The sequence below is a fragment of the Callithrix jacchus genome, chromosome 2 (genome assembly GCF_049354715.1).
Source record: "Callithrix jacchus isolate 240 chromosome 2, calJac240_pri, whole genome shotgun sequence".
In the NCBI taxonomy this organism is placed as follows: Eukaryota; Metazoa; Chordata; class Mammalia; order Primates; family Cebidae; genus Callithrix; species Callithrix jacchus.
The window spans coordinates 147,946,280-148,018,368 of NC_133503.1; the positions used below are offsets into that span (position 1 = coordinate 147,946,280).

At 42.0% G+C, this 72,089-nt stretch overlaps 1 long non-coding RNA gene across 1 annotated transcript; it reads right to left on the bottom strand.

Annotated features, from left to right (window-relative positions):
- Nucleotides 1-5,365: 5,365 nt before the first annotated feature.
- LOC128929978 (uncharacterized) lies at nt 5,366-19,012 on the bottom strand. Its single transcript, XR_008477407.2, has 3 exons — nt 18,613-19,012; nt 6,339-6,453; nt 5,366-5,452 (listed from the first exon to the last, which is right to left on the bottom strand). It is a non-coding gene; the product is annotated as an uncharacterized LOC128929978 (long non-coding RNA).
- Between the last annotated feature and the right edge of the window lie 53,077 nt (nt 19,013-72,089).

A 72,089-nucleotide genomic window follows, 5' to 3' on the forward strand; every position in this document is an offset into this window, starting at 1 on the left:
TCTCTTTCTATTCCTATTCAGCATTGTACTAGAAGTCCTAGCGAGGACAACAAGACAATAAAGAAAAAAATAGAAGGCATATGAATCAGAAATAATGAGATAAAATGCGCTATTCAGAAACGACATAACTGCCTATACCTAAAATCCCAAAGAGTCTACAAAGGAAGTCCTAGAATAAATAAGTTGGTTTAGCAAGACTTCAAAGTACATGATCATTATGTAAACATCAATTGTATTTTTATATATAAATAATGAAAACATAGAATTTTATATTTTAAAAACAACAATATCATTTAAAATAGCACTAAGTGCAGAATCTGTATCTCAAAAAGCACAAAATACTTGTTTTAAAAAAAATCAAAGAATACTAAAGGAAGTGGAGAGATAGACTCTGTTTTATAGTTGGACTAAATATTATTAACATGGAAATTCTTCCCCAAACTGATTTAGCGATTCAAAGAAATCCCAGTGAAAATCCCAGGAGAATCTTTTATTGATATTGAAAGCTATTTGTAATATTTGTATAATATAGGAAAGGAACTAAAATACTCAAAACAATTTAGAAAAGGGGCAAAGTTGCAGGATTCACAGTAGCTGATTTCAAGACTTACTGTAAAGCTGTAGTAATCCAGACAGTAAGTTATTGGTAAAAGGATGAGCATATAGATCAATAGAACAGACTCAAATTTCAGAAATAGACTCATAAATATGTGGCAACTGATTTTTAACAAAAGTAGGACAATACAGGGGGATTCAATGGGGCTGGATGTCTGTATGAAAAAAATGAGCCATACCTCACACCTTTTATTAAACTTAACATGGATCATAGACCCACCTCTATAAAATTTGTTTAAAAGTCAAAGAGAAAATGTATGTGGTCTTGTATTATGCAAAAAGTTCTTAGATAAGAAACCAAAAGCGCGATCCATAAAAAAATGAATAAATTTATAAACTGGGTTTTATAAAAGAGCTGAAAACTATTCAAATGTTCATAAACAAACTGGTCTATCCATACAATGGAATACTATCTACAACAATAATAAACAAACTAAGAATCATACAATACTGATGAATCACAAATGCATTTTGCTAAGTGAAAGAAGATAGACCCAAAAAATTATATATTGTATAATTCCACTTATATGACGTTTCGAACAAGGCAAAGCTATCGCATAAAGAACAGATCAGTAGTTTCTAGGAATTAGGAGTTGTGGGAGGATTGGATGACAAAAGAGCAGCAGGAAGGAATATTTTAGTGTTATGAAGCTGTTTTGTGTCCATTATTCTGAGTGATGTATCTACCACATGACTGCATTTATCAAAATCTGTATACCACAAAGAGTGGATTTTACTACATATAAATTTGAAAAATATATACAGTAGCTTTTGCTATCTTTTTCAATAACACATTTCCTGGTACTTCTCTGACACACCTGACTTCTAAACGATAGATGTTTGTATTAGCCTTTGGGTCACCTTGCTTTCTCTCTTCTGATCCTTCCAGACCTGCACTGTGCAATACTATAGCCACTAGCTATGTGAGGCTCTAAAGCACTTTAAATGTGGCTAGTCCAAACGGAGATATACTGCGTGTGTAAAATACATTCCAGATTTCAAAGACTTAGGACAAAAAAATATAAACCGTTTCACTGATATGTATAAATTTATTATACTTGAAACAAAAAAGTTTAATATATTGCATTAAATACAATATAGCATTAAATTACCTCACCTGCTTCTTTTTACTTTTTCAATGTGACTTCTGAAAAATTTAAAATTACATTTGTGGCTCACATTTCATTTCTACTGGATAGCACCGGTATAAAGTTCTGTGGTGACTGGACAGCTCTGCTTTTCCAAGTTTGTGACTCAGCAATTTGGAACAGACTGAACTTGGGTTCTGGGACTCCTTCCTGTGGATGCTGCTTTCTCCATTGCTCTCTGTTTTTCTGTATCCACCCCCACTTTCTCCTTCCTTTGTTTCCTTGGGAATACAATAATATAATGGGATGATGATCTTGCCCACTGTAGTAGTTTGTTCTCACACTACTAACAAAGACATATCCAAGACTGGATAATTTACAAAGGAAAGAGGTTTAATTGATTCACAGTTCCACATGGCTTGGAGGCCTCACAATCATCGCAGAAGGCAATTGAGGAATAAGGCCACATCTACATGGTGGCAAGCGAGAGTGGACTTGTATAGGGGAACTCCCCTTTATAAAACCATCGGAACTTGTGAGACTCAATGAGAACAGCATGGGAAAGACCACGAGAACAGCCCCTGCAACCAGCAATTTACCAGGCCAGCACCCTGGCTTTGGGCAGGGTCTTCAAAGAGTAGACCCAGCAGGTGTCTGTGGATCCCAGCTGCACAGACCCTCTCCTGGAGAGAGAGAGGCTGCTTGCCACACAGGCCACACGGAGCAGGGTCCCGCCATGGCCCTGAGCATCTTGACTGAGCAGTTCTGCATCCCAAGGCCTCGCAAGGGGCTGGAAGGAGCCTTCCTGGGCCGCTCGCCCTCCGCAGCCCTGCTGGGAGGGCTTGCAAATGCACATAACAGCCAGGCTGAAGGCTGCCCAAATGCACTTGCAGCTCGGCAAAGAGTGAAACCGTGGGAACAGGTGTGTCGGCGGCAGATGGGAACACGGGCTTGGAGAGGTGAAGAAAGCTGCCGGGAGTCATCCACTGTTCCATGACAGGACCAGGATGGGAAACTGCTCAGCTCGTAGCCGGGACCCCCTGGCGTCCAGGGGGATGTTGATCTCTGTGGGCTGTTTCTCCCTGTACGAAATAGCCCAGACTCCTCCTCTTCTCCTTCTTGTTGGAGGGGCTGTCAGTGATCATTCCTGCACACTGCTGTCTAGGAAACCAGATGAGTGAGGCCGGGCCGGGCGCGGTGGCTCACGCCTGTAATCCCAGCACTTTGGGAGGCCGAGGCTGGTGGATCAGGAGGTCAAGAGATCGAGACCATCCTGGTCAACATAGTGAAACCCCGTCTCTACTAAAAAAAAATACAAAAAATTAGCTGGGCATGGTGGCGCGTGCCTGTAATCCCAGCTACTCAGGAGGCTGAGGCAGGAGAATTGCCTGAACCCAGGAGGCAGAGGTGCGGTGAGCCGAGATTGCGCCGTTGCACCCCAGCCTGGGTAACAAGAGCGAAACTCTGTCTCAAGAAAAAAAAAGAAAAGAAAAGTGCGCAGAACAGGAGCGGATAACCGTGGCAGGACTGTCGCAATATGCCCGGGACATGCCCGCGAGGCGTTGAGAACTGGCACGCGGTATTTCATGATGTTTGATTGGACTGTTTAGGGGGTCTTTTCCTTTCTGTGTTCCTCATTCAACATCCAGTGTGGATCATACGGTATTGACAGCCATCAGCATGTATCAAAGACCTACTCACACCCAGGCCTTCCCGGAGGTTTTGCAGGCACCAGCTCTGTTCAGGCTTAGGTGCCCTTTCAGGACAGAACCAGGCTTAGGGGCGCTCCATGCCTCACCTGAGACTGCCCAGCAAGCCTGAGCCCATGGGCCCTGCAGGCTGCTCCTGATGACCCTGCAGGCCTCCTGCTGCTCTGGATGGGGTCCCTGGAAGGGGACCTGGTGAAAACCAAGGCCTGGTCCCTGCCTGCAGGAGAAGGGAACACAGGTGCCTCTTGGTCAGGAAAGGGCCCCACAATTTGAGCAGCTTCTGACATTTTTAGAACAGCTTTCAGTGTATGCAGACCACCATGGCAATCCAGTGTCACCTATACTGTTATTTTAAGACCTGGATCTTTAAATCAACTCACTTCTTTTTGAAGTACATTTATACCTGGAAGACATGTTAATCATTGCTGCAGTTAAAAAAATCAATGCCACCTGTGGTAAGCTGCAAGTAACTAAAAACATGCATAACACACGTGAACCCCTGACTACATGTTAGTTTTTGGGTGTTCTGGCCACATGGACTCACATTGTTTGCTGCGAGCTTTGTACCCAGGGCCACCCTCCTCCCTTAAATAGAGAGATTAGCAGGGACAGAGCCACCATAAAGACTAACACTCTTGACCTTTGATGTAATTAGGAGACTGGGAAGAGACTGTAGAAGGCTTTGCTTTCTCACTATGACCTAATAATGAAGGCCGCCTATACTGCTGGTGTCACTGGGGGGCATCAGTGACAGGCAGTCTTCCCAGCTGTCTTGAGAGGTGGGGTGGGAGGGCTTCAGTGGCCAATTCCAGGGGATTTGTGAATGGGCCCCTCTCCAGTATCAGCCAAAGGAACAAGCAGCTGTCGGGGCTGCAGAGCCCACCCCAAGGAGGAGAAGGTGACCCCAGTGACGGGCCCATCCAGGTTCCCAGCACAGTGCTGCTGTGTTGCCTGGAGGCCCCTTCCCACAGGGCAGTCTGGCCTCTGTGGAGTCATGGACCATTCTCCGAGGTGTCATTACTTTTCTCTTTTTGGATTAACGCCAGGACAGTGTGTTCAGCAGGGATCCCAGAGGGGTGGAAGAACCATCTTTTGTGTCATTGGGGAAATAAAGGTGCATGAGGCTTCAAACAACAACAAAAAAATGAGAACAGCATGGGAAAGACCTGCCCCCATGATTCAATTACCTCCCACCAGGTCCCTCCTGTGACACACGGGAGTTATGGGAGCTACAATTCAAGATGAGATTTGGGTGGGGATAGAGCGAAACCATATCACCCATCAACAAAGATGTTTCATTTAAACAGTACAAAGTTTTCCAACTTTTGAATTCCCAAAACTGGTGTGATAACTGTCCAATACCCACAAGACCCACCACCACCTACGGAAACTTTACATGTTTACATTGTTTATCTGGACCCTAAGAAATCTGAGTTCATGACTCCTAGACGAACACACTTTTCTCATGTAAAAGATGAGATCACCAGTGCTCAGGATGCTCAGTGACTTTCCTGAGTTGGCTTGGTCAGAGGAACAGCCAGGACTATTTCCAAGTCCACTGCCCTTTCACATTCTTCACTATCCCAAACAAGCCTGCTCCCTCTTGGTTTGTTTTCACAATTCTGTGGGACTTTAGTACAACAGTAAATCATCGCTACCCTCTTCTGATGTGATTTGCGAACTCTCTCAATCAAATGTGGTTGCAAGTTGTGCCACAAGAACACCATCCACCATCTTTCCCTTGAGCTATCTGCCGTAGTTCATTTAGAACCTTGCTTCATTTCCCCCATATTGATTACAAAGGTTAAAATAAGCTTATTTTTATATACGTTCTTTGTATACAGACATATGTCAGTATACACAGTTGATCATCTGCCATGGGATTTTTGTGCTACTATGGAACCCAAGCTCCTAGAAGTCAAGGGAGTCACATTTTTTATCAAATTATACTTACTATGCATATTATTAGTCTGTTTTCATGATGCCAACAAAGACCTGGATCTTTAAATCAACTCACTTCTTTTTGAAGTACATTTATACCTAGAAGACATGTTAATCATTGCTGCAGTTAAAAAAATCAATGTCACCTGTGGTAAGCTGCAAGTAACTAAAAACATGCACAACACACGTGAACCCCTGACTACATGTTAGTTTTTGGGTGTTCTGGCCACATGGACTCACATTGTTTGCTGCAAGCTTTGTACCCAGGGCCACCTTCCTCCCTTAAATAGAGAGATTAGCAGGGACAGGATTTAAAAATCCAGACTGAGCAAATTACAAAAGAAAAAGGTTTAATTGGACTTACAGTTAATAAGTTTTAACTTACAGTTAAAAAAGATTTAATTGGATTTCCACATGGCTGGGGAAGGTCTCACAATCATGACAGAGGATGAAAGGCACTTCTTACATGGTAGAGACAAGAGAGAATGAGGAGGAAGCAAAAGCAGAACCCCCTGATAAACCCATCAAATCTTGTGATATTTATTCACTACCATCAGAATAGTATGGAAAAGACTGGCCCCCATGATTCATTTACCTTTCCCCGGGTCCCTCCCACAACACTTAACAATTCAAGTTGAGATTTGGTTGGGGACATAGCCAAACCATATCACTCCTAGAAGCCAAGGGAGTCAAATTTATGTCATATTATAATTACTGGATAATGACTGGATTATGAAAGATTTTGAGCTCCTTTTCTATTCTAGAATTTTTAACATCTCTGAGTCTCCTCTGAGCACCCACTCACAGAGTGTTGAGGTCCAAGTGCAGAATTTGGCACAGGGTGGGCCCTCGCCAAATACTAGTCCCCACGAGTACCTAACAGATTCTTTTCCATTGTCCACCTCTTCCTCCAAGTCTGTGTGGCCCTGCTTTTCTGTCAGATTCTAACTCAGTTCACTGTGAAGAAAGGTAAATCAAAACATACCTTAAAACACTTTCCTCAGTTAGCTCTTGTATCTGTCCAGTTTTCCCTTTTTGGGACCATTTTGTGTCAGTCTCTGGCTGATCAGTGTTGACACCACGTCCAGATTTAGGATAAACTGCAATTTTTATGAACACAGCAAGAGTGTCACTACCTCTTCCAAATTAACAATGAAGGCATTAAATAAGAGCATCCTCAACAGCCACCTCTGCAGCTCCCTATGACCAGATACTTTGCAAATTATCAACAACCTTTCTTTGTGATCTTGCAGCTAATTTTACAAATAAAATTTTCTGAGACATATCAAATCTTTACCAACATAAGATATATTACATCTCTTGAATTTCCCCTTTATCTATTCATAACTCTGTCAAAAAAAAAGCTATTGTGCAGGAATGATTTGTCTCTTTGAATCCTAAGTCACTATTGTTCCTGATATCATCACTCTCCTGCTACTTAGAGATGTGTATGTATAAATATATGTATGTGTATATATATGTATGTATATATGTGTGTATATATATGTATATATATGTGTGTATATATATGTGTGTGTGTGTATATATATGTGTATATAAGATTATGATTGGAAGTGATGTTTACAGGGCATTATTGCCAGTTATCTTTCTTTTCTTCTAACTTCCAAAATCAGGCTATGTTTTATATTCACCCCAGTCCATCCATCTGGTAATTTTCCTGATTCCATAGCAAGTGCTCAGCCTGATTTTTGATGATTACTATGTGAAGCTCATCAAACTCGAGGGTCCCATCCCCTGGACCTTGAGCGACATCCTAAGTAATCTAGGCCAATGTCGAGGAGTCCTCACACTCTCACAGTGTGAGGGAAACCCACTTCCCAGGCGCCAAGAGGGAAGCGTAGGAACTCTAGGTTCTTCATTAGTAGAAATATTTCTTTTTCAGGGAGCTCCTATGGAGATACAGGGTTTTAAGAAAATTTTAAAAATTACAGAGATCAACTAAGAATAGAAGTAGTACTTCATTTTCACATGGCCTAATATAAGTTGGGAAATTTGTCCATCTTAATCTCTTGGATATTTTACTTGTTTTGGTGTCTTGTATTTTAAAGAAAGAAAATGGACATTTATTGAAAGCCTATCCTGGCCCAGTCCACACAATCCCTTATTTATTTTATTATCCCCATTTTATGGATGACATTATAGAGACTGTGGTTACATGGTCATGCCTGAGGCCACAAGGACAGCAAGTAGAACTGGGACTCTTATACAGTCTCTTTAACTTCAGAGACCTGTCATTTTCTACTACGCATGCTGATTTATGTTTGGCAGAAAATCATTCTGTGACCACAGATAAGTCTCATGCCTATGCTGATCCCAGTTTCCTCTCCTATAAAATGGAGGGGTTGCAATAACTTCATCGCTAAGATTTCTGCTTGTTGTAACACTGTTGAGAGCCTTGAAGGACCTGAATTCAGGGCAAGAGAAGACCTGATTGTCTTTCCGATAGGTAAATGCTGATTTAAAAAAATAGAAAAAATAAAGAGAGAACAATATGAAGTAGGACATATTGGCTTAAGTAAATGTGAGTGTGGTTCATGTAGCTTCAGAAAACTAAATGGCTAGAGGTAATTTTGCAAATAGTTTTAGGGTCTATGAGGAGCTGAAGCCCTTGTGTAAATTTCCTTAGACATACCAACTAGGCCATAAGAAATGGGAAATGCCTAGATTGGAAACTTTTTTTGTTTTGTTTTTTGAGATGAAGTGTTGCTCTGTCACCCAGGCTGGAGTGCAGTGGTGCAATCTCGGCTCACTGCAACCTCTGCCTCCTGGGTTCAAACAATTCTCCTGCCTCAGCCTCCCGCGTTGCTGGGACTACAGGTGCGTGCCACCACGCCTGGCTAATTTTTTAGTAGAGACGGGGTTTCACCATGTTAGCCAGGATGGTCTCAATCTCCTGACCTTGGGATCCTCCTGCCTTGGCCTCCCAAAGTGCTAGGATTATAGGCGTGAGCCACTGTGTGCAGCCTAGATTGAAAACGTTATGGCTTCCAAACTGCTAACTCCAACCCAAGTCACAGCTCTTCACCAGGTCATCCAAAAAGAGGCTCTCACAGGGTTTTTGAATGAAAGCTCAGCCTTTTGGAGAACATTATTCTGTTTACTGATATTTCCAGAAATCCTCATCACTTAAGGAATTTGAATTACTAGTATGATCTTCTCTTCTGTTTTACATTCCCTCTTCCTTTGCACATAGTAGACGAGGTGGCCTTTCACATAATTTAGTACCTTTGATAGGGAGAAAAATTATCTGTAGTTATGAGAGGGGCCATTACTTATATGGTTGACTACATTCTTAACCCTCCCTCCCTCCCTTCCCTCTTTTCTTCCTTCCTTCTTTCCTTCCCTCCCTCCCTCCTCTCTCCCTTCCTTCCTTCCTTCCTTCCTTCCTTCCTTCCTTCCTTCCTTCCTTCCTTCCTTCCTTCCTTCCTTCCTTTCGTCCTTCCTCTTTCCGTTTTGGGGAAAGGAGGGGAAGGGTTTTGCTTTCAACAGCTTCTGTGTTTCAATTTATAGTTTCTACACACAGTATTTTTAAAGACTCTAATAGGCTCACTCATCACTGGCCTGACCCATGCTCCACTTTCTCTCCCAGCTGGGACACTTGGCTCCTTGGCCAAGGCAGTGAAAGAAGACATCACAGGCTGGTCATTGACAATGGCTCTAGCATGTGCAAAGCTGGCTTTGCTGGGCACAACACCCCCCAACCCATATTCCCCCTCCATCATTGGGCACCCCTGGCACCAGGGCATTATGATGGGCATGAGCCAGAAGGACTCCTTTTAGGCCCAGAGTAAGCACAACATCCTGACCCTGAAGCACCCCACTGAGCATGGCATCATCACCAACTGCAATGACATGGAGAAGATCTGGCACCACATCTACAGCCAGCTGCAAAACACCTCTGGGGAGCACCTGGTTCTGCTGACCGAGGCCTCCCTGAACCCCTAGGCCACTCATGAGAAGATGACCCAGATAATGTTGGATACTTTCAATACCCCAGCCATGCAGGTGGCCATCCAGGCTGTGATATACCTGCACTCCTCTGGCAGCACCACTGGCACTGTGATGAATTCTGGTGACGGGGTCACCAACACAGTGCCCTTCTACCAGGTCTGCACTCTCTTGCATGCCATTCTGCATCTGACCTGGCTAGCTGGGACCTGACTACCTCACAAATACCCTCACAGAGCAAGGCTACAGCTTCGCCTCCATAGCCAAATAGGAACTCATGCACAAAATCAAGGAGAAGATGTGCTATCTCTCCCTGGACTTCCAGTAGAAGATGGCCACCAGTCCCCAGCTCCTCCTTAGAGAAGAATTAATAGCTTCCAGACAGCTGGGTAATCACCACTCGCAACGAGAGGTTCCAGTGTCCCTCCTTCCTGGGAGTGGAACCTTGTGGCATCGATGAGACCACATTCAACTTCATAAAATGCAATGTGGACATCTACAAGGACCTGTTTGCCAACACAGTGCTGTCTGATGACACTAACATATACCCAGGGATCACCGATAGGATGCAGAAGGAGATCACCGCCCTGGTGTTGAGCACCATGACGATCAAGATCATTACTCCCCTTGAAGGCAAGTACTCAGAATGAATTGGTAGCTTTATCCTAGCCTCCCTGTCCTCCCTCCAGCTGAGGTAGATCAGCAAGCAGGAGTGTGATGAGCTGGCGCCTCCATCATCCACTGCAAATGCTTCTAAATGGACTGTGAGCAGATGCATAGCATTTGCTGCATGAGTTAATTCAGAAGTATAAATCTGCCCCAGGCAAATGTATACACCACATGCTAACCTCACAAAATTGGAATAAGCCTTTGAAAAGAAATTGGTCCTTGAAACTTGTATCTAATATCAGCACTGGATTATAGACTTTGCTGCTGACTTTGACCTTGTATTCAAGTGAATTGTTCCCTTGGTATTTGTTTAATACCCTGTACATATCTTTGATGTAAACCTTTAGTGCATGTTGCTCTATCACTTTCTGGCTGAGGTGAGAACATGTTTTTGGAGGAGAAGTCTGTGGCTTGGTGAATCTGCATGACCAGCAGTCCCTTGATCTGTGCGGGTATTACTGTGTCAGAACTGAGTGCTTCAGGATTTCTCTAGAGGCTGACAAAACTGAACCAGTTGTCCTTTCTGTCTTGCCAGTCTGTGAGGGTTGCAGGAGTCCAAGCCTTCGGATTCAGTTTCCTTTCTCACCTGATGTTTTCCTGCTAGAACACCAGGGCTTGCCTTGAGTTGGAAGTGGTTTGCATTTACACCTGTAAATGTATTCATCCTTTTACTTTATTTAAGGTTTTTGTACACAATTCTCAATTCTCTAAGAGACTAAAACAAATTTTGTTTTTCTCGTGTTACATGAGGACATTAGGCCCCAGGAACATGTCACTGTGAAAGTGCTGCAGTAAAACATACAAACAGGATGAAAACAAATGCTTCAGTGGGCACACTTTTACATAAAATTCTGCAATTTCTATGAAGTCAGCCTGTCTTTTGATACCCTCTGTTGGACCAAGTACCTTAAGCAAGTATTCCTTTTTAGGCAGTTTGAATACAATTAAATTTTGTAGGATAGATCCCTGTGAATTTTTTGATTTGAGGTAAGGGTGACAGAAATGGGGGCTAGCTGGTTAAAAACTCAAGACCAAGGTACTCCTTCAATCATATTATGAAACATATGTATTTTAAAAATCGAGATTCATGTAATTTTCTGACTTGATTGAACTAGAAACTCTCAGCAAGAGCTTGATTTCCAGCCCATTATCCAGACCAAATAGGTTTGGATGAGCTTCTGTTAAGTATGCAATTCTTAGGCGTTCTGAATTCTGCTCATCAACAGTAAAGACATGTTGCAGATGACTAGCAGAGGAGCTTTTGGGTCCTCTAATTTCCACTGTCTGAGCCATCAGTGAGCAGGGGCACAGCATCCTAATCTAGAGTGCCTGCACAGGCCTTTCCCAAAATAGCTTCTTGGCTACTCTCCTTTGGTTACTTCTCTGAGCTAGAAACATAAAAATCTGGCAAACCTAGGATTACAAATGTCACTGCATAGTATCGGCAGATCACAGAGTGGTGATTCAATTATTAAGCCCCTGGCTGGGCGAGGGGTGGGGGCTGTCTCAGTTTTCCTATCTTTAAAATGTGAGTAATGCCATTCTAAAGGTGTGCTGAAAAGAGAGGTGATATATACATGTATATACATAAAATGTCATGCAAAATGTCTAGCATAGGGAACACAATAAAGTGCTTGTGGCATCTGGTGGTTGTTGGTGCTGCTTAACAAATGTAACAAACGCATATGAAATAACTGCTTTATGTCCATGCCTTGCAAAGAGATCACAGACATTAGGGCTCCTGTCCAGGCAGAGCCCACATGGACCCTACCCACACCTGTGCTCTGCCCAGAGCCCCTCACTATTTGCCGAGCTTGTTAGGATTCCATTGTGTGCCATGCAGGCTTGAGTGCCACCTCTTCTTATCCAGATCACCAGACCTGGTAGTCATGCAATTTTAGGCATGGAAGAGACCTTTGCCAACAAAATGAAAAAGGAATTCTAACTTCTTTCTTTGCCAATTCCTAAACCTATATGGTCATGAGAACTGAGATATATACTTTTTCTTCCCCCAGTGCCTCAAAAGGCATGTGCTAAGTAGCACATGCCTAAAGGTGATTTGTTCTTTATGAATATATTATTCAAAGTATCAGTGCTCAATCTGAACACATCTTAAAATTGTAGATATGGGCCAGGCGCGGTGGCTCATATAATCCCAGCACTTTGGGAGGCTGAAGCGGGTGGATCACGAGGTCAAGAGATCAAGACCATCCTGGTCAACAAGGTGAAACCCCATCTCTACTAAAAATTAGCTGGGCATGGTGGTGCGCGCCTATAGTTCCAGCTACTCGGAAGGCTAAGGCAGGAGAATTGATTGAACCCAGAAGGAGGAGGTTGCGGTGAGCCAAGATCGTGCTGTTGCACTCCAGTCTGGGTAACATCAGCGAAACTCTGTCTCAAAAAAAAAAATGTAGATATGATGCCGTTTTAATGAAAGGTTGTTAGAAAGCTGCAGCTGTCTGGCATGTGCCAGTAGTTTAAGTGCGTGTGTGTGTGTGTGTGTGTGTGTGTGTGTTATGTAAGTTATTCATGCTCTTTTAGAGAAATTGAGAGATAAACAGTAATAAAAATGTAAGTGACCCAAAATTCCACTATGCAGAGTCTATTTAGTTGTTAGTCTTCTGGACTCTTTTGGGCATCCATACACATGCATCTAAATTAAAAAATGTAGACATCCTGTAATAAAATAGGGCCATATTTTACATGCTAATTTTATTCCATTCAATAATATTGTAACTGTCTTTACATCTCTTTCTCATATATATATATATACGTATGTGTGTATATACACTCATTTATGTCTTTATCCCAAATGACTATAAATACCATAATTTATTTAATCAATTTCCTATTATCAAATAGTTGTTTTAATGTTTTTCTCATAAATGTGACCCAGGAGGCATTACTAGTCAATAAGTACAAATATAGTAACATTAGTTCCTCAATTTAATATCTCTAGTGGTCCAACTTCCATCATTTTCAGAATTTTCCTCCTTTAATATTTCCAAGAATCCCCAGGTGGTCACATGTGTCCGTGGATCATTCCTGAACCAAGGCAATGCATCCCCAAGTTCCACAGGACATGCTCTGGCCTGGCACTGTGCTCCCGTTGTTGTACTACTGACCTCATCACCATGTTCTGAAAACCCACCATTCCAAATGTGTCCATTAATGCATTTCAAAATTGCCAATCTCTTCTGCTATATAAGCCCTATGAAGTGAAAAGGAAACAATATCTTTGCTATACTCAGCTAGGACCCCATAGTGAGGGTGCCTGCAGCCCAATGTGTCCACTGTTGTCATACACTCTATCAATTCTCACATAACTACTCTCTCAAGTGGCCACCCACACCTCGCTAGTAAAGGGCAGAATGACCAGTTTGTTGGAACTTTTCTGGTTTGAGCTCCCTAAGTTCCGTGTCCCAGAAAACTTCTCAATCCTAGGCAAATCTGAATAGTTGGCCTCTCTAGTAGAGGGGTTGATTCAAGTGCTGGCACCAGCCAGCACTTTGTATTTGGAACCACTGCTTCCTTCTGAGGCCCTGGTGATAAGCCAGGGGCTTACTTTCTCCTTTCTGATGAAATTCACTTTAGGATTACCACCAACTGGTTTTCACCAGAGCACATTCACCAGAGCCACATTCACCAGATATGTCTGCCTATATCTCAACCTCAAAAAAAAAAACTGACATGGTTTTAAGTATTTTATCCCAAGAGGCTCTTCAGCTCTTCAATTAGCCTTGTGTTTAGCCTCTGAAACTAGTGAATGCTGGTGCAAATAAGGTGGGAGAGGTGTTGCCCGACCCCACTCAGCAGTAACACTGGAATCTCATTGTTTTTACTTTCACAAGAACAAAGCCATGATGAATATCCTTGCACTTAGACCTCTATGCATGAGCTTGATTGTTTCTTCAGGATAGATTCCCCCAAATGTAATTGCTTTTTGGGATTTGATACATATTGCAGTTTCCCTCCAGAAGGTCTATTCCAATTTATTCTTTTGGATTTATTTTTTAAACCATGCAAATCTATGTTCAGAATGAAAAAGAAGCTCTGACCACTTTCTAGGAGAAAAGAGCATGTTCTATGTCAGAAAGTCCTTGCCAGAGGGGAAAGGGAGAGGACATGAGAAAAGGGCTGGGGAGGAAGAGTTCCAGGGTTGCCTGAAAGGACATGAGCTTTAATAAGCCACTTACACGCAGGGCTTTGCGGTTACTACAGAGCACCTTCTCCTAGAATAACTATGCCCCTCTGAGCACAACATTTCCTCTTTTACTCAGGTCAAAATTTCTGCAGGCTGCTACAGGCAGACCCCAGCCAGGGAATCTGCACTTGCAAGAAAAACAGAGGCTGGGAAAATTCCACTCCGACTTGCCCTCTTTTCTCATTTGATTCCTATGAAACTGTGGCTACTGGGCTCCAGGAAACAAAAATAATAAGAAACCCAAACCAAGTTCATCGTTAGTAAAATGAAGTAGTCTTCTAGTGATTTGGTGGGCAGCCCAACATGGGATGGAGGATTTTGCCTTAGAGAAAGTTCCTAAAACAATGTGTGATACTGATCAGGGTAACTGACAGGGCTTTGTGTGTCATACAACCCTTGATTACCAGGTCTCCTGGTTTCATGGGTCCAGCTCCCTAGTGAAACACTGGCTCAGTATGTCCCAGAATCAGGCAGAGAAAGTGAAACCTGGGTTTATGGAGTGTATCAAGTTATGTTCAACATATAACCAGCACAGCTAACCATTTTCTTGGAATGCAAATGTATCAAGGTATATTCAATACATACTCTAGGATGAAACACACAGGGAGGGAGGTGTATACAAAGCGCATGTCTGCTCCACACAGTTTCAAATCCAAGTAAAGAAAATATAAGGGATTCAGAACAAGGAGAATGTCCTGTTTGTGTGAATACTTTGTAACTCTTGTAAGTTACTGTCTTCTCTTCACTGAACAGTATGGAATGCAAATCATTGTTACCATTTAATCTAATTTGAATGCCAAGTGCACTAAATAGGTAACATTTACATGATTAACTGGAAAAATAACAAAAATAAGACCCAATTCCCTCAACATTCCTGCAGAGTCCTGGATAGGTAGTTGGTCCTGATCTTGGTCTTGGCTGACCAAGATTCTCCAGCCAAGAGCAGGCTTTCAGGACGCCCCCACTGGCTCATCCAAGACATCCTTCTGCACTGCCTGGACTTGAATGAGGAACAAGGAGCAAGAAATCACAGCATTGGAGATCATGGCTGAGGTACTGCTTTTATTTGGATACTTAACTCTTCTATGTCTCATGGGAAAAATAATCCAGCAAGACATACCAGAAACTTGGTTTCTGATCTGTGTAAATCTAGCCATAAATAAATTGCTTCTCCTCTCTGGGAATTAGTTTCCTGCCCTTTAAAATTAGAAGTTTTAACTATGTTGTCTCCTAAGATCTTTTCACCTGTTCTATCATCAACAAAATAGCTCCCATCAAATAAAACATCTATATCTCTTTTGGGTTTTGAATAAGTTCAATTTAAAACCCTCAGATGAATTTCTGCAGGCACTGTGTGAAAAGTCACATGCTAAAGGGCAATTGTTTGCCCTTCATTGTTTCACTACTATTGCCCTTGTTGGCCTTCGGTAGTTGGAGGTTTCTATATGTCCTGGACATGGACAAATCTATCCCTTGCCATCAAAATGGCAAAAGAAAGTGCAGTTTTGCTGTTTTTGTGCCATTCTTTGGGTTTCATTGGCTTCTTGGAAGGCAAATAAATGAGCTTTTGCCACTTTCACTGTTATATCCCTTCATGTTTTACGATTCCGAGTGCAGATTCTAGATTGACTGCTACTTACTCCAGCCTTTCCCCGAGCTCCAGCTAAAGAACATCTGAAATAAACACATGCACATGTACTGTAACATCGTCAGCTGGTTTCCAGCGTTGACCATGAGAAGTTGGCAGTCAATTTGATCATGCTTCCTGTGGGGGTAGCCTGTCCTTTCTTGTTGCTTTCTTGTCTCTTGTTCATGTTGCTGATTTTATCATGTTTTTAGCAATTTTTAATCATCATCTCATATTCCCTGAAACTTTATTTATAATAATTTTTTGAGGACTGTGTTCTTCAGAGAGAGGCCTAATCAACCTGGAGTTATTTTTAACCACAGAATTCATTTGGGTTTTTAGTCCATTGAGATAGGATGAATGTGGGCCCAGATCCCCCAAGCAAAAGTTCAGGCAGACAAATGTCACTCTATGAGGCAGGTTATCCTACTGAGGGTATAGCCCTTCAAGGGTGATGTTTTATTCAGAGCCCCAGGCTTCGTCTCTAGTCCCCTCTGAATGTGACTCTAGGCCACCAGGGTAATCCTTGGACTTGGGGAAAATGTTAGCTCTATTGGTTTTAAGATATGTCTACATATTCCCCAGTACTTCTCCTTTCAAAAACTGGAAACTAAATTCCACCCCCTAGAGTGTGAGCTGAATTTGATGATTTATTTCTAATGAACAGAAAATGGTGGAAGTCATGGTGCCTGACTTTTGAGACACTATGGCCTCCTCCTTGCTCTCCTGGGACTGTTTATCGTGGGGGACGCCAGTTACCAAAGTGTCAGGACACTCAATCAGCCCTATGAAGAGGCACCACGGCATGGATGTGAGGCCTCCTGCCAAAAGCCATGTGAGCATGCCATCTTGGAAGCACATCCTCCAGCCCCAGAAAGCTTTCGGATGATCATACCCATGGCCAATATCTTGACTGCAGCCTCTGAGCCAAAACCACCCAACTAAACAGCTCCCAAATTCCCAACCCACAGAAACTGAGGTAATAACTGTTTATCATTTTAATACACTTAAGTTTTGGGGTAATCTTGTCAAATCTAAAGCTAGTGAGGCAGGTTCATTAACCTCATGATGTAGGTAAGGAGGCCGTTTCAAAAAGGCTGAGTATCCTACCCAATGTCACATTGCCAACAGGAATGGAGCTGCAATCTGAGCCTAAGTATAACAAACTCCAAAGTCCGTGTTCCCTTTAAATCCCAAGCCAGATAGGGAAGGGATAGGTGGGAATAAACAAGGTAGAAGCTAGGATCCCTGCTACCAGTGTGTTGAGGCTGCAGAGGGACTTTTGTGATCTTCAAGTGGACCTCCCAACTGTTCCTTGGAAAAGTCATTTGTCCCCATGCTGTCCTGTCTTCTACTTCCCAGGGTGTTCCCCAGGGACCTACTCTAAAGTGTGGCCTACAGCACTGCTCTCCCTTTGCATGTGCTCTCTGGGAGGACTGGGCTACCAGTGGTTCCCATTCCTGATCATTTCCAGACAACCCCCAGCTCTCTTTGCAGCCCTGCCTTCAGTCTTTCCCAGACTTGTCTCTCTTGTGGTTGTGTGGAAGGCTGCACAACCAAATGATGAGCTCATAGTATCATATACCCAGTAGACAAGTAATTTAACTTCCGTAAGCCTCAGATTGCTCATCTATAAAATGGGAGCAATAGTGCTTATCTCATGCATTTGTGAATATTAAATGTTATACTATAAGATATATACAACCCAGTGATTGTCACATAGTAAAAGCTGACTTCTGAATAAATGGTAGTTATCTAGAAAGTTTAACAAATTTAGTTGATATTGGCTGGTGGCATAGCATGTGGTTGGGAAAGGTTTGTTTTTATGTATTTTCCAGTTTTCACAGTTCATTGTAATACAAATGTAAATTTAGTGAAAGGAACAGGATGAAAATATGCAAGGCCCTTCCTATGGCCTCAACCAACCAGGGATTTAACATCATTAAGATAGCTACTTGGACAATTTAAGGCCACATATTTGCAAATGGGATTTTAAGGGTAAAAACTCATTTGTAACCCTAAGGTGTTTAAACAACCCTGCAATTTGATCTCAAATCCCCACAGCACTATCTTAACTACTCCAGCCTCCTGTCTGCCAATCCCAGTCTTCCTTCCCAGTCTTTCTTCTAAGACCACCTGTCAATTGCTGCAATGGCTGCGGCTTTGTGAGGCTCTCAGCTGTAACCTGATCTCCACAAGTGTTTGAGGGATGCTGCAGCTGCCACAAAATTTGTATGTTTCACAGAGTTGTGCTGTGGCTGGGGTTCAATGTCAGGCCTCTGGAAAGTTTCCATTCATTCATTTACTCATTCACCAAAACGTGTTGAGTGCTCGCGAAGGGCTGGTCCCTGTGCTGACTAAGCCCTGGGAGTTGAAAGGAAGTAAAATAGTGCCTCTGTCTTTAGAGAGCTCACAGATTAGTAGCAGGCATAGACAGACAACGATGTATTACAACACAGATTCGTGCTTGATACAAGAACAGAAGCAGATACAAATATGGAAGAAAGTAATTGACCATCCAAGGTGGGAGGCGAGGGGAGGGGAGGCACAGCTTCCCACAGGCATGATATCGTGTGGGCTGTGAAATGTTTCTCTTGGCTCTAGTACCAACTCCCATGTAATGGCACCCTGCCTTCTTACCTTTGTTCTTCCTATCTCACTGCCCAAATCATTTTCTAGTTTCCATTTACTGTTAACTGAGTTCCCAGTATCTTATTTCCTCATCTTTGCAGCACATCTCCCACCCCAGCACAACCCCAGAGGCACTTTCTGCTCAACATTAAATCCTACCGTTTCTTCTTCTGTCTTCCTTCGCCTTCCCAGGGCTCCGGTCCGAGCCATAATCGCTTCACACCTGGACTCCTGCCTCCCAATTAGCTCCCCTTCCTCCAGCCTGGGGGTCTCCTCTCCTCTATTGGACACACATCATTGAGAATCATCTTCCTCCAGCGTCACTTAGATCACGTTGCTCTCCTCTTTGCTTGCCCATAAAGGCTCCCAGTTGTCTCCCAAATCATATTAAAACTCCTCTAGTCTCAGGCTTCAAGACCCACTACCAACTAGCGCTGCCTTACCTAACAGCTGGCCTCACTCAGCTCAGGCCCACAGCTTCGCTGTAGCTGGGCAGAGCTCTTCCACCTGCTTCTTTGCACCTGCACAGCCATTCCTATCCATGCAGCTATCTGAAATCACTGTGTGTGCGCACTCTCACAGAGGGGTGTGTGTGTGTGTGTGTGTAGGGGAGGGCATGTGTTTGCAGGAGAGGGAGGAAAAGAGAAGGGGAGCCAGCCACTCTCCCTCCACATTCTACTATAGGGGAAAGTTCTGAAACAGGAGCACCAAGAGTAGAGATGAAAGAGAAACCCGGGAGAGGGCGGTGGCAGGACGTCAAGAGGGGAGGAGCTAAAACTGTGCTCTGCTGCTAGCTGTGGACAGCTGAAAGGACGCAGGAGCGGGCACTGGCGGCTCTGCTAACTCTTTCGCTGCCTCCCTTCCGTGTTGCTCTGTCTTCTCTTTTCTTGGGGTGCTTGCTCCAGTCCCTTAGACGTGTGCATTGCATCGTGTCATTCTTATCCTTAACACTCCTCTGAAGCTTCCTCTCAGGGTAGAGTACAGCTCTTTTCACTCAGAAAGATGTGGTCTGACTGGGCGCTGTGTCTCATGCCTGTAATCCCAGCACTTTGGGAGGCCAAGGTAGGTGGATCGCTTGAGGTCAAGAGTTCGAGGCAAGCCTGGCCAATATGGCAAAACTCATCTCTACTAAAAATACAAAAATTAGCCGGGTATGATGGCTGGTGCCTCTAATCCCAGCTACTCACGAGGCTGAGGCAGGAGAATCTCTTGAATCCAGGAGGTGGAGGTTGCAGTGAACTGAGATCATACCACTGCACTCCAGCCTGGGAAACAGAGCAAGACTCTGTCCCCCCAAAAAATAGTAATAAGAAACCTCTGGTCTGATTTTGCTGCTTCTCCAGCGTCATCCCATACCACTCTCTTCCTTACTCACTAGGCTGGGGGCTGTCTGGTTGTTCTTCCAGCCTCTGAAATACTCCCCTCCCATGGTGGGGCCTTTGCACATTCTGTTGCTTCCTCTTGATCCCATTTCTCATCTAGCCGAGCCTGTTCATCATTCAGGCCTCAGCTTCCATCCCACCTTCCCTGACCACCTTCACTACAATTCTCTATGAAAACAACACTCTGTCTATGTCTTTTATAGTGCTAGCTATAGTTTGTAAACTGACATGTAATAATATGTTTTCTCATTGACTGGCTACCTCCACTGGTAAGTTGTAAGCCCTGTGAGGTAGGAAACCATTCGTCTTGTTCACTGATGTGCTTCTATAAAATGCCTGGCACAGAGTAGGAGCTCAGTAAATATTTTTACTAAGATTTTATCTTTTTTCACTTTCTCACTCAACATCATCCATCATCTCCCCAAATCATAGGTGCCCTGTGCTTGGTCCAGTTTTTGGACAAGAGGAAATACTTTGGTCTTGCAGGAAGCTTTTCTCTATCCGCCTTGCATATCCAATCCCCAAAGCCACTATTTTATGCCTTTCAAAATCTATTCAAGCATCTTCTGCTTCTGAGACAATTTTGCAAAACAACCCTTTCCAAGTCTAGTCTAGGACCTGCAAATAAAAATGCCCATAGAGGCCAGCAAGTAATGAAGTGAGATGTGTAGGGTGAGAGAGAGTGCTGGGGACCACAATTACCTGCTAAGCTGGTGTTCCGTGTAAAGAGAGACATTTTCCCTGCTCTGCTCCAGTGTGTTGTTAACATGCAAGGAAAGTGGGCCTCATATTGTTAGATTTTCCAATTTTTTAAACAAAGCTAAAAATAAGAATTGGTATATGAAACACCCATATTTTAAAAACAGGCTGGAGGAATCACTCTACAATCTCTACCAGCCTGATGATCAACTTCTGCTCTATTCTGTCAAGGTGGTTGCTTCACACTTGAGTCTGTGTGTGGTGGGTATTGTTCAAATGCCTGAGTCCTGTGCCATGCCAGAGCTGATGCCAGGATTCAGTCTCCCTGCCTTCTTTCCAATCCCTCCAAAGCACCCCTTCTTTTTGTCAGGGTTTCTTCCCAGGAAGGCAGCAGCCAGCTGTGCTGTTGAGTGGACAGAGCCTTGCCTGTGAGGCGCAGAAGCACAGCACTTCACCAAGACTCCCAGATTTTGTTCATTCTGCCTCCATCCCTCCACCAGTGCGAGAATTACAGACTCTCCATTTTCTCCACTCTCCTTCTGCCTTAATGCCTTTGTTGAAAAGTATCCCCATGCTTTGTTCTAAATTCCAGTGTCTTTTGTGCTATGATGATAATGGTAACTCTATAATTGTGCATAAGTCAGCAAACCAGAGTAATGCCTTATCCATTCAGCATTGTCAGGAAATGAGGTGTTCCACATAATTAAATTGTCCAGATAACTAGAGCTAACCAACATTTTAAAGATCAACATTTTTAAAAGAGTCAATGGAAACATCCCAAAGTTTATTATACACCCTTTTGCTCTCTTTATTTTAAAATTATTTATATATATATATTTTTTAGGATAGAAACAAGAGGGTAGAGAGTGATCATTAAGTCTTTCTCTTATCCCAGCACTACAGCGCTCACTTCCCCATGCCTAACAGAGGCTACTGGTGCCACCATTACCAAGCTACACACATGTCCTTCCTGTGATAATCTACATGTACACAAGCCTGAAAGTGGCATGCCACGGTGCTCTACGACACCTTGTCTTTTAAGGACTTATGTATTGATCATCGTTTTTCATCAATACACAAAAAGCTGCCTCATTCTATGTAATGGCAACATCTGGTCCATTGTATGGATGCAGCATTAGTTAATTAATCTGTCTCCTACTGATGAGCATCTAGTTATTTTCAATCTTTTGCTATTTTTTAAAATGCTGCAGTTTTAATCTATTTACTCCATATTTTGCACACATTCAAATATATTTGTAGGTTAAATTTCCAGAAGAGAATTGCTGGCTCCAAGAAGGGATATGTGCTTTTGTCATTGCGATAACTATTATCACATCACCTTTCATAGTTTGCATCAATTTCTTTCTCTTGTTATCACTGTATGGGAGAACTCCTTTCCCCACATCGTCACCAATGCAATATACAACCAAATTTTCTTTAAAATTTTTGAGAGTCAGCAAGTAAAGGATACTAGTGCATTTAAGTTTTTAAAATGTATATTTTATTGTGGAATGTGACTTTTATAAAGCCACATTCTCTGTGCTTCTAATATGCTTTGGTTTGAATTTTATTTTGTCTGATATGAGAATTATAAAACTTTCTTTCTTACCATTTTCATTTTTCTTGTGACTTTTTCTGCATCCTCCCTTTTCTTTAGTGTGATATATTTGTTATAACTGATAAACAAGTATTGATATATTATTTTAACTGAATTAGGGTTCACTTTTGGTATTATACATTCTATGGGTTTGGGCAAGTATAACATGTTTCCGCCGTTGTAGTAGCATACTGAGTATCTTCGCTGTTCTGAAAGTCCCCTGTGCTCTACCTATTCAGTCCTCCTTTGCACTCCCCTCTAGAACCCCTGGCAACCACTGATCTTTTTACTGTTTTCATAGTTTTGCCTTTTCCAAGATGTTGTATAGTTAGAAACATACAGTATAGAGCCTTTTCAAACTTGCTCCTTTCACTTAGTAATATGCATTTAAGTTTCCTACATGCCTTTCCATGGCTTACCAGCTCATTTCTTTAGTGTTGAATGCTATTCCATTGTCTGGATGTACCACAATTCGTTTATCCATTAACCTTTTAAAGCATATCTTGTTTGCTACCAATTTGGGGCAATTATGAATAAAACTGTGATAAACATTCATGTGCAATGTTTTATGTGGATATAGTTTTCTTTGTCATTTTTCTTTTTTTTTTTTTTCTGAGACAGAGTTTTATTCTTACTGCCCAGGCTGGAGTGCAATGGCACAATCTCGGCTCACCGCAGCCTCTGCCTCCCTGGTTCAAGCCATTCTCCTGCCTCAGCCTCAGCTGGGATTACAGGCATGCGCCACCATGCCCAGATAATTTTTTGTATTTTTAGTAGATACAGGGTTTCTTCATGCTGGTCAGGCTGGTCTCGAACTCCCGACCTGAAGTGATCCGCCCACCTCGACCTCCTAAAGAGCTGGGATTACAGGTATGAGTCACTGTGCCCGGCCTTATGGACATAAGTTTTCAACTCATTTGGATAAAAATCTAGGAGCAAGTTTGCTGGATTGTATGGCAAGGCTATGTTTAGCTTTGTGAGAAACTGCCAAACTGTTTTCCAAGGTGACAATACCATTTTGATTTCCCAACAGCATTTAATGAGAGTTCCTGTTGCTTCACATTCTTGCCAGCATTTAATGCTGTCAACATTTTGGATTTTAGCCCTTCTGATAGACGTGCAGTGATAGCTCACTGTTATCGCTGCACATTTTAATTTGCATTTCTCTAATGACGTTGAGCACCTTTTAGTATGCTTGCTTGCCATCTGCTCTGGTGAGGTGTCTTCAGATCTTTTGCCTGCCTTTTAATTAAGTTGTTCATTTTCTTATTATTGAGTGTTAAGAATTATTTGTATGTTTTAAATATAAGTCCTTTATCTTGGTTTTGCAAATATTTTCTCCCAGTCTGTAATTTGTCTTCATCTCATTTACTTTTAATTTGCAGCTTTCTTAGTATGAGTGAGGTTTATGAGCATCTTTTCATATTTTAAGGGCCATGTAGATTTCTCATTCTGAGCACTATGTATCCTTTGGTCTTTTCATGCTAGTGACTTGGTAAACCTAACAAAATTTAATCATTATTCAAGAATCATTAATGTGAACATAGATTGCTACAGTATCCCATGATTGTCCAAACTGCTCTGCTCCTTTGAGCTTTTGTATCTGTTTTTTCATAGTTCCCTTTTCTCTGCCCAGGGTTTAGGAAAGATACCATCATTTCTTGGTTCTCTTAAGTGTCTGTCTTTCAAAGCCTTTGCCCCCTTCTTGTAATTTGAGGCCTCTGATACTAAGAGTTTCTGATACGAAAACAATAAAAATGTGCTGTAATAAACTGGAAACTTGACTGATTCATGAGTCTAATTCATAGACCACAGCACATATACTTTACACCTCTATTTGGTTACTCGGGAGTCTTTATTTTCTGGTTCTTGACCTTCTTCGGAATATTCAAAGTTGTCTAGCCAATGAATTTTTACTTATAGTATTCTCTGCTAGAACATTTGTGGGTAATCACAGGCTGGAAGTCCTAGTTGTGAGTAGAGCCCATGGGTCGACATGATCCTATAAATAGAAACATAATTGCCTTAAATACAGGAAAATTTGCTCCCTCACTGCCTAACATAGCAATATGAACTTATATTTCTGGAAAACTTTAAACAAATGATTTTCCAATGGTATTTTCACGTGGAGGCTCAGGGCAGTCGCGGTGCTTGCAGTGCACGAGCTTTTCTGTATGGCTTTGGAACTGCGGTTTCCCGTGTTACAGGGGAAGGAGCTCCGCGCCTGGTAGCCCAGCTGCATCCCATAGATGGCAGTAAACACACTTTTTAGCACTTTTCCTTCATCTCCATTGGAATCAGACTCCTTCAGGGAAAGAAAATGAATGCAGAGACTGTGGAGTAATAATTAGCAAACAGACTCTAGTCGTTTGAAAAATTGGCAAGAAGCCTTATTAAAGGAGGTAATAATAGTCATATTTTGCACTTCTATTAGGGCCTTTTATCTCTAGGCCTCCAAGAGCCTGTCTGAGTCATGTAAAGGAAAAAAAAAAAAAAACACCCTGAGCTGGGTCAGAAGTCAGGAAACGCTGGCTCTGTTTGACATTCTGTGCAGCTCTCTCATTTCAAAGTGAAGGTAGAGTGTCCCTGTCGAATTTAAATTCAAGGAATTTATGCAGGTTGGAAAAGAAAAGGGAAGCAATGCACTGTCAATAAACATACATTTCTGGGTTAACACAGAAAACATGCTTTTCTTAAAGTTGTTTTCTTGTGGAAATAACAATAGAGCTTTAAGTACTTTCCCTCCTATAAACACATGGATGACATTATTATTCACAGTGCGTTAGACAAATTGAGAAAGCATTTTTATATCCTCTGTCTTGTATCAAGGCGTAATTATCAGCACATCCTGTATTTATTCCTATGAGGCTGGAATGCACACTGCTGCAGATGGATATCAGCCCTGCGAACTCCGTATCATTCATTCTTTATCTCTGGAGGTGGTCATAGCAGAAGAAAACGACTCCTAACACATATACACGGCAAATGCCTTAAATCTACAAGATATGGCTGTCCTCCTTGTCCTGCGTCGAAATGGCATCTTCAATTTCCCACAGAAACTCCAGATCTATTGAAATCTTGAAACATTAAAATTCTCCTTCATTGTTGTCAAGGTTTAGTAACTTGACAACCAGAAGACAGACACCCTGACTAACGTTTGAGGGAACGTAGGCTTGAAAATAAGAGCAGCTTTTCCTAGTGCATGAAAATTCACTTGGGGCTTGATAGGATGAATATTTTATAATAACTGCTCTTTTTTTGGCTGTGTGACTTTTACATTGGATAAGTTAATTAACCTCTCTGAGCATCAGTTTTCTCATTGTCAATTCCTACCTCACAAAAGTTGGTTTAAGGATTAAATAAAATTATGAATGTGAAAGCACTCAGCATAACACATTACTCAGTAAGTCCAGATTTCTCTCTGGTTTCCTCAGAGATTCAGGTAAATTCGTTCAAAGCCCCAAATTCTGAAGCCCCATCCCTTATCCTTACATTTCCTGCAAATTCATAAGTTTATATCCTAGTAATTTCTTCCAATTCTTCTAAATCCAAGAGTCTCAGGTTAATTTAGTGCCCAGCCAGTTATAGGCTCAAGTCCTTAACCATTTCCTGCGCATAAAAAAATCCCAACCTCTCACAAGAATATTGTGAGTTCTGGTAACTTGATTACAGACACAATTGACAAGAGATCGGGTCTTGTCCCTCAGCTTTCCATCATTTTGCGGCGGGCCTCAGACCCCATTGTCTTCTAAAAGTGGAGGCTTACAATGTGCAACTCACCACCCATGCAGCCCTATCCTTGGAAAGTGCAGCCCAGTCTTTCCCCGGCCTGTTCAACCCTTCTTGGATGGAGAGCAGCTTGACCTAAGTGACTGGATTGTTCACCCTCCCTGGAATTTTGGAAAATACACTTGTCTCCCTCTTACTACATTTTGATTATTAATTCACTGAAAGTCAACATTCTCATAAATGATACCATTTCTTTTATTCTATAGAACAATCTATTCTTGTTTATATGTGAACACATTGATAAACACAGAAATAACATTATCTCAGTCGTACTCTAAGAAGCATTTATACATAACAAGCCATTCTTCTAAAAATTACCTAGGGTGGTGGTGGTTAATTTTAATCGGTTTGTACATAAAATTTTTCTGTTCATTGCATTCCTCCTTGTCTGATTTTTCTTTTCTACCCAGAACACAAATTCATCTTTTCTTGGTGGTGCAGGCATTGGTATGTGCAATTGTAATGACGCTCTGCCCTGTGGGGAGTTGACTGGGGTGTACAGGGCTATCTGCCTTTGCACCAGTGACTCCAGATCCTTGTGTGTTTGGAGTTAGTGTCTGGTTGTTGTTATTTTCTACTCTTTTGTTTTCTTGCCATTTTTTGCTGTCATCACTGTGTACTATCTCCAGTAGTAATCCTTCCCCCTGCAGTTTCCATTTGCAGTTTCCAGTCTGCTGATTAACAAAAACGAGGCAAACATGAGGAGCGGTTTTAAAACCAAAACCACTGGCATAGACTATCTCATAGAAACTCTACTATGAGCAAACTGTGTGAACTTGATACACAGACTTCTTGTGTATACTTTTAGCTGCTCAGTAGTCTTTTTGCTGAAACCTCTTGGTTCTTGGCTGTTTTAGATTATTTAAATTCTAGAGAAAAGAATGATCTGAGGGGAGTGATATGTCACTATATTATTTTCCCATTGGTCTCATTTTAAAACTCCAGATTAATGACATTCCAGATTAAGATTCTGTGGGTTTGTCTGAATTCTTCACACCAGGGAGAAATCTGCTCTCACTTGATTGGGTAGAGCCCTGGTCAAACTGGTTGTAAACAAATTCTGAAGGTCACCCTAGGACGTGCCATTCTAAGACTTAGGGAAGGTTACATTTATTGCAAATCTTAAATCAAACGTTTTCTATAAAGGTAAAAATAATCACTTAACAAAAGGGAGTTGTCTGTGTAATCAACAAGGGCTGACAATATTAGGTGCTCAGTTATATTCCCATCTCCACGCTGTCATAGTTCACTCTTAGAAAAAATGACTTCATTTTCCTTTCTTCACTACTTCCTCCTCCTGTCTTTCTTCCCTCTTTCCTTTATTTCCTTTATATACAAATCAGTGATTCTCTTTTTGGTGGGGCAAAGGAGGATAACAAACCAAAATGCTTTACATTTCAGGTGAGACAAACTATTATAAATGCAAATAGCAAGAAATTTTCTCTTTTCTAACTCTGAGAGAAGTTATGCTAATTTTTTAAAAACCTTATTATCTTACATGATTCTCCCAGTATGAATATGTTTCTCCTGAATTGCACATTATTCACACTTGAAAATTAAGACCTCCCTATAGTTCAAGAAATAGTCATAAATCCTCTCTCACAGTGTGAGATTCCAGAAACAAGGACGCCTACAAATGGATGCATCAATGATGATTGTTCCGATTTTCTCCACTGTTGAGCTCAGTTTAGGAGACATAGCCAGACGAGGTGCCCTAAGTCCGTGCCAGGTATGTTTCTTTCCTGAAAAGATCCTTCCTTGCAAGTCATACCTGTGTATGTCAATGCTTCTCTTTCTTTCTTTTTTTTTGAGACTGAGTATCACTGTCACCCAGGCTGCAGTACAGTGGCGCAATCTCAGTTCACTGCAACCTCTGCCTCCCAGGCTCAAGTGATTCTCCTGCCTCAGCCTCCTGAGTAGCTGGGACTCCAGGCATGTGCCACCACACCCAGCTAATTTTTGCATTTTTAGTTGAGACAGGGTTTCGCCACATTGGCCAGGTTGGTCTTAAACTCCAGATCTCAGGTGATCCACCTGTCTTGGCCTCTCAGAGTGCTGGGATTACAGAAGTGAGCCATCGCACCTAGCCTAATGCTTTTCTTTTAAGCATAGTGCCATTGCATAAGTAAAAGCCAACTGCCTAAGTTAAAATTCTTTCCCAAAGCCAGTTATTTAGCCCATCTGTGCCTCAGTTTGTTTATTTCTAAAAAGTAGATAGTAGTGGTGTTTACCCCATAGGATTGTTTTGAAGTTCTTGGAGTTGATACATCTGAAGTTCTTAGAACAAAGCCTGAAACACAGTAGCACTATGTCAGTGTTTATTGTTTTCACACTGAGGCCCTCAGAAACAAGCCAGTATGGCCTGTTGTGTGGACTTGTAAGCACTTGAGTTCCAGAGTCAATCCCATGTGGATCCCGGCACCTACTCTCCCATATCCTGGTGGTGTGACCTTGGACAAATTGCTTAAAAAGCTCCAAGTTTCAGTTTCCCTAACTGGAAAAAGAAGATAATCATAGGATCTTCCTTATAGTGAGGTAGGAGACAGAACTCAACTCTGGAGGTGGGAGACTCTACTCCAGACCAGATTGAAGACGAGCTGAAACAGGGAAGGGGGATGAGCACCGCTCCGTAAGACATGCCCTCCAGTGCCATGTCAGTTTGCCATGGCTATGGCAACGCCTGGAAGTTATCAATGTTTCTATGGCAATGACCAGAAGTATTACCTTTTTTTCTAAAAAATTCTGAACCACTCCCCCCTTACTTTGCATGAAATTAAACGTGAGTATAAATATGACTCTAGAACTTTCCCTGAGCTGCTCCTCTGGGCACACTGCCAGTGGGTAGCCCTGCTCTGAAAGGGACTGTAACCCTGCTGCTGCTACCTCTGCTGCTGCTGTACACTGCTACTTCAGTAACAGTTTCTGTCTAACACCACTGACGTGCTGTTAAATTATTTCCTGAGCAAAGCCAAGGGCAAAGCCCCAGATTTGTGGTTTACCTGCCCTGCATGAATAGGGCTGTTATGAGGATGCATCATAAAGAAGACACAGATGATCAGCACAGAGAAAGCGCTCAATGCATGTTAGCCATGGAGATGTTGAGGAGAGAATGCCATCAACAACATAGCCTTGCGATAGAGAATGTTTTAAAGCAATTTTCATATCTTCCTTTGGGAAATGAGGGAACCAGCTAAATATCATATCTTGGGGCATAGTTTACAAAGTTCTTTCTGTGGTTGGCTGGAAGACAAGGAATAGAACTACTGAAACCACAATAAGACTTGGGGAGCTTCTGCCAAATCTTGGAAGTGGCTGAGTTTGGACACCTCCAGAAGGGAATTCCTGGGCTTTCACCTATATCCCCTGACCTTTAGCAAAGCCCCTAAACCAGGGAGGTAATTAAACAACCCAGGTACGTGCTCAGCCTAGAAAAAAATACGATTCTATTTGATGGAGTTTCCTTCAGTTCTTAAACCCATTTCCCTGAAAGAGGGCAGAGGAGGATAACTGAGATGATTTAGCTAATATTCTGCTTCCCTCTTGGAAAACTCCTACTTTTCTTTCAACACTAAGTTGAAATGGGACACTGGAAGGCCAGTTCTTTATAGCTGTACATGTGTTACAGAGATAGGAGAGATGCGGGAGGGTCCCTGAAATTTGGGGAATAGCCGGGACAGCTATATTTGGACAGCTGGGATTTATATTTGCCACAGATAAGCCACCTGAATTTTGTGTATGCTGTGATTTGAAGCCCTAAGTGCCTAGATGGAACAGATAACATTGAATAGACAGTTATATATTTTATATAAATGTGAAGGTCTATATCAAGCAACGAAACTTTTCGCCAACAGCAAACTACTTAAGCTTATGAATGTTTTTCTCCATGACTGGACTGGGCGCTCCTTGAGAGTGAGATGGTTACTTATCCCTGACTCTTGCCTGGCACAGAAATTGTCCATCAGCTAAGTAGGGACAAAGTTTCTGCTACACCTTGCATTCAAATATTTCTCTGTAGCTGTCACCTGTTCTCCAGGGGTAGCCCTCTTAGCCACATAAATCACATCTACTATTTTTCATGTATTTTTTACATCTGCAGACAATGACCAAACTTATCTTACTTACAACCGACCCTCACTCCCTTCCAAATATCTCTCTATCCTCAGTCTACTGTTTCTCTTGTGCCATAACTTTCATTCCACTTATCTTCTGGGGGTCTCCCTAGAACCCTTTGCAATTCATCAAAACTCCTCTCAAAATGCTGCTCGTGGAACTGAGCTCATTCCCCCCTCATCTGGCCTGCCGCCCTGCTGCCTTCTCGTCTTTGTGTTAATTGAACTCCCCATCATTTACATCGGCCACTTCAGGCTCCTTAACTGCGCCTCCTCCATCATCTCCCCTATCCAGTTTTCGTCAGGCACTAAGTCCTATTGATTGTTTCAACTAAATATTGAACAACTGTACTAGATGTTCAGACAGTATATGGCAAAAGAGTATAAATGAATAAAATTCATAACTTTGTATTCATTCCTAATACTTCTGCCTTGAGTGAGGGTTTTGTTTTGCTTTGCCTTTATTTTTAAAAATTTCAAATGAACAGAGAAGTTGAAAGAAACCGTGATGAACACTCATATACTATTTCCCTAGATTCATCAATTGTTAACATTTTGCCTCAATTACTTCCTCTTTCTCTTTCCTTTCTCTCTCTCCCTAATGCACTCCCTCCCTCTCTCTCTCTCTCTCTCTCTCTCAAAAATGTGTTGCAAACCATTGGAAAGTGATTCTCAGACACTGTGACACATCATCTTTAAATACTGCAGCACTCATCTCCTAAGAACTATAAAATTCTCCATAGAGAGCAAATTATTTCCTACAAATATCTGTAGAGTGAGGGCTTATAAACTGAGGTTTATGGATGGGCTTTAGGGATTCCATGAAACCCATGAAATTACATGCCACATTTTGAACATATGAGCAATTTTCTGTAAGAGGAGGGGAGTCCATAGCCCTGTAGAATCGTAAACCCTCCAAACCAATGCGGGCCCCACTTCTAGGCTCATCCCCTTTAACCCAAGCAGGGTAGCAATATGATCTATTGTGAGATTTCAGCTACCTCAGACTGATTGTAAAATTATTCAGTGGCTTCCTTTTAACTGTATGAGAGAGTTAATGTTTCTTAGCCTGATCCAGAGAAACTTTGTGATGACAACTCCAACTACATTTCCAGTCTTGTCTTCCATAACCCTTCGCCGCCCACCCAAGGTAACTGACCACCTTCCCACCCAGGCCGTGCACTGAGCTTTACCTCACCCCATCCCCATTTCCTACTCCTTTCCCTTTTTGGCAAACTTACTTTCCTTTCAAGACCCCAGTCAGCTGCCACCTCCTCTGGAAAGCCCTTCCCAACCCTCTTCCCAGCTGTTTCTGCTTATAATTTACACATTCTTCCATTATGTTATTTATCAAGTCTTACCTTGCTCATTTGTTTACATGGCTTCTTTCTCCGTGACATTGTGAAGCACTCAATATATGAATAACCAGACACATGATAAAAGGATCGCACAGCCCTTGTGTAACCTTTGGTCCTCCTGCCCACTCGGTTCTATGGCTCTCACTTCCACCTTTACTCCAGGGGGCTCTCCTGGTCTCAAATTCCTGGTTTTCTCTCACCAAAGACTTGTGTCTCCCTTCATGTGATGCTCTCAGCCCCTCTGCTTCTGGTGAGAGATTACCCTGTATGCACATCCTTACTGTCCAAATTCAACCACCTGAATAGACAACCCTATATTCATACATGATAAAGAATCCATAAGATTCAGGGAGTCCCAGAGACACCACGAAATGGACATCTGTCCAGGCACTGGCACACCAGGAAATACATGAAGCTGGGCCAGTTCCAAGGCCTGTGCAGAAAATACTGAACCATATTGCAGGGGTTGCTGCTACTCAGAATAGACTGTGATGCCATGGCAGGCAGAACTATATTAACTGCATTGGGAGAGGTGACAAGTACCCTGGCAATGCTGCTGCACTAGGAGGGGAGCAGAGAGCAAGCGTGTGAAGCCGCATTCTTTGATTTTGCCAGAGTGACTCCATTGTGCCTTGCCAACGCTGGTACTAACATTTCTAATCTAGGAATCAGATCCTGACTTGCAAGATGGCAAGCAGCTGGCCTCTTGGCTGGAGTCCAGGTGTGCAGCACAGGTAGAGACTGCATTGTATCACTCTAACTCATAGTACAGTCAAGTGAGATAGAGTAGTCAGTCGGAGTAGGAGGAGTGGGGCTACTCTGTTGTGGAGTTGGTTTGCTTGCAGGAGGGGGTTACCAAATAGAGGATCTGCAGGAGGGACTGGGATTCAGAGAAGAGGGGTTGGGACCTCCTGCTAAGTCTCCAGTTTTTTAGGGAATATCTCCCCAGAAACCGCCAGGCCTATCCTGGGAAGCTCAAAGGCTGCTAAGCTGTCTGCTAATGTTAAGGCTGGCCTCAGCTGGCAGTGCCCTTCTCCTACTTCCCTAGTGAATTGGTCCCTGTGGGATGTTAGCCCATCTGCTTTCAGAAATGTGCCTGTCCCCAGCTCATATCCCCCCATAGCTGTCTCCCATCTCCCCCAGCTGGAGCGCCTGGGCCACAGTGAGCGATGTTTTTGTACAGATTCAATCCCCTGTGTTCCAATCAGAATGCATTACCAGGCAGGGCGCGTCAGCGCGGCGATTTGGCTTACACAATAAATCTCCTTGCTTTCATGAGTTTAAATCAGACTTTAAAACATCGCCCTTAATGTTCTTTTAATGCAGTTTTCTTCTGAATGAGTTCCCTTTAGGTCCAGTCCTTGTCATTAATACACTCTCTTGGCAAACGAAGGAGGGCTTCTTCGAGGAAAACTCTGCCAGTTTAGGAAACCAGTTGAATTGCCTTGGTGATGCCAGGAGCCTCTTTTGCATTTTACAAGGACACTTGAGAAAACAAAACTCTCTGACTGTAAATTTAATTTTCTCTTGACAGCCTTAGTGTCTCTGCAGCCCCAGAAGTTATCCATTACTTTCTTGTGTAATTAAAAATCAAGGGGGGAAATGTACAGGATTAACAAGTTCTAATTTTCATTGATGAGCTCTAAGAGCTTATCAATAATGGGATCAGAAAAGCTGCTTCGCCTAAGCTCTATTTTTCTAGGGCATCTGATTTTGATGGAGGATCTCACTTGAGGTGGAAAATGCTGGCTTTTCAAGGAGTCCCATTGCTAAGGTTAGGAAGAACGGTCTGGGCAGGCCAAGCAAGTCTCCAGCAGGAATGAGCAGAACAGCAGCCTGGTCTTGCAGCTTCTATAGACTCAGCATTCAGGCTTGGGGAAGCTGATTACAGGGAAAGATTAAAAAGGCTGTCTTTCACACACATGTTCCTTTTCTATGGATGGCTTCTGCAGGAAAGAACTTGCACGAATCTGCTTAGGAGGAAGAAAGATACTTCCAATTAAAAAATATCGGTGGTAATTCCTTTTCAGTTATACGATTGTAGATAATACTTTATCAGGGGATGGGGCATCCATCCTGTTTATTACCCACAGGGATATAGTTGAGCATGGGTTTCTCTGAGAGACACTGAGCTGGTCGATAGCATCTGGGCTGTGTCATTTCAAAAGCTGTGACAAACGGGCTCCCAGCAAACATGACAGGCATGTGACAGGGATGAGCTGTTTAATTAATATGCACAGGTTCCATAAAACTCCCAGACAATCAGGTGCAGAGATTATTCAAGCTAGGACTTTGTTTTGTTTTAAAGATAAGGGCAAGTAAAGTGTAGATACCATGAAATGAGAGCCTTAGCATTTGACCTTGAAGTCCTTCTGTAGTTCAGAGGCCTCAGCTATGTTCAACTGGGGTTGGGCTTGTGAGTTTCAGGCAGAAATTGGGTGGTTTGGTTCCAAGCTTTCTTGCTCAGAGCTGGAAAGTTCAGGATATCTCTGGAGACAAAAAAAAAAAAAAAAAAAAAAATGCACAGGATAACAGAAAAAGCCAGCAGCTGGGGATTCTGTCAAAATGAGACAAACTTGGCTCCTTCCACAAAGAACTTCTTCAACCAAGTCTAGAGAATCACAGAAAGCCACATTGCTGATTTCCAAGAGGGAGGCCATCTTTTCTGGGAGCCTGCTAGCCTTCCAACCAACCATCCTTCCTTCCCACAACAAGAAGAGACCACTGCCACAAAGTCTGGGCACTGAGGAAAGTGTCCCCTATAGGATATAAGAGCAGTAAAACCTCATACAGATGATATATGAATAGGGTAAGGGCATAGACTCTAGTCAAATGGTTGAGTTTGAATACTGGGTCCACCTTTTAGTGTAAACTGGGCAAGTTAATGAACCTCTCTGAGTCTCAATATTATTTTCTGTAAGATAGAGATGATTTTAATCCCATTTCGTAGAGTTATTGGGAGAATTAAATGAGTGAATACAGTTAAGGTGTGAAAAACAGTATCCTTAATGCAGGAAATGCTCAGTGAGTGTTAACCACTTATATATCAAGCCACTTAAGCAGTGATCTCGCCAAAGACAGAATTTGTAGCCGTTGCCAGCTCAGTGATTTTAAACAACCAGATGGCCTTGTTCACTGGCTCAAAAAGGCGGGGGTAATTGTGGCAGTATACAACATGATCTTTGTGGGGATATAAATAAATACTTTAATTTAAATAACTATACATTTCTTATGTATCAGGAAGAAAATTTCAAGTCAATTTTTTCCTAGACATTATTGATCAGAGTGAAGGTAAAGCTTTTAAAAAGTGAATATACATCAGAACACGTACTTTGCAATATGGACGACGTTATAATGACACAAGCTGAATTTAAAGGATAAATGAGAGTGGAGAAGGCCCCCTGGCAGAGGGGCTGCTTGTGCAAAGGCCCAGGGATAATTCAGCATGAGAGCAGGAAAGAGATATGAGGCTGGTGATGGGCAATCAGAACACACTGGGCTTTCTATGCCATGTTGATGAGTTTGGACCTCGTCTCAGAGGTGAAGGGAAGTGCAGGTGGACAAGGCTGATGAGGACATGAAGCAAAGAGCTGGTTAGGACTCTTGCCTATCAAGAGATGATGAGGACATGAGCAGCAGTGGTGGAAAGAGTGAAACCAGTAGGTGAAGTCAAGATATCTTTGGGAAATAAAAGAGAATGCTCAGTATTCTAGCTCAGTATATAAACATGCTGTGTCATCAACCAAGCCTTGTGAATGCCTGGGGTTGGGGTGAGGGGGATGATCACTAAATGAGGGCAGGGAAAATATTCCGTTTGATCTGGAACCACCAAGCCTGAGGTCCCTGCAGGGAGACCTGTAGCAGATAGACCTGGGCTGGGACCTGATTCACAGTGTGTGGGAGGTGAGCAGGTGGAGACAAAGGATGCAGGCAATATATTCAAGAGGCTCAGATGAGGTGGGGAGGAGGAGAGAACATAAGATCAGCTATGGATCAAGACTTGGAGAAACTTGAGCATGCTTGATTGGCTGAGGATGAGAAGCCAGCAGAGAGGGGGACGTTGAAGGCCAGCAGTGCCTCTGAGCTCCTGGGCTGACCTCATTGGAGTCCTGACTCTGCGTCTCCATGCATCTAAACATCAGGCCTTTGTCTCTCTGTCTGTCCCTGTCCCCTGCCACCCTGGCCAGCCTGTCACTCCTGTTCTTCCTTTCTTACTTCCATCATCAGGTATTTATTGAGCACCCATTATGTGTTCTAAAGGCAAACAGACAGATAAAACAAAACAGACAATTATGGAGCATCTAGTCTAGTAAAGGGAGCCAGACAATCAACAAAACAAAAGGTAAACTGCACAGTGTGTAAGATGGTTGTGAGTGCTCTGGATGAGAAATGAAGCAGGGAACGATAACAGCTTATTGAACGATGGCTGGCGAGTAGCAGTAGCAAGTAAGGATGTCAGGAAAGGCATCTTTGCAAAGGTGATGTTTGAATACAGATCTGAAAGAGGTGAGGGAACCAGCAATACAAATCTCAGGGGGAACTGTGTTTTCATTAGAGGGAGCAGCAAGGTCAAATGAATGCCCTGAGTCAGGATATAGCCATGCTGTCCCTGGAATGGCACAGCAGCCTCTCACCCTGGAAAATGTCCACAGGTGATGCTGAAGAGCCAGCGCATGTGTCTTCAAGACTCTTCCCAGCACCACAAGGTAGAATTTGTAGCTCATTGTCTTAATGGCCACATTTGCCATTTAACCTGAATGATAACACGATTTCAAATGAACTACCTTTTCATTGTATATCTCTCTCCCCTTTGGTGCCTCATCTTTTTTGCCTGCAAGCAAACAGCCCCAGTCTATCCCTGTTCATTATGGCCACTTTCCTTGGAGCTAAGGGAATGCAACATTTTCTGCTTTACCTTTGGTATTGACTGGCCCCTACTGCTGGCTGGGTTTTCAGTCAGAGAGCCTGTTCAAGGAATAGTGAGGGAGGCCAGGATCCTGGGTTCAGGAAAACTCCCAAGATACGGAAAAGCCAAATTCTAGTAGTAGGGAAATGGGGGCCGGGGGTGTTGCCAGTCCTGGATCTGGAGATCCTTCTGGGACTGCGGCTGTGATCTGAAAGAGCAGCCAGGCAAAGAACAAATAGTGGCGATTTTAAGATCAAATGTTTACAAAGTCAATTCAGAAAAGGTCTGACAATAGGACAACTTAGGAATCCAAGGTGATGACTCACTACCAGCATGTTAGGGCAGATCTGACAGCAGATATCTGGGAAAACCAAGTTCAGGAGCATGAAATGCAATTACCAGAGGAGGTGGGACTCAGACAGGACTTGGTTCCAGACTAATTCGATCTTGGATCAGGGTTAACTCAATGACAAGCCACAGAATTTTAGTTTGGGATCGTTCGGTTGATTCCCTGCTTAGGAATGAGATGGGTTCCCAACGCCAGGCTGGGATCAATCTTAATTGAGAGATTAAATGGCTTCAGCTTTGAAAATCTTGGGATGGCCACAACACAGAACCCAGCCAACCTTTATACACACAATTTAATTGTTGGGCTCAATTACTTTCCAGTTCTTGCAACTGCATCCTTGCCTGGCCTCGTCATGGGGGAGAAGACTTCTCAGCCTCTTGACTTTGGACATGGCCATGGGACTTGCTTTGGCCGGTAATAAATCAGTATGTCAGTTCCCAGCCTAGACCTTACAAGGCCTTGCATTGTGCCTTTCCACCTGCCCTCCTAAGCTTTTACCATCACTAAGAGAAGAAGGAGGAAAATGGGGACATGAGGACCAGATCTCTGCCCTATCCATTGCAGCCTAAAGCAGAGCCAAGCATGGTTTAGACCTGCCCAACCCCAGATGGCCTGAAGATGGAAGAGCAACAGTGAATGATTACTGTTTTAAGATGTGAAGACAAAGACCAAATAACATTTTGGCCTACCTCAAGGTGCCCAGCACAGGGCTTTGTCTTCAAACTCAATATCAATTTGCTGGTTTCATTTGAGATACTTGCCAGAAATCAATTGGATATCCAGCTTCCCCATGGCAAGCAGAAATCTAGACGCTCCCATGCAGGTGACAGAAAGGAAAAAGCCATGAGGTGGTTTCCTTAGACACCAGGCACAGTGACTGAGTGTGCTGTTGTGTGCCTGCCAGTTGCACTGTCACAGTATCTGAAGGAGAACACTGAAGGTCTACAGTAGTTTGGGAGTCACAAAAAATAATTCATTATGCATAATGGTGGTGTTGGCAATGCATGCCAAATGGTTAAATCTAATGTAGCATACAGTTTCATTAAGGCACAACAAAATTAATCTATCCCTTCCCACCAGGAGGTTTAAACAAAAGCAATGGGGAAGGAGCTGCATGTAAAAAGCAGCAATTCATTAATGAAATGAAGACATGTAAAATAATTAGGCTTATAACAAGAGATTAGAGAACGGAATTAACCCTTCTGTTTGCTTTGCACAGAATGCAATGGAGAACTTTGGCAAATGTTAAGTTATTATGGAAATGTCACTTCAACAGATTAGCCTGGTGGCCTCTCATGAAAGGAGTGACCTGTGTTGGTCCCCAGTCTAATAACTTCACTTGATGACAGTTGAAAGCATATCTGCAAGGCATTTCTGTATGAGTTCTGGAGGCATGAAAGAAAGCAGGTATGGCCAGAGAGCTGCAAAGGAAACAGTTAATTCCAAAAAAAGTTGGCTTTTGATGTTGACTTGCTGTATGCTAACTTGGGTAATTAATAATATCGAAATGAAGGAGGTAATCTAAATCAATGGTGGGCTGAAGCTTTCCTCTGCCTGGTTAGTAATGATAAGCCAAGGGGGACAATTGAGCTTTTTTTAATAACTCCCAAGTCCTCATCTGCATGGAGGATTGGTGGGAACACAGGTCTGTCCACTTAATAGGGATAAAATGCAGCTCAGGACAAAAGAACTTGGGAAATGGGATGCACACTTCCTTGCAAGCATCCCCTTACCCCCTAGGCAAGGAGCACAAGGTTCTGGAACTTGACCCTGGTTTCCTGCATCTTGGCACCATAATTTAGGGGCTACAGTACAGGCTTGCAGGCTTGGGTTTCCCCGATGGCTCAAATTTTTCATGTGTTGTTGGAAGAAGTCTAGACTCTTAATAGGTTTACTTTGTAGATCTAGCTCTGTGTATCTGATCCTTGAGGCTAGGGACATGGGAAGTAGATGGCTGTGGTAAGAGTCCATGCCCACCCTCCTATGGCAAGAGTCAGCTAGAGAAGACAGTGTCCAAGGGACAGTGGCAGCAAGAAATGGCTCAACCTGCTGACCCACATGGGATCCTCTCCATGGAGGTGGAAAACAGTGCCCCCTGTGGGAACCTACCCACAGTGGCAGCCCCTCAGGCCACACCCAAGGCTGTAGATGGTCCCGTTTCACACATTAGTGACACCACCTCTTTCCAGCTTGCCTTATGCTGGTGAAACACATGGCCATTGGTTCATTCTTTACAATGAACTGAGGATCAGAAGGTTTTGTGAGATACCATGGGAAACAAAATGAACATTTCTTTAGCAAGTAGTTTGTGACTGGTGTTTTCCCTACATTATCCTGTTTCATCATCTAATGTAAAAGGTGTTATGCCCTGTTTTATATGGTTCAGTAAACTGCAGCTAAAATGCATGAAGTAATTAGCTTGAAATCATTTTAAAAGTGACTTTGTCTTCTGAAGTTTTTACAGATATGCAAAAGATCTTCTATGGCATCTCCCAAAATATCTGGGAGCAGAGCAGGTGAAACTGTGATGAGGGAGGGAGGAGAGGCTGGAGAGAAAGTTTTTCAGAGACAGCTGGTGTTATGTCTCCAAGCTCTTTGTCCAGGGCTGAGCCTGAGCATATGATGTAATGCCCCACCTCACCCCACCCTGCATCATTTCCTAGGGTGGGAAGATACACACGGTTGGGGGAGAGTAAGGTGATAACATGATTAGACAAATTTACTGAATGACTAGAAGAAATCTTAGGGGCCTGATTTCCAGAAGAGGTCCAAGTGAACAGCAACCATAATATCCAAACTAAAAAGTGGGGCAATCGCTTCAGTGTAATTACAAATGTCCTTAAGAAAGAATATTTAAAATTATAGAATTTCTGTAGACTCAGGACTGTCCTGTTTTAGTGAGCAATTCAGACAACACTTCCACTTCATCTCATATGTCCACATAAATCCAGAAAAGCCACCATTAACCAACATCCTAACATTGAATCTTCCCCCCCATGACCCTCCTGGCCCACCTTTGCCCAGACCAGAGAGAAAACAGAGCAAGTGTAAGAAGAAAAAGACACCCTGTGTTTTCCTCTTTGGAGTTCCTGATGCTCAGCCTTATTACTCAGTTTCTACGCAGGCTGCTCTTGTATTCATTTGGTTGTTAATTCAGTGCTATCTGTGTCCCACCATGTGCCAGACACTGTGCCAAGCACTTCTTTCATGGTATCTTACTTGATCATCACAATTACCTTCCAGGACAGCATTGTTATTCCTGGTTTAATGATGAGCAAATTGAGTCACAGAGAAGCTGAATGATTTCCCTGCGTACATAGCTCAAGTCTGGAGCCAGCCTGTGACCCCAGGGCTCCCAGCTCCCTCCACGACATCATGCTGTTTCCCTTGCCTCACATTTAGTCATCATTTTTGTTAGAAATTTGGCGTTACTACCCCTAAGAGAGAAAACATTTCTCCCATTATCCATATATTCAAATTGGGGACCCAGGGTCATTCTGGAATAAATGGGAACTTAGAACCCCCTTAGACTGTAGTAATCTTTATTAATCACTAGTAATCTACTTTGCCTGCGGCCGCGCTGCAATTTCCAATGCTAAGTAGAACAGTTCCCCCGCCCCAGAGGTGTTGTGTCCTTGATGATACTTCAAAGACAAAAATGCAAAACTTTGCAGACCTGTGAATACATGGCACCCTGAGCCAAGCATAGTGTCTTGTGCATATTGTTTAATGAAGTCTTGATTTGAATTAATTAATTAATTAATGAAAAAATGAGTGGCTCTGAAGGGTCCTTGAGGCTTGTCTGATCTTCTCAGGTCATTGCTATTGATATAGACTCGTGTGGGAAGAGAATAAACAACAGGCGAGGCATGTCAGCACTGCCCTGCTCAGAAGGTAGCCTACAGTGGTTGAGCTCTTTATATTCGTGGTGAGCGTTTGAGATTTCCCACAAAGGTTGGTGGAATTTGTTTTTAGGATTACCTGACATGTATTAAAAAGCAATCGATTTCATAACAAATACTAGAGTCACTTGTTCATTGTCATTGATTTCATGGGGAGAAAAAAAAGGTGAATCTATCATTTTAAAAAAATTGGTTTTATTTATTGAAAGTGAAGCAATCCCCATTCCATGACCTACTTCTTGACTAATTAAATACAGATGGGAGGGCCTATATAGCTAGTGATTTACTGGTGTTTTGACCCTTGAGGAAACACTGTATGGAGTTTTCTATTTCACAAAAATAAACAGACAAAAAGTGGCTCCTTTGTGCCTAAATTATGTAGAGCTGGTTATGGTCCTAAGGCAAATTTATGGATTTCTCTTTTGCAAATTTTTCCCCTGTAATCTGCCTCTTCTCTCCACCTTCCCATTTCCCATATTTTACTTTAATCTCCTGGGTTTTATGGTGCTTAAACCAAAAGGAATGTGTGGTCAACCACTCCCAGGTTTTCTTTTACCTCTTAGTGGATTTGGTGCTCTGATCAAGATGTCTTTTTGGTCATTTACTGCCTCTGCAGATATCTCTGCTTGTCCTTGTCCAGTAGCAAGCACTACCTGCCTTTGCTTCTTGCCGTGGCTCTGAACAGCGCTCCCACACGTGTCAACATTTGAGAACTCCCCAAGCCCAACCATGACCCCTTGTACATCCTCACTGCTATAAGTGGCACGGGATCATATCCCTCAGTCCAAACCTTTGGTAATTATTAGTTTCAGTTCTAATCTGTGATTAAGTTGAGTTCCACCTAGAAATGCTTCTCTCGACTTTTCAGGAAGAGAGGGAAGTCAGTTGCCTAGGAGGTATGATTGGAGAGGTCCCAAGAGTACCTTCGAAGAAGAAATACTCTTCCATCACATCTGAAATTCATTCTTTTGGAATGACTATGTTAAACTGCAGGTACCTTGGTGTGGTGACATGTTAAGATTGGTGTTAGATAACTTTGTCATCCAGTTTCCAACTAAGACACCTGAATACGTTTGACAAAGGGAAAAAGAATTTAAACTGGCTGGAAAGTAATCTCAAAGGTGAGTCAGAAGAGGATTTTGAGCATTAAAACCATCACTTATGTGTGTGACCTCCAAGGGGACTATTTTAAAGGGTAGTACTTACTTGATGTGAAAGTTTTAATTAATTAATTTTTTTAATTAATAAGGATTTTTCATGCCTTTGATGCAACTTTGGGAGCTCAGGAAAGATTATTTCGGGAGTTATTTTGTTTTGGAAATTAATACTTAGTTTATTAAGGTTATTCCTTTTAAAAAATATTTGCCTTTCAAGCTCAATTTACAAATATTATTTTTATTTCAAAATCAAGTAAATTTTAGGGAGCCTTTGACTAATTTTTTTATCTGATTTATGATTTAATGAATAAATCTTCTAAACCTTTTAAACTGAGCATATAAATTTAATATATTCATTTTCTTTTTAATTATATGCTTTGACTAGTAAACACATTTTTCTAAAAAGGTTTCAGCTTAAAATCATGAGTCTATTCATTTTAAATTGGATTTGTAATGCTGACATTATTCTAATAAGCTAAATTCTGTTCATAATTGCAAGTTCCAAAAATACTAAAAATGTATATAATTCTCCTACTCAAATATTAATATTCTAAAATTTATTTTCTTAGTATATATACATATATACAGGTGTATTTAATTCTAAATTTTCCTGTGGCTTAAAGATGCATATCACTAAGAAAAAATTATGTTATTTCAAAGTTTTTTAGTAGCCCTCATGAACTGTTTTTTGGGCTGCATTTTTACCTAAATTGGGATTTTTAGTGATTAAAGAGACAATAGGCCAGAATGCCAGCTGGATTTGTGTCTATGACTGATGGGGACAAATACAATCCATCCCAAGTTCATAGTTGCTATGTCAATACTTCTGAAATGTTTGAATTATACCATTACCTAATATTTGAGGCTGATTCAGAATCTCTGATTCCTGCATATTGCTTGACCACCTGCTTGGATTCAACTTTGCTCTTTTCTACTTCATTCTATAGGTATTGTTTTCCATTTCTTTATGCTACAGCCACAAGTCAAAGAGATATTTAAATAATATTTAATTAAACAATTTATTGTTTTGTCTAATTCTACACTTTTTACTTAGAGCTGTCCTGTCAGTCCAACAGCACACAAAGTGACGCAGGCTGTATGAAGAGCCCAGTTGCCCTCTGTGACCAGGGCATAACCATGTATCCAGCTTCACAGGGCATGGAGCAGGAACCAAGCAACCTGCCTAGCAACATTCACACAGGATGTATTTTCTGGTCTCTATCTGGGAATATCAGAATACAGTCTTAGCCTTTTCAACAATGGTGTAAGAAAGCAATAGTCCCACATGTGAGTCAAGTGAGTTTTGGGGCATGGGGGAGGTATCTGGAGTGGAGACAGCTCACCAGCTTATGCAGAGTTTCCCAGGTGATGCTTTAAAGGCCAACATTCATCTGTATCAATGAGGTATAACAACAAAATATTGTGACTGATTTTTGTCATTGGCATGACCTTATAATATGGTAAGTGGGCTGTCTGGAGAGCTGTTGATTCCCCATGATCATTCCTGGAGGTATAAGAACAACGACCTCATGGTATTTAGTAGGAACCAAATGGAGAAAATTACAGAAACAGGATTTATTACTTTGATAGACCCTTCTTATTCTTAAAGGTCCATCCCACATCATATCAAGTGTATTAAAATATGTCCACATTGTACACTAAAAATCTCATTTTGCTGTAAAACAATTAGAAGGAACTTTTATAATTTTGTGTTTTGGAATTATTTTATTTACATCAAATATTTATAAGTATTTACAATCCATATCATTTTTTTCCATATCCAATTATTCCAACACCCAGTTGGCCCCTGTCTTCACTGATCCATAATGCCACCCTGTCAAACACCAGGTTCACATTTATACAAGGGCCTACTTCTCTTCTGCAATAGTTGTCTGCTTATCTCTGCCAGTGAGAATACAGCCACACTGCTAGCCACCCATAGCCTTTATTTCCTTTCTGTAAAATTGTCTTAGTTCTTTAGTATTCCATATAAATTTTAGCATCAGCTTACAAACCACCATTAAAAACCCTATTTGCGTTTCAATCAAAATTACCACTTAATCTACAAATTAGTTTGAAGGGGACTGACATCCTTTCCATCTTTCAACAAGTTTTGTGATTATCTCTACAAAAATCTGGCATAGCTTTTGTCAGCTTTGTTCGTAGGTGCCTAATGGCTTCTGTTGCATTTTAAATCGGTATTTATTTAAATTCACATGTTCTAATTGTTACAGGTATGCAGGAATGCTTTTGGTTTGGGTATATTGATCTTACTGAGCTCTAATCAATTTTAATAGCATATATGGTAGACATCACTAGGTCTCCCTGGACATAGAAAATACTATTTCTGTGACTAGTTGCAGTCAAAGAAATGAGAGTGGAAGTGATGCTGTTACTTCTGGGCTAAGGCAATGAAAAGCCCTTACATTACTTTTTGGTCTGTATCTTCTGCTTAAACAGATGTAGATGCTTAGTGTTTAGGTGGCAGACCCTGAATCGATGAATCACCACACGGCTCAGAACCTCAACAAACTGCATGAGAAGGAAATAAACTACTATTGTGTTAAGTCACTGACCTTTCAGGGTTTATTGCTACCTCACCATAATCCAGGCTCTATTGACCAATACGGTTTGTCTTGGATTTTTTATGTGGACCACTACAGCAGCTGTGAAGAACGATAATTTTGTTTCTTTCTTTCAAATTCTTGGGTAATCAAAATTTTATGAATACCAAACTTAACAATTAATGAAGTTAACACAATGTTACATTTTGTAGATCTTTAATTAAACATTTATTAATTTTGATTTGCAGTTTTCCTTTGTGTTCTTTCAGGTCTCAGACAGTTGCGTGGGTCTTAAAAAGCTGATAGGCCCCAGACCCTGTGATAAGAGCGCCTAAAGGTTAACAAGGCCCTGGTGAGGCTGGTTGTCATTTTCATAACTTTACCAGTCTAGAAGGCTGCAATTCCAAAATGGAATAATGTAACACAGGCACAGAGAGCCATGGCTGCGGTGAGTCAGCTGGGTTAAACCAGAAATAAGAATAGCACTATGGGCGTCCCAGCCAACTGATGCTGGAATATCTCCTTTTTTTTTCCAGTTAATTCCTTCTTTTAAAAGGAGATTCCATTAGTTTTCATCTCTCTTTCTCTTACTTCTAGAATTTGCCGAAAGCCCTGAATATCTTATTATTACCACTTTAACACTGCCGGTATGCTCTAGTTCAAAAAAATCCAAAATAATAAAACCTGACCTTATCAAAGAATATATGAATTGGAGGATGGTAATTTGCTTTACAAAGGGTTCCCTGCTCCACAAAATGAATTCAACTTTGGTGTCCCTAAAATAGCCAGTTCCCTTGGTGCGTGTTAAATATAATTCAATTTACAAAAATTTGATTTGCATATAACCTTTTCAGTGGCACATCCATTGTTCGAAGCAGTGTACACTTGTAATTGGCTGCAAATTGCCAGGAGACCACCCTTGCACATATTGTTTCTAGATCTGCAATTTTTTCTTAATCTCCATGGAATACAGGCACAGAATGGCTAACATTCCAGTTGTTCATCTGATCCCATTGGCTATGCTAAGAAAGGACATTTGTCAATTATTTGGAGGCAGCGTGTCCTATGTACAAATTAATGTTGCATATTCAGAAACTGGAAATCCAGAGTGCTCAGGTGAACTGAACATGGACTGCCTTTCTGGGTTCGTGGTAAAGGCTGCATTGGAGAAGCTTTCTATCTTGGTGGCCTGGCAGGTGCCAGGAGAAAGTGAAATGAAGCAAGGAAAAAATATATGATCATAGTTTGGATATCATTTTATCTCTGTGAGGCAGTGAACCTTCAGAAGCATCTTTCAAGGAAAATAGTAGAATTAAGTATAATGACCTGAGCCTCGTGGATTAGGAGAGTGCCACAGCTGACACAGCTACCACAGCCAGACCCAGGGGGCCTTCCCTGTGGAGTGTGTTCTGGCCACAGGAGTGTAGTCAAGGCACTCTGCAAGGCAAGCATAACATTTTCTCATGTATCTACATAAAAAGCAAAAGTGGCATCCTTTTATGGCAAACTGAATTAAAGTAGATTATCATTGATGATGCCAAGTGACATCTAAACCCCATTTCAACCTGAATATTAAAACCCTGCCTGGCACATCACACTCTCTTTTCAGAAATGATACCTCCACACACATTTTCACTGCCGCCCTTCCCGTGTCTAATGCCAAAGCCCCTCTCTTCTGATTAGAAACTATCCTCCAGGAGTTCATCCTGGGCAACTCACAGCTCTCCTTCCCTAGGCTGGCCTACAGGGTGTGCCTGACAGACACCTCCCTCCTGCAGACCCTGGGTTCTTCTTGCCAGCTTCTGGGCAGGTGCAGTGGAATGATCTGAACTATACCTATCCAGATGCTTTTTGTCTTCTGTTTTGTTTGTTTTTTTCTTTGCTGGTGGCAATGACTCCTTAGCCCCCAATTCATCCAAGCAGACTCTCATACCAGAAGTTCAGTTCCCAGAAGGCAAAATTGGCTTCTTCTTGTTCCAAAGTAGGTGTTGTAAGTCGATGGTCATAAACTTCTTGGGTGCAGATGAGATACATACATTAATTAATAAGTAACAACTTGAAAACTGAGATTTCTGCTAAACCGAAAGAAAAATACTGTGATGTTTCTTAGAAGATCAAGTTTCAGGTAGCTGATTAAACACTATCTCAGGTATCCCCCAAAACAATTTTTTATTTGGCAAAAATTTCTTTTTGCTGCAGCTGGAGGCAGAGCTGCCACCTGTGGTGTGCAGACCGTGCACCCCTCTAGAGAAGGCTACTGGCACAGATCACCACAACAGTGCTCCCCAGAGCTAGGCAGTTCACAGCTTGCACGGTTGCCCTCTGTGACACTGGCTGCAGAAAGAGTAGCACTGATATCTAGGCCTGAATTTGGGGAAAGAGCATAGCTCTAGGTGCAGACCCACCTGGGTTCATATATTTACTGGGCCACTTGTACATCTCTGCAATCCTGGACAATCTACATAGCCTCTAACTAATTGACCAGGCACAACAATGGCCAACTCACAGGCTGATAGTCTGATTTAATAAGGGGATGAAGTGGCCATGCCTGGCCCATTGTCACTGTGAGTTCTATTAGAAGTAAGCCATATCTAATAACTGGGCAAGAGAGATCAACTTCGGTCCTGGAGGCCAACAGCAGAATGAGAAACCAACAGAATACTGTGACCCCCACTGGTCTATGGGTGAGGTGGCTGGATGTGCTCACTGAGACAATCTGAGCCCCTCTTAGAAAAGGTGTTTCTGCTAGTCATAGGCAGAAAATTGAAACTAGACCCCTTATTTATACCAAAAATTAACTCAAGATGGATCAAAGACTTAAATGTACAACCCAAAATCATAAAAACCCTAGAAGAAAACCTAGGCAACACCATTCAAGACATAGGCATGGGCAAAGATTTCACGACGAAAACAGCAAAAGCAATTGCAACAAAAGCCAAAATTAATAAATTGTATCTAATAAAACTAAAGAGCTTCTGCACAGCAAAAGAAACTATTATCAGAGTGAGCAGGCAACTTACAGAATGGGAGAAAACTTTTGCAATATACCCATCTGACAAAAGTCTAATATCCAGAATCTACAAAGAGCTTAAACAAATTTGCAAGAAAAAAACAACCCCATTAAAAAGTGGGCAAAGGATATGAACAGACACTTCTCAAAAGAAGACATTTATGCAGTCAACAGGCATACGAAAAAAAGCTCATCATGATTGGTCATTAGAGAAATGAAAATCAAAATCACAATAAGAAACCATCTCACTACAGTTAGAATGGTGATTATTAAAAAGTCGGAAACAACAGATGCTGGAGAGGACGTAGAGAAATAGGAACACTTTTACACTGTTATTGGGAGTGTAAATTAGTTCAACCACTGTGGAAGACAGTGTGGCAATTCCTCAAGGATCTGGACCCAGAAATACCATTTGACCGAGCAATCCCATTGCTGGGTATATACCTTAAGGATTATAAATCATTCTACTATAAAGACACATATGTTTATGGCAGCACTATTTACAAAAGCAAAGACTTGGAACCAACCCAAATACCTATCAATGACAGACTAGACAAATAAAATGTGGCAAATATGCACCATGGAATACTATGCAGCCATAAAAGGAATGAGTTCATGTCCTTTGCAGGGACATGGATGAAACTGGAAGCCACAATTCTCAGCAAACTAACACAGGAACAGAAAACCAAACACCACATGTCCTTGCTCTTAAGTGGGAGTTGAACAATGAGAACACATGGACATAAGGAGGGGAACGCCACACAGCAGGGCCTATTGGGGGTGGCGGGCAAGGGGAGGAAGTGCATCAGGACAAATACCTAATGCATTCAGGGCTTAAAACCTACATGATGGGTTTATAGGTACAGCAAACCACCACGGCACATGTTTACCTATGTAACAAACCTGCACGTTCTATGCATGTCTCAAAGAACTTAAAGTAAAATGTTTTAAAAAGAAAAGGTGTTTTCTCATATATTTGCTGTTTGCATCAAAGCCAGCTCACTGCAGCTGATGAAGGAAGATGGCAGGGAAGCTGGGAAAGTAGGTGAGTGGGGAGGAGGCTGAGGTGGCAGAGGGTATGTGTGCTCCATGTATTCTCAGGGAGAAGAATGTTGGTTCGGAATGGGAGAATCAAGTACAAGTATTTGAAGTTTCTGTTTCTACAAATGTGACATTTTCTGTGCCACTTTTCCTTGTTTTGCTTGCTTATTTGTAGCATTGTGTCCAACAGGACCCATGAGAGCTGAGGTAAGGGGCTGGACCCTGTGTGGTGGGGCGGTGGGGACCAGGTAAAAGCCCTCTCCAAAGGTTTGGAAACTGGAAGGTCAGAGTCTGGCCCCAGAGTGGCCTCCTTGTCCCCATTAGAAATCTAGGATTCAGAATCTTCTGGGTTCAGTCTTAGATATTTTGTTGGAAGGAAGAAGTCTATTCTTTTCTATCCACCCAGACATGTTGGCCATAAGGGACATGTTGACCTTCAGAGGTCTCCCCTAGCCTGCTTTAGTCCAGAGAAAGGTGGGATGGGAGCCACAAGGAGCCAGAATGGAGTCCCTTGCTTTGCCTGTGGGAGGGAATGGATTCAGGTCACCTCATCTCTCTGGGTTCCCTTGAGAACCTTGAACCTGAGGTCATAGCTATTGAGATTCAATGATCGCACCCAACAAGGAGGGGCATCTGCCATAGCCCAGCCCTCAGCCAAGCTTGGAGACACCAGTACTCATCTCTTTTTTCTGAGAAAGTCAAGGGGGTCAGTCCTGACTATGGAACATAAGATTCAGAGGACTTCAGATGGTTCTTAAAGCAGCTTCTCCCTTTGTTCAGCTCTGCTTCTCTCTGTCTCTTGGCTGCCCAGAATTGCTTTCACTATCACAGTTTCAATGTAGTTGCAGGGCTCAACTGCCCCTCACCCTACCCCTCTGTCCAGATGGAGTAGAAATGGCGTGAGCTGTGGTCCTCTGCCACAACAGTGCCCACTCAGGCAGGCTCACTCCCTGAGCTTGTTTTCTTAAGCGAAGGACTTGAAAAAGATGCCTGGCTCACCTGTCTTCCCTTATTGAGAAGTTCAAGTCAAATGTGGACAATAACACACTGCACAGATGAGAGTATTATTATCCTCCTTGAAAGGGGGTGGCTGCTGAGATGAGGCTGGCTTAGGTTTCATCCTCCCCTTTTATGCTAGCAACATCCAACTAGCAGCCCCTGGACCTCCAAGTATGTTGTATTAACATGGTGGTTTAAAACATTTAAAATTTGTTGCCAAAATCTTATATTTAAAAAAAGTAGATTTCTAACTTCACTTTAAAAATTAGAAGACCTAACAACAGTGGCCACAACGGCCACCTGGGGCCATAGCAGCCACCCCTTGTAGGCAGTCTCATGCTAATTCAGCACAGTATTCGCTGCTCTTAGTGCCTCACACCCTTGTCATTCTATCCCCTCCCCTGCCCAGCCCTTGTGGGCATTTGCGTTTGTAAACATCAGCCGAAAATGAGGCCCATTTGGGATTTACCTGAGAAAGTCGCCTCTTATTTCCAACTTTACTTTCACTACCTCCCCACCACCACCATACTTCCTTCCTATAGACAGGAGATTCGCCTTTTCTAAAGCAAGTGAGGGAGGAAGTCCAGGGCTAAGAGAAACAGCACAGAGGATCTCCAAAAAGCACCAAGGAAACCTCATTTAGGGATTCCTGTCTGCAACAGCTGTTCCAAGAAGACTAGATGATGCTTTCTAGAGCAGCATCTACTCAAATGTTGAGAGTGGTGGTTTGGTTATCTATGGCTGTCTAATAAACCATCTCAAAGCCTGGAGACATACCATATTATTTTGCCTGATAGTCCCATGGCTCAGCTGAGCAGTATTCACTCAGGCTGTCTTATCTTGTTGTGGGTAGATGGCGGCTGGGGTTGGAGTCATCTGGAGGCTCAGTTGGGCTGAAAGTCCAAGATGGCTCATTCACAAGGCTGCCAATTGATGCTGGCTGTCACCTGGGGCTGTCCACTGGAACAATTGGGTGTGTCGTCTCTTGTGGACAGGGCTTTTCACTAGGCGGTTGCTGGGTTCCCAGGGTAGTGTTCCCAGAGTGAGGGTTACAAGGATTTCTTATGTGCAAGCTTTAGATGTCATACAGTGTCACTTTTGCCCCATTTCACTGGTCAACCACAAATCACAGAATCTGAGAGAATCAAGAAAAAGGGAGTACATAAAGCATGAACAATGTGAAGCATTATTCATTGAGGGGGCCATCTTTGGAAACTAGACATCACAGGCAGTGTTGGTGAGGTTGGTCCTTATATGGCAGCTGCTTTCACGTGTGTGTGTGTGTGTGTGTGTGTGTGTGTGTGTGTGTGTTTTAAGAACAATTCCTCTCCTCTCTCCAGCTTTCCCCAAGGTAAGATATTAATGAGCTTGTATTTGAACTCTCTGACAAAGTAACACCTCCTTATAAACTATACTGTTATTATTAGCCTGCCTGATCACTGCCACCTGGAGTCCACAGAAGACAGGATGAGAAACAATACAGTGTATATCTCTAAAACAAACAAAACTTCATTAAATCCATTGAAATAACACAGACATTCAGATTTAGTACAGATCAAATCCTATTACCAACAAATTGCATCAAATTGCCTCCAAAAGTCTATGGAACCAGATGTCATCCAAGCCCTACTTCCTTCAAGCAAATATCCAATGTAAGCAACATGAAGGACTATCAAAGAATAGGAACATCTCCTGAGATTTGTTAGGATTTGACCCATTTTCTTTTAGTCACAGGTCCAGGCATCTTACAATCAGAAAAAAATTCTTGCAGGATTAATGCGGGTGAGCTGGCTGAGAAAAGAGCCTCATTTAAATTGTAGAAAATACATCTCTTTATGCTGTTTTCAGGCTCCCCTCTGGGATCTGGGGATTTCCACTAGATTTTCTGGTCAATATCTAGTGAGTTCACAGTGCAAAAACAAGTCCAGCAGTTAGGAGACCCACCCACCAAAACCCAGACCCTTACCTGCAAGGAGAGTAAAACCAACATAAAGATAAGGGCTTCAGATCATGTGAATTTCAGGGGACCAGTGAAGGTATAGGCATTGTGCAACACTGTGTGACATTTCCCCAAGGTAAGCCTCTGCTTTTACTTTTTCTGAATACATGTATTTCTTAACACTTTCTTGTTTATTTTCACTTCAGGGCCCTAAAGGGATGCATTAGGGTCAGACCAGGTATACAAAATAACCACCCAGGAATGCTACTGCTCCTGCAGATGGCCACAACTCTTCCAGTACAGGTGTTTCCAAAGCCATCGCAGACCTTCCCTTCTCCACCGAGCCCCCGCTAACCACTGGCAGTTCTCATGGCCGGGCAGCATCTTTCCTTCTCCATCAAAGATCAAAACATCCCATGCACTCAGCTCTGCCCCACAGATCGCTATCTTACTTCCTTCCCTATGGCCAATACACACATGGGCTAAAGGAATAGGAAGCACTCAGATAGAAAGTGGCTGGAAGGCCATCTGCCTTCTCATGGTTTCCAGAAATAGGACCTATCTCAACTTGGAGATCCCCATACTCTAAGCCAGGGTCACCTGTTCAAGCCCCATCTTCATGTCATCCTCCCTTCCAAGTTCACACGTGTCTGTGTATATGGCTTTTTTTCCATTAAAAAATGCCATCTCCTACTCTGTTAGCCTACTGCCAGATTAACCTCATTCAAGCCACCAGCAGTCATCTAATTGACTACTTTGTTTTGTCTCACAGACTCTGTGTATACAATGCTGTTCATGTTTAGTTTTAATGTAACAAGCATAGTCTGGGAATCTGTTGCAGTGCTGGAGATTCTGCTAAGTTCTAGGGATATAGAAATACCATATAAATTGAGGCATAATTGGGGGTAGTCCTTACCCAAGCTGAGAATGGCCTTTCAGTCTTTCATGTGTGTTTGTCTCGTCCATCCCTATAGAGTATCAGCACTTGAAAGACAAGAATAAGGCCTTCTGTTTCCATTTGTACCTCTCCCTCCACCTTAGCCAGCACTTTGTCCATGGTCAACACTCAGTGTTAATGGCTGAAGGGCGGACGGTCCTGGGCTCTACCCTCAGTCCAGATGTTCACTTTACTTGCAAGAATGACTCGAAGGGTTGAATATGGTCTAAGAAGCCCCTAAAGCACTCCTTGGGGAAAGTCGTCCTTAATTTCCACAGTGTGTCACACGGTGGGATTTCAGCCAGTTGTAAGGTCCATGGCAAGAAATTTGTTTCTACTATCTTAAGTATATTTTTAAGAGCTAAACTTTATGTTTTAGAAGTTGGACAGATTCAAGATTGTTCCAATAGAACTACTCTCTTTCTCATTTGCCTTAGAATATCCCTTCTTGAGTGGTGCAGGTGCCAGCATCCTAAGGAGTGGTGGCTGGCCTGAGCCAGTAGGGAACAGCCACTGGTGATGTACCCTCAGTCTCTGGCAGCTATCAAGGATCACACAGATTAATTTCTCCCAAACTTTTCATTTTAAAAATCAAATCTGCGTATTTCCTTGGGAGCACGTCAGGCTTGTGAACACCATGTGTACATGTGTTTGGGAGAGAAAGGGTTGAGAATCACACCTTTAAGATGACCTGTTGCCCAAGGAATCCACACAACACTGGAGAAAAATTGTAGTAGCTTGCTGTAAGTCCCCGAATTTCTCCTGTGGGGAGGGAAATCTGGCAGGTCTTGGCAGAACTTGCCCAAGGGAATTTTTGTCTGCCCCAAACTGACAGAAACTCCTTGTTCTAGCCTCAGGGTGCAGTCAGAAGCTTGTCTTTTAGAATTGTCACTTTATTGATCATGATGTATGCCACTAATTGGGTCTTCAGCCTTATGTATTTTAATTACTTGCCTTTTTCTTCTGCCTTTGAGTCTCTGGGTGACTGGATCACCAAGGGTACAACTTCAAATAATTCTAATAAAGAAATGAGTGTTACACTGGTGAGGTGGCCCTCTTGATTAGACCAGCTCCAAAATGAAAATTGCACTTAAGAGATGCTGTCCATGGAAGCAGAGCTCACGTCTTCACTGTCTTCAGGAGTCTGAGCAGGAAGAGCTCAGAATGCAAATGCTTAGCAAAGGAAGGAAGGCCTGTGGGCAGTGTACGTGGGTGTGCATGTGCACACATAGACACTTGTGTGTATGTGCACATCTGGGCTTGCTTCTCCCAGAGGCAGGGGCAACAAGGCTGCTTACATTTATGGAGTCCTATTCTGGGATGGGAAGCATAATTCAAAACAAAGATCACCTGCTTTTTACGTTCAAAAGGAGCTGTTGTATTGTCAGAGAACTTTCTTGTCTTCCCTCAAAACCTCCCTTTGCTATTCTCTGCAGGCTGTGAAGGTGCCAGATCTTCACTGTACCTTAGGGTTGGGGTGAGTGGAGACAAGTAGAGATGTGGGCCTAGTAGAAGCTCCTGTCACTCAAACTCACCTTTCCTCCACATGCTTCCCACTGTCCTCGGGTCTGGGCTGAGTCTCAGCAATGAGGCAGTTACAAGTCAGCTGGTTCTGAGTTAGAGAAAACTAAACTGAGCTTCAGACTTCAGAACCAGAAGACACATTCCTTTTTCATTCCTAGTTCGTTATGCCAGAAATGTTCTTTAAAAAGCCAATTCTGAAATATAAGCAATTCTGAAAAGCTGTTTATAATATCCTTGTTACATAATTAAAATGGGCAAACTTACACATTTTACTTTAAAAACATTTTCTGTATGTTAATTATCTCCACAACCTCATAAGGCATATTATTTTATTTTTATTTAATAGTTGAGGAAACAGATTCAGAGAAGGTAGGTGACTTTCCCAACTCACACAGCAGTTTAATTCAGGATTTGAATCTCTCTCTTCTGACCTCAAGAACAGTTCCTGCCCTTTCTTTCCTCTTATGAAAAACAGTATGGATATCTTGCAAAGAACTGAAAATAGAACTAACTGCCCTTCAATTCAGCAACTCCGTTACTGGGTATCTACCCAAAGGAAAAGAAATTGTTAGATCGCATGTTTATTGCTGCTCTATTTACAATTTTTTTCTTTTAATTCTTTTGTAGTCCAAGGCTTATTTCTCTATTTTTATTTTTCTAGTACTTTGTATAGCAATTTAATGTAAGAAGGAAAGTCACTTTTCTTCTCTGTAGATGCCACTTCAGAGACAGATTTTCTGGGGTGTTTTTGGTAAATCATCGCATTACATTATGGTTTCAATACATGTGTTCACACACAAGTGCCTTGAGTCTAAGAATGTTAAGTGCTTGGTGTGTGATAGCAATTGAAGGGAACTCAGCGAGACAAGGCTCTTTCTTGTGAGAAGAGAACTCAGGTCTCTGTTCCACTGACTCAGCCTCTCAGGTGCAGGGCTTGCTCTAAGATTTTAAAGTACATTTTCTTCCTGCTCAGCTACCATTAGGTATCTGGTATGCTTGGCACTCTACACACATTATTTTTCTTTTCTTTCTTAATTTTTTTATTTCAATAGGATTTTGGGGGAACCGGTGGTGTTTGGTTATATGAATACTTTCTTTAGTGGTGATTTCTGAGATTTTGGTGCACCCATCTCTGGAGCAATGTACACTGTACCCAATGTGTAGTCTTTTACCCCTCACCCCCTCCCACCCTTTCTCTAAGTCCTCCAACATCCATTGTATCATTCTTATACATTTACACCCTCATAGTTTAGCTCCCACTTCTAAGTGAGAATGTATGATGTTTGGTTTTCCATTCCTGAGTTACTTCACTTAGAGTAATGGTCTCCAGTCCCATCCAGGTTGCTGCAAATGCGATTATTTCATTCCTTTTCATGACTGATTAGTATTCCATGGTATATACATTTATATACCACATTTTCTTTTTCCACTCATTGATTCATGGGCATATGGGCTGGTTCCATATTTTTACAATTGCCTATTGTGCTGCTATAAATATGTAACTACACACATTATGATTATGATAGTGATGATTCCCAGTTTACAGATTAGGAAACTGAGTTTCAAAGAGTTTAAATTATTGTCTATGAAGAGCTGCAATTTATTTTGACTCCAAAGTTTACACTCTTTTCTTTATACTCTTTCTTCCTTTGTGTTTCATTTGTTTGCTATTGAGAAAGCAAAAAGATTCTTGATACCTTAATGACTAAAAATATTGGAGGCACCAGTATCAGCATCTACAGGGTTGCCAGTAAAGTCACAGGAGGGAGAGGGATGAAATGGCTGATAGACACAGGTAGTCTGTGCTCAACATCACTGATCATCAAAGAAATGCAAATCAAAACCACAATGAGACACCATCCCACACCAGTCGGAATGGCTATTATTAAAACATTTAAAAACAACAGATGTTGGAAAGGATATGAAGAAAGGGGAATGCTTATATACCGTTGGTGGGAATGTAAATTAGTACAACTTTTATGAAAAACGTATAGATAGTTCTGAAAGAACTAAAAATAGAACTAACTGCCTTTTAATTCAGCAACTCCACTACTGGGTATCTACCCAAAGGAAAAGAAACCATTATATCAAAAAGATACCTGCACTTGCATGTTTATTGCAGTTCTATTTACAAGAGCAAAGATATGAAATTAGCCTAAGTGTCCATCAATAGAAGACTGGATAAATAACATGTGGTATATATACACCATGGAATACTCCTCAGCCATTAAAAAAAGGATGAAATTATGTCTTTTGAAGCAACGTGGATAGAACTAAAACCATTATCTTCAAGGAAATCACACAGACACAGAAAGTCAAATACTGCAGTTCTCACTTGTAAGTGGGCACTAAACAATGAGTACACATGGATATGCAGAATGGAATAAGAGACACTGGAGACTCCGAAAGGTGGGACGATAGGAGGGGGATGAAGGTTGAAAAATGACCCATTGGATACAATCTTCACTATTCAGGTGATTGGTACACTAAAAAACCAGACTTCATGACACAAGATATGCATCTAAGAAACCTGCATTTGTACCCCTAAAATATATTTAAATAACAAAAAATGTTAAAAGCCACAGGATGGAGACTGGAGCCTGAAAGTGGTGAGTCAGCCTAAACAGTGAGAATCAGGAGTTCCAGATCCTAATTCCAATGCTCCAGCTTAGCACAACATTGTTATTTTGACTGCTGGGCAAGCTCCCTGGACCTCCATTTTTGCCTCCGTGGACCTCTGTGTCTCTGGACTTTCATTTGCCTTCCTGGACCTCAATTTCCTCACCTTTATAATTGAGAGTTTAGAGGAGATCCTCTCTGAAGTTCTGTCCTGTGCTAAGATTCCCATGGCACACGTATTTTGACATGTTCCTTCTCAGAACATTTCTGCCATCCGGAATCTCATGAAGCAATGAGCCTCAATTTCCCATAACTACAACAATCAGCATTCCCACTTCCCCAAAGCATATGGTACCGTGGATACCTGCCAGGGAGTTCTGTGAACGGAAGTGAGGCATGAATGAACATCGGCAGCCAGCATGTGAGGTTTGTCCTTCTTGCTATTCTTATTACTGACTATCCACATTGGGTTTGGGAGACAGTCCCTTTTACTGATTATTTCAAGAACACGGTCTCTGTCTTCATGGAGTTCATTATATCAGGTCCTCCCTTTACTTCACGACCCATCAGCTGCTCAGTCCACTTTTTGGCATTTTCTGTGTCTTGGGACCTCTCTGTATTTAGTGTACTAATGAAAAAAGTCAAGGCTTCAAATACAGAAAAAAATAAGTTTCGGTGTCTCATGATGGCCTTGCTAGTTAGAGAAGGGTCAAGTTAAGACCTACTTCATATGTGCAAGATAATTGTCAAGTGAAGTGAGGAGGAAAGGATAAGAAGACAATTTTATTTTGATTTTAATTGGCTTCTCTGTTGTTTCTCAGTTCTCTCCAACTCTGACCCAATTTCACCTTTTATCATAAAGCTCAAGACCTTATTGGAATGGGGGAGGGGAAGGGGTGGGTAAGGGAAGAGAAGAGTATGGCAAATTAAATATATTTCACAAACGATGTCATTTCATACATAATTCAGTATAATCCTAAGATTCAAGACTGAAGCCAGACTTCCATTTTAAAAGACCCAGGGTTTTGTTTGTTCATTTTTGTCAGTTTTTTCTTTTGCCATTTGTAAGGTTGTGATTAATTTTATTTTTGTCTCTTGGTCACTAAACCCTGTGCCCCTCAAAAATTGCTCTATTGCCAGACTGTGAGTACCTAGGCTGGAATGAAGCCAAGCACAGCTACCACCAGCCAGGCTGGCAGCAGTGCAGGAATGTGGCTGGGGGAGTTCGCCTCCTGCCTTCTCTGTCCTTTCTGCCCCAGGAGGGAAAGGGCTGGGGAGAGGAAGGGTGGGGGCCCACTGCAGAGTTTGCCAAAGCTTCACAAGACTTAGAGTATGAGTGTGTCCAGCAGAAATTTCTTTCCCAGGGGAGAAGGGTAAAGTAGGCGAGCAAAATGTTGATCTGTGATGACAACCTGTAGAGGTGTGAAGTTTTTATTAATGATACAAGTTGCAGACAGTCCTGCCAGCTATGAACAAGGATCAGCAAAGGCTGTTGTCATGATGCTTTGGAACTGCTGTAGGGGGCTGACACTTCAGGAAAGGAGCATATACCGGCTCACAAGCTTATCCTCAGTCACGTGAGACTATGGCACTTGCAGTAGTTATGTTGGGAGTGGGTAGTGATTTGGCCCAGGTCTGGTCATTAGGCTCTTGTATAATGGTGGGGGAGGAGCACACATACCGTATTTACATTTCTATAATAGTGAATGACCATGAAATATGCACCAGCTTATAGACCAATCAAACCAACATTGTGAGGTCTGCGTGGTGACCCTCAGAGCACCGTGGCTGTGTGTCCATGATCTCCAAATACACTGAACTGAAAAAAAGAAAAATCAAAGAAACTGGTCACTTTGTTCCAATGGGTTAAAATTTGGTCTGCTTTCTTTTTAGTTACTTAACTGAGGTTGGCTCACTGAATTAATGAATCTGGTCTCTTTCTCTTTGGTTTGACTCGGATATAAATGTTTGGATGAGAATTCTGGGATGTTTCAATTCTAGACAGCTGTTTGTATTGGGGAAGCTGAGGAATACAGAGACAGAAAAATGAAAAAGAAACAGAGGTGACCAGAAGTGGGGCAAGGTAAGAATCACTGAAGGACAGTAGCAGGAAGTACCAGGACAAGATCCAAATTGTATCAAAGAGAATTTTGAAGATTTATTACTTCTAAAAAGCAAATTATACCACAGTTGCAGGTGTCTTACAAAAATATTTTGAATTTCTTATGACTTCACAGAATATTTAATAAATGCACACTTTAATATTACCATGTACCATTTTAATTTTAAACAGGCTTATGGAGGTTTAATGGGATATTCGCTTTGAGTGGGTGGGGTGGACAAATGTGATAAAAATAACAATTTACCTGAGATCTGAGAAAGACCCCTGGGAAAGGTACTTTACTGTGTAGGATAATCATCCTCTAACATTTCAGTTTCATTTACATATATTTCTGAGAGACACTGAGCCACATTCTTTCCTCAGAAGCACCATTTGTTCCGTTTGCTATGAGGCTATTGTGGTGACGGTACTTAAACCCATTCTGGGTGGGTAGGACATCCTCTGAAATTTTCTTATACCTGCTTTTCTCGTGTACAACGAGAAAAATTCATTTCCTTCCTGTCGAGAAAAGTTAGTGATCATTTTCCATTATATTAAAATATTACCCATTGTTATGACTTCAGTTTATTGTTCCTGCTGAAATCACCATGTGCTGCAGAGTTTAGTGATGCCAAGGCCCAGGCACCGTGTGTTAGTTCACAGTTTTTCTTTAGAAAATGGGTTCTTTCAAATGAGTTATGACAAAAAAGAATGGCAAATCACAATTTCATGGGAATTAATAGGTAATTACATACTTAAAAATCATTTTTAGCTTGAAAATCCAAATTTTTAACAATATTGTCCCCAGAATATAATTATAACTGCCACATTGAATCTCTGAACCAGAAATAAGAGCCTTCTTTTCAGCTATAATAAATACTTTAAGTATTAGGACAATGTTTCTCTTTCAAGGGGGATGAAAAGTACAATTACAGGCTACTACTACATTCTAATTCCTTGAATGGTTTACTTCTTATTAAAATTTTTTATCCTTTTCAGGGGGGTTATTTTTGTGTTCAAAGAAGACAAGGAAAGATGAAGACGTGGACTGAAAAAGGAGTAGGCTCAGAATTTCTGAAAGCTCAAGTCAGGAGGTTTCTCCTGGCGTTGTGGCAGATGTAGCAGCACCAGAACCGGAATGTGGGCAATGTGAAGGAGACTGCAGCAGCAGCAAAGAAGGGAAGGGAGAAAAGAAGATGAAATCCTACTGGGGAGTGTGTTGCTTGTTGGGAGAAGAGAGAATAGCCTGGCGTTCATTCAAGCAGCTCCACTGAGGCAAATCTGTTATCAGCTCAATTCCCTTCTGAACTAGTTCACAAGGGCTGCCATAACAAAACACCACAGACTGGTGGCTTCACCAACAGGAATGTATTTTTTTAACAGTCTGGAGGCTGAGAGTCCAAGACCAAGGTGCCAGCGGGGTTGGTTTTGTTCCCTCTGAGGCCTCTCTTTGGTTGGCAGATGGCCATCCTCTTGCTCGCTCTTCCTACGGTCATCCCTCTGCGCACATGTGCCCTGGCCTCTCTCCTCAATAAAAGGACGCCAGTTATACTGGACTAGGGCCCATCCTGATAGCCTCAGTTTAACTTAATCACCTTTCAGAAGACCCTGAATCCAAATACAGTCACATGAATTAGCCCCAGCCTCATGACCTCATTCTATCTTAATTACCTCTTTAAAGGCACTGTCTCCAAACACAGTCACATTCTGAGGTGCTCAGGGTTGAAACTGCAATATATGAATTTTGGAGGGACACGGTTTTTCCCAGAACACCTTCCAAATGTTATTTTTTAAAACTTGAAAACAGGTGATGTATCTGTGGTAGACAGGGGTTGACTGTCTCCTAAGCCTTAGCTATAAGGAAGAGTAAAAGGAGGGGAAAATTAGCTCCCTTGGGATATTCAAGGCACTGAAAACTGTAAGGGCCCAATTTCACTTTGTTTGAACTGTTTTTTAAATTTGTTAGTGAAAATTTCAGATATACACAAAGTACACAGAACAGTACAGCAAACCTCCTTATGTTCATTCACCAGATTCAACAATTGTCGTGGCTTTGATACTTTTACTTATTCCATTTTCTCTCTCTTTTTTTTCTATTTTTCTCTTGCTGAAGTGTTTTAAAGCCAATCCTAGGTATTGTATCATTTTACCCTGCGTCTCTTAAACAAAGGTGTTTAAGTATGCATCTTTTAAAATATAAATACTCTTACATAACCATGATGTCATCATCATGCCTATCAAAGTTGGCAATAATTTCTTGCTTGTTTTATTCCCAATTCAAATTTCCCTCCTTTCAAAAAAAATGTGTATATATATATATATATATATGTACATATATATATGAAATCTTACTGGGGAGTGTGTTCCTTGTTGGGAGAAGAGAGAATAGCCTGGCATTCATTCAAGCAGCTCCACTGAGGCAAATCTGTTATCAGTTCAATTTCCATATATATGTGTGTATATATATATGTATATATATGTATATAGTTGATAATGTGAAACAAGATCCAAAGAAGATTATTACATTTAGTTGATAGTAGACCATTTATTTTGGGGAAAAAACATGGTTTCATCCCAGAGACTGCATCGTTTAGAACATCCTATAGGATTATTTACTTTTACTTGGAAATGGCCCTAAATACCAGAAACAAACTCTCCATCTGATGGAGTGGGCCTGGATGGAGCTGCTTCTCCCATAATGCCTTGGATGCTCTCTGTTTACCTAGATAGTGGTCAGCCTCACTAAACAGGAAATTACACTTGCTTTTTGTTTAAATAATAGCTTCTATGAGTATTCATTATATTCTATTCTTAAAGATTTCATTGTAATTTAGATAACATTTCTCATGCAAAACACAGAAGTAGTGGACATCTTTAGATATTCCAGTTGCTTCAAGGTTATCCACATATAAACTGTATTTCAGCTGCCTCCCCACCCCCACTTTTGGGATAACAAGATTAATTTGATTCAAAGCCAATTTCACCACCCATTAAAGTCCAAAGTTCTTGCTGTGGTTTCTGCAACTGTCCAGGGCCAATATCCCTAAGGGCTCCTCCCCTCCGATGCTTGCAATTATGGATGCTGCCTCCATTTCATAGACAGCAGCCAGGTGCAAACCTTAGCTCCTTCAGGGGAGTCCACAGACCTCCATTCGCACTCAGCATTTTGTGATCTTTGTCACTTTATTTAAGAATGAGGGTTGGGGGCGGGACCATAGAGAGTGGTTCACCTCACACAGAGTACAAGATTTTACCTTCTGCTGGTCTCTCTTTTGCTGCCCCCTGATCCTACTTCCCCTCCCTCTCTTTACTCTCCTCTCCCTCTTATGAGTGTGACAAATTCCTCTCCTTAGCTCATGCAGAGCAGTTTAATAATAAATTTTTAAACTTGAATATAATCTTGGGTCTCACCCTCCACCCCAAATGACTTGCTGAAGTCTTTCTTTATCCAAATATATTCAGGGCTCTCTTTAAGAGGAATTCTGGTGAATGCTTTTTTCTCTACCTCATTCTAAGTATGTAACAGTGAGCCCCTATTTCTAATTCAGCCCCCATATTCATCCTACACATCCAGAACAGTGTGCTGGGGGCATCTCCCTGAATTCCTTCATGTAACAGAGCAGGACACCAGGAATTCTGCTTATCTGTTAAGGCCACAGCGGCTCAAGGTTTAAACAAGGTTGAAACAAAACAGCAACAATGTTGTGCAAAGTGATGCCAACCACACTAGAAGGCTCTTAAATTTTGTTACAATACAACACTACCTTGGTGCAAAAGCTTAGTAATTTTCCCATATGCAACTCCTATCACCCACAAGGCAAACCTAGGGCTGAAGTCAGACTATTTAAACCTGCCTCTTCCTGACATCCAAGTTTTCTCAACTCACAGAGTATTCCTGCAGCCAAGGAATTCTCCCTTGCCACAGAGAAAAAAAAAAATCCCCAAATATTTTTGTCTCATTCGATTCAGCAGATCACAAAGGATAAATGGGCACACTCTCTTTGAACTTGGCTTCAGGAGTATGTCCATCAATCCAAGCAATCCAGGCTGCCAGAGACTGCAGATTCCATCAACCTAAGACCCACTTCCAGCCTGGTATCTTGAATCTGTTTACAATTCTTTCTTTCCCCACTTGAGAAGAGATGATCAGGGGTTTTTTTGTTTGTTTGTTTGTTTGTTTGTTTGTTTTTGTTTTTCTTTAACCCTCTGTCGCTTTCCTTAGCCCCCAGTCCTCTTAAACTTGTACACCCCTCCCTAGGACTCAAATACCAAATGGTATTCTATTATTCAACAAAAGCTGTCCAAATAAGTGAAGATATTGACTCTGAGTGTGGGTGCACTCAAGCTATGCAATATTTCCAACTCAGCCAAATGCCTACAGTATAGAAATACACCTTGTGAAACAGATACATGCACACAACAATTCCTGCAAGATGCCCACATTCTCATCAGAAGTCACAGGGTCGCAAACCCCTGATGTTCAGTCCCTGAAGTCAAATAATCATAACATCTTAATTTTTCCTCTCTGAGCCACTGAGTCAGCCATTTTGGTTAGTGTTCAGAACTTCTTGTAAAGAAAATACATCTACTCCCTGACCAAATGTTCCCCTGGGTCTTTTGCAAAAGTGTATTCCAATGGGTACAATATTTGAATGCCACCACATTTCCATTATACCTGCCTCATTATATTACATGAATCTATCTGTTCTTTGTTTGAAAATGTGTTTATTGTGAAGCCCGGTAATTCTCAGGTGAGACTTGTAGATTTATAATCTGTCCCCCAGCTCTTGTCTGCTCTCTCTTAAGGCCACAACCCCAAAAGATCAGTCACTGAAATGTGTTTTGATGCCAATTCTGAAATCCTGCTTTTTAAAAATGCTTCATAATGAAACCTTGGAAATAGCATGCAGAGGTTTTGCTCCTGACATACCCCAGAAGGTCACATGCTCAAATTCTGCTTAAAGGGACACTAATCATATTCAGTGTGTGAGTAGAGAGGCTTACGGTTAGAGATGACACCATCATTTGCATAGGAAGTAAAAATGAAGGACCATTAATTTTATAGCATTAATTGAGGAGCAGAAGTGTTAGACCTCTATAATTATCTTCAGTGAATACATTTCAAAGAGATCGTCACAAATGAGGCTTGTGTGTGTGGATGTGTCAGGGTATAGATACAAAGAGCAAAGTGAAAGCTCCACTTCGTACGCCTTCAAGATGCACAGAGTGGCGCGTACGGTTAAGTTAAAAGCTTAACTTAAATCTGAATTGCTTCCTCTGTGTGGAAACAAGACATGTGAATTCCAGACTCCCAGGAGGGTATTCTGCCCAGAAGGGGGTGTCTGGCCTGCTTGCCACATTTCAGAACCACTGAGATAGAGAACAGGGGAGGAATCTCGGGAAGGTGGGCAGTGTCCCCATGTGTCCTCCCAGCAACAATGTCCCATCTCTGGCACCCCTGGCAGGACCTGGCACTCCCCTTGGTCCTGATATTATCCTCCTAGAATGTTCTTCCTACAGTCTAAATTTACTGGTCCTATATTTTGTTCCCACAGGCCAGACTCTCCGCTAAATAGCTACAGATCCAAGGAGCTCATTCTGCAACGTTAGTCACCTTAGTGTTTGCAGTCCAGGGTCAGCATGGAAGGTAGAATTTCTAAGGATTTATACAGAAGATCATAGGCATTGTTTGAGTGGCTTACTAGTTTGTTTTTTTTTTTTTTTTGGTTTTATTACTGTAATTGTTTTTGGAGACAGAGTTTCTCTCTTGTTGCCCAGGCTGGAGTGCAATGATGCAATGTCAGCTCACTGCAACCTGCGCCTCCCAGGTTCAAGCAATTCTCCTGTCTCAGCCTCCTGAGTAGCTGGGATTACAGATGCATACCACCACATGTGGCTAATTTTTGTATTTTTAGTAAAGATGGGGTTTCATCATATTGGTCAGGCTGGTCTCGAACTCCTGACCTCAGGTGATCCTCCTGCCTCAGCCTCCCAAAGTGCTGGAATTACTGGCATGAGCCACTGCACCTGTCCAGCTTACTAGTTTTATAGCCAAAAAAAAAAAAAAAAAAATCAAAGTAGAGTAAGAGGAATGGAGGAATGGCGGAGTTTTTTGTTTTATTTTGTTTTTCATTGTGTGTGTGTGAGTGTGTGTATGTGTATGTGTATGGGGGTGTGATTATATAGGCAAGAAACAACTAGAAAGATAAGCCAGCTCCATGATTCCAGGCAACACAGTCCCAGCATAAAAAGCAGTGGTCACAGCCATGCCCACTTCATTTCTATCTGAGCAGTGAAGAGCGGACATTGGGAATCGGGAGACTGGGCAAAGAGTGTGTACAGCCTGAGGTTTAAGATCTACTTGGGAGTTTTGCTAATTATCCTGACATGTAAGACTCCTCACTTTAAAAAATATGACCTCTGAACCTTAGGGTCACAGATTCTCTCTGGTGTATAGTCTGAAGTTTACAGGGGAAGGTTGGGAGCCATCAGTGTAGATCAAGGAAGGCATCAGCTAATGATGCAACATGATGTAGACACTCTGTTTAAATGGCCCTGTCTCCAGGAGCCCTGCAGGAGTGACGATACTGGTGGGAGATCCAGGTACCACTACACACAGGTGAGGGAGAAACTTGGCACAGAGATCTTTTAAGAAAATGCTAGGGAACATTATCTAACGTTGTGGAAACCTTCTCTAGGTATAAGGGATGGTAAAGACTGCCTCTAAATTCCTATATACCTCACTGCTCACTTTGTCTTTCATTTCATGCTTCATTTACCTAGCTTGGTACGATACTCTTCTTTTTACCACCTCCTTAAGGTAGATTTTCTATGCAATATGTTTTCAATATTTAAAGTGTACAACTTAATGTGTTTGGACACATACTTGTACATACATATAGACATAAACATTTGTGAAATCAAGGTACCAAACATTTCTATTACTTCCAAAAGTTTTCTTGTGTCCATTTGCAATTCTTCCTTTCCTCCACCCTATCCTCAGTGACTACTGCTCTGTTTTCTGCCCCTGTGGGATAGAATGCATTTTCTGGAATTCTGTGTAGACAGATAAATTCAGTGTGTACTCTTTTGTCTGACTTCTTTCTTCCAGCTGTACTACATTCCTTGGCACTCTGCTAGAGATATTTCCCCTCCCAGCCTAGAAATAACCTCGTGTGTCAAGGCAATCTGTGATGTGACAAAATATGTATGTTGTAGACAAGGTAAATATCGGGTTTTGTGCATAATTTTTTTCTGAGATGTTCAAAGAACTCTGTGATAGGAGACTCCTCCATATTGGTAATAAAGTGAAGTTTTTATTTTTTGGAAAATGCACTAATTTGTGTAGCCTTTTTATCTTCTGCAATTGAAATTCCAAGGATTTAAGGGAGTTTTCTTCAAAACAATTCACACACTAGGGTGAATCCATTTTATTACTTCAATAAAGCAGCCTATTGGCTTTTTGTGTGGAATCTAAACCAAGCTGATACGCCTGGGAGTGAGAACGATTTACTTCATGCTTGTTTGCATGGAGGACTGGAAATGGCAAGTGGAGGGAATTGGACTGTGACCCTTGGGCCTTCCGTCTTCCGTGTCTCCATCTCAGAGGCTGAACCATTCACCCAAAAATCACCACGGAAACCACACACGGTGCTGATGTCTGCTTAGGTGTTCCAGGTAAGACTCCCTCCATTCCAAGTGTCAGATACTTAACAAAACATAATGAAAGTCAAAAATAAAAACAAATAAACCTAAGAAATTTAGTGACTGAAATAGATGAAATTTATTCTTGGAGTAGGCTGGACTAGACACAGGGGCTTGAACATATCAGCACTCAGACTCTCTCTGGCTCCCAGCTCTGACTTGCTCTATGCTGATTTTAATCTCGGGAAGCTCTCTCTGTTCTAGGCATACATCCCACTGCTTCAAGTACAGGAGTTTCTCAACCCAGTATCCCAACCAAAGACTGCATTTTAATGCATTGATGAGCTGTGTGACCATCCCCAGAGCAGGAAGCTGGTCGGTCAGCGCCTTGTTGTGTACTCACCCATGGCTGTAGGGAGAGAGGGACAGATAGTCTCACCAACCACATGACTGAGTGAGGAGAATTCCCCCAGTGACAGAGAAACACCATTACAAAATAAGGGGAATGGATGCGGAGCACAGGGCAAAAGGTGCTCACTTGATTTGTTTTCTTACAGCTTTGTATAAAATTCTCACAGCTCCCTTAGAAAGATTCAGGGGGTCCTGGAGCATCCCATTGTCTCTATTCACTCTTTCATTCTTCTCTTATGCATGGACCAGAATTTCAAAGATTATAAGCAAGATGATTCTACACTTCCAACATTGGGATTCCATGATCTCTCACTCAATGTCAAAGAGCCTAATCAATGTGAGATAACACTGCAGTGGGAATTTGTATATTAGAGTCTGGGGCACTTGTCTTCCTTAGGACTCATTTGCCTCACATGTGCAATGGGATAAATATTTCTGTGCTTTCCAGGTATGGGGGTGGGTGTTCAATCAGATACTCCCTAGAAGTCTCACTTTTCTCTGATTCTGTTCATAATTTCACATGCACTGGCAGGTTGATGTAATAGATTACTCAAAATTAAAGAATTTCACTCTAATAAAAAGTGGCAGATGGTCACATATAAAGTGGACATTATTCGTGCTTTGAGCATCTTTCATATAGTACTGCACTTTCCCACCTGTGACTTCTGCCATTTCCTAAACGGAAGCCGGAAATTTTGTTTCTGAACTTTCCCTGCAATCTAGGGCACAGTTATATGACCAGGACCTAGAATCAAACATACGTTTGTGAGGTTTAAGTTTAGAAAATGTGATGTGAAGAAAGAAATGCTGAATAGATTCTACATTGGAGAGAGTGATGGAGAGGTGGTTATCTTTCAGAAGAAGGTGTTAGAGGTTCCAGTAGAGGCATCCTGTGCCTGTATCAGCCAGGCAAGCTATAATACTGCACTAGCAGCAAGAACAGGAGGGTCTCCACCAGAGCAGCTTGTGGTATCATCTAGATACTGTTTCTGGTTCCATTGGTTCTCTGTCTAATCTTCTGGCCCTCTGTGAACTGCTTAATGTGTTTAGCATATTACAAATCTGCGTATACTAAAGCGGGGTGTGTTGTTTACAACTACGAAACGCCAACCAATATAGAAATTGATCTCAAGAGTGGTTTCAGGCCCGAAACACAAAGAAATTGACATCTACTATTGTTTTCTAGGTAAGAAGGCAGTGAAAAACCCACCCAGTAGTAAAGAATGGATTCTAGTAGAGTATTTTAAATATTCTGCTATGGTTACCTATAAAAGTGAGGCTTGGGAGATACAGTGGCATGAGGAATTCAAACAATATGAATGACATGAGTAATTCAAGGATTACTTCTAATTGCACTAGAGAGTTTGAATTCCTTGCTTAGGGCATAATCAGAGATAGAGGGACCACCTAGTTCTATGCTAAACCATCACCTTCAGGTACATAGCTAAAACCTGAGTTTGCATCTGATGGAGCTGCCAAATTATGATGTCAGTGGGAATTATAGCATTATCAAGTCTGTTATGTCCCGATTAGGGCTTTTATAGAAAAGAAAGGGACCTTGAGACTTTAAATTGAGGGCATATAAGAACATTCAGTGATTTGGAAAATTCTGAACTTTCTTATTGGTCCTAGTCCATTACCAAGAAGCAAGTGGACTTGCAGAATGGTGAAAATGTTTATTGAAACCTCTGTTGTGGTGCCAGCTGGAAGACAACACCTTATGAGTTTGGGGTTGTGTGTAAGATGTCACATATTTCTCTGAACCATGCAAAATTTATGCTACTATTTGCTTTTCTATAATCAAAGTGCATGGAATTCAGAACCAAAGGGTGAAAGCAGGAGTGGCACTTCTCAATATTACATCTAATGGTCCAATTCCAAAAGTTTTGCTTTTGATCCCTGTAATTCTCAGCTCTGCCAGCTAAAAGATCTTAGTGCCCAGAGGAAGAATGATTCCACTAGGAAATAAAACTTCATTTTGCCAACAAGAGGCTCTTTTGAATTCTTCCTGCCACTGGAATATTAAGCAATAAAGGTGTTTTCAGTGTTGACTGGGACAACTGATTCTAATTAACAAGACAAAATAGCATAGTTTATACCATTTTGTACAAGGAATACTTCTGGGCCCCAGGAGATCCTTCTGGGTACCTTTGTGTATTGCCATGTCCCTTGGTAATGCTCAGTGGAAGACTACAGCAACCACATAGAGGAAGGATCACAAAGAGATAATATCCTCCATAAATAAAAATTATAAGAGTCACCTCATCGGGTAAAGAATCCTAACCTACTCATATGCTGGTTGTAAAGGCAAAAAGAGAACAGCATGTGTATTAGTCCATTCTCACACTGCTGTAAAGAACTACTTGAGACTGAGTAATTTATAAAGGAAAGAGGTTGAATTGACTCACAGTTCCACATGGCTGGGGAGGCCCCAGGAAACTCACAGTCATGGTGGAAGGTGAAGGTGAAGCAAGGACCTTCTTCACGTGGTGGCAGGAGAGAGAGGTGCCAATGTAGGAAAACCTACCACGTATGAAACCATCAGATCTCATGAGAACTCACTCATTGTCATGTGAGAACAGCATGGAGGAAACTGCCCCCATAACCCAATCACTTCCCTCCTTTGACAGGTGGGGATTACAGGTCCCTCCCTCAACATGTGGGGATTACAATTGGAAATGAAATTTGAGTGGGGACACAGAGCCAAATCATATCAGCATGTGTATTAGTCCATTCTCACACTGCCGTAAAGAACTATCAGAGACTGGATAATTTATGAAGAAAAGGGGTTTAATTGCCTCACAGTTCCACAGGCTGTACAAGAAGCATGGCTGGGAAGACTCAGAAAACTTACAATCATGACGGAAGGGCAAAGGGGAAGCAAGCATGTCTTCACATGGCAGCAGAAGAGAGAGTGAAGAGGGAAGTGCCACACACTTTTAAACAGTCAGATCTCATGACAACTCTCTCATGAGGTTGAGAGTTCTGTATCATGAGAACATCATGGGGGAAATCTGTCCCCGTGATCCAATCACCTTCCACCAGGTCCCTTTCCCAGCATTTGGGAATTAGAATTCAACATGAGAATTGGGTGGGGACACAGACCTAAACCATATTAGCATAGCTGTGGAGAAAGCATATCATAAAAACCACGCACATCTACATGATCACTTGCAGAAACAATAGCGTAAACATTTTCTTCCTTGCTGTGTATATATACAGACTACTCTCTTTTCCCCCTTTTCTGCTTCCTGTACAGTTGTATAGAATATATGGGTAGGTACAGGGTGGTAAATAACTGCATTTTAGTTCCTGAAATCAGAACATCAAGACAGCATTGTGGCTGAACTGAAGAAGATGGACATCCTCTGGAATAAAAAACTGAGGTTTCATCTTGTCCCCACTTTGAGAAGAGAGTGAGCATATTTTCAGTTGTACAAGAAATAAGTGCATGATGTTAGGCAGAAGCATTTTGTTCTTGTGATTGTCATTGTTTAGAATTTCAGTATGGAGGAATGTTTTTAGGGCTGCTGGACAGCCAAACGCTAAACGTGTGGGTGTATTTTATGTTCCAGATCACTGTTCACCCTTTGAACAGCTTTCTAGTGTTCGGAAGATCTTCTGCCTTCTCAAGGTAGAGGTCAGACTCTTGCTTTCTCAGCCTCCAGCACAGCTAGAGTTGAGCCATGGGACCAGATGTGCACCATGAGATTTCCTTTTAAAAGAGGTCATGAGGACAGTAATGCCATGACGAGCACATTCTTGTCAGGTGGCAGAGAGGCATCCAGCCCGGGGGCAGCAGGGTCAGAGGTGCTGGCCGTGGAATCACAGGACAAGCAGGCAGGGAGGCGGTGGTATCTGCCCCATGCCACAGTCTGGCTGTGCAGCTGGGTCACTGTTCCTATCTGTAGACCCTCCTAGCTTGATGCTATGACTTCTGAGAAATTCCTTGAACCACCAAAGATTCTTTTCCAAACTGCCTTTCCTGCTTCAGTTCAATTAGGTTGGTTTTTTGTTTGCAGCCAATTATATTTAGAGAAGCTTTTCCTGCCTATAGCAGCCAGTCCTAAAAAGCATGAAGAAAGAAATCTTCCTTTTCTGCAGATGTCATATCCCAGTTGTTCCTGGCTCGAAACTCTGAATACACATCAGGTAAAGGGAAGCAGTTCAACATACAATCATTTACACAAAGGGACATTAGCGCAGCTGCGGTTTGCCTAGAAAACTTAAAGAGTGGCCCATAAAGGGAAAGCCCATCTGTTTAGGGACACTAAATCTGCTTGTAGTTCACACACCCAAAGCAGGGACTCTAACTGTGAGGCCTAATTCTATAGACAAATTGTATTTGCCCCTTTTGGCAGCCTAGTGGGATGCATTGCTGTGTGCAGGGGACTGTTTATTGGATTAGTTGGTGGCTGTTATATGTTAACAGGTTTGCAAAGTACTTTTGCTAAATCTAAGTTTCATACTAGCACTGAAGAAAATTCTGAAACAGCTTATCCCAAAAGAACACAATGTATTTTCATTTCAAAACTCAAGGAAAGTCCTTTAAAGGTACCTCAAGATTGCTAGCTGAGAAAAATGCTTCACAAGCCGGAATTCTAAACCTGCTGAATTAAGTTGTTGCCTATCAGGCATTCATAACAATTGTGATTTATTATAATGTGTGTTGAGAATAAGAACTGGATTGGTGTTGGTAAAGTTGTCCCCTTCCCTCAAAACTCATGTCATCCTGGTTTACTGAACTAAAAATGATGTGAATTATCAAAAGGATAGTTTGCTCTCTGACTACTCACGTGTACCAACTATCTTTCCTGTATAGCCCATTTTAATACAAGTGCCCAACATCCCCCTGCTTTGCTGATACCATATGGTGTTGATGTAGGTTTATTTCAGTGCTGTGTTATCTGGGGAACTGAAAATTGACTGGGGAGTTAGGCAAGCTCTTATCTCCTGCTGGCTTCTCCGCTTGCTTATGCTGCACTTTCAATAAATCACTCAACCCCTGAGCCTCCGTTTTCCCATTTAGAGAATGGGATCAGTGATGTCTACTTTGCAGGCTCTAGAGAAGCCAGAAAACACAAGGTTCTGTTGTTTGCTGGGAGGCAAGGAGCTACTGAATGTAAATGCAATAGCAGTGTTTGTGAGAACTGCCTGCAAAAGAACGATATTGGCTTTCCCTAGACTTATTATTCAGAGAACTGAAAAGCAGGTGCCTCCTTTTTTCACGTTCCCCTCCAGAAATTTCCTGCTATTTCCCTGGTATTAATTGATGGCACCAAATTCTGAATTCTCAAAGGAAGAAAATGCTTCTACTCTTGACATTTCTTATTTTCGTTTTCATTTGTTTTGTTGGTTTCTTCAGGGGAGGTGAGAAAGAGGGAATGTGACTTTTTGGGTTAATTGTGTGGATCAGTAGGTGCGTGCATGGAATGGTGAGACTAAGCTTTACTGGCTTGTTTTCTCTGCAGAGTTTTTCTTGCAGGAGACATTTTGGGCAAGAAATGGAGAGCTCATTGCTGAGTCAGGCTCTTCTTACTGACAAGTTTGCATAGGACTCATGATGCCATTCGTGCTAAAGTGGAGGTTAAATTTCTGT